This window comes from Mytilus galloprovincialis, chromosome 7, assembly GCF_965363235.1.
Source record: "Mytilus galloprovincialis chromosome 7, xbMytGall1.hap1.1, whole genome shotgun sequence".
NCBI classification, from domain to species: domain Eukaryota; kingdom Metazoa; phylum Mollusca; class Bivalvia; order Mytilida; family Mytilidae; genus Mytilus; species Mytilus galloprovincialis.
Window position 1 is genome coordinate 78,746,117 of NC_134844.1, and position 72,089 is coordinate 78,818,205.

General features: G+C 32.2%; 1 protein-coding gene and 1 long non-coding RNA gene across 2 annotated transcripts; one reads left to right on the forward strand and one right to left on the reverse strand.

The window, feature by feature from the left end:
- Positions 1 to 16,512: 16,512 nt before the first annotated feature.
- On the reverse strand, positions 16,513 to 18,264 carry LOC143083735 (uncharacterized). Its single transcript, XR_012980863.1, has 2 exons — positions 18,079 to 18,264; positions 16,513 to 17,629 (listed from the first exon to the last, which is right to left on the reverse strand). It is a non-coding gene; the product is annotated as an uncharacterized LOC143083735 (long non-coding RNA).
- Positions 18,265 to 36,550: 18,286 nt separating this feature from the next.
- LOC143084281 (uncharacterized) lies at positions 36,551 to 38,094 on the forward strand. Its single transcript, XM_076260690.1, has 3 exons — positions 36,551 to 36,559; positions 37,501 to 37,554; positions 37,996 to 38,094. The coding sequence occupies exons 1-3, from the start codon at positions 36,551 to 36,553 to the stop codon at positions 38,092 to 38,094; spliced, it is 162 nt and encodes a 53-aa protein (XP_076116805.1).
- Positions 38,095 to 72,089: the final 33,995 nt, after the last annotated feature.

The following is a 72,089-nucleotide window of genomic DNA, read 5'->3' on the forward strand; positions in this document are numbered from 1 at the left end:
AAAAAATTTTCAAGATTATCTGATGAAATGAAATTTGTTTGGATTCTTTCATCTGAAGATTTTTTTGTTACTTCAAACTTATCTAATTTATTGCACTCCCTTTTTGAAGAACGAAAGAAAATTATAGAAAATATTGTTGCTTGGAAAAAAAAATAGAAGAAAAATATATATAGGAAATAAAATTGATCAGGAGTTGTCTCCCATAAACCTAGAACTATCCTAAAGATTTATGTAATTTCTCCAGGTCACAGTGGCACCCATAACAACTATGTTTTGTCAATAACTTGGTTTATATCAGGTTAATTAGTGTAAATATGTATTCATGTGGTTTTGTGTTTAAATGTACTTTAATCATTCTAATCATTTTCTGTGCCTTATTTTGTAATTCATTTGATTGTATAGCTCAAATTTTGGGCACCATGATTGGTTAATAACATTATCTATCTATCTGTTCGCAGTATTCGCTTCTCCTTGCGGGATTAATCGGGATACTTCACTCGTACAGTACAACAGAGAGGTTGAGCAAAAGTGTGCATACGAAAACGCGTATGAGTGGAATAGAAGTACACGAACACGCAAATATTTGTTATAATGTAAATTGAAATGCGTTCAGGAACGTCATAATATATTTGGCCTTGTACGTGTAAAGGCCATATTTGCAACGCGTAAGGCAAAGTGGCAAAAAAAGTATTGGCAATAAATGTCGTTGTACGTTCTACTTTTGCCGATTATGTATTTTTTTTTATAAGATTAACTTTGTGATGTACCTCTTCTTATGTTTGACTGCATAATCGAATAAGTGGAATAGGTAAAAAAATATTGGGCCCTTCGTCAGTCATGTAGCTTAAACAAATTCGGTGACCTGTGTGAAAATGACAATTGTAGTAGCAATAACATATTTTCAAGGACGATTCTAGCGATTTTCAGAAACTTTAATTTAAAGTCATATCATTCAATATTTTGCTATATTTGCAAGCATTCTATACATGTATAGTCAGCTTATTAATTTGAAGAATATTCAGTTTTATTCTTAAAGAGGAAAAGGCTACCTTTTATACTTTTTCAATATTCGTATAAGATCAACATAGTACAGTAATGGTTTGCAAATTTTCACAAAAATCCGTGAGATGCTCAATTTACGTACTAGTATCTGCTTCTTTGGCATTCGGCAATCCTCGGTAGAATCCGCTACTCTCCTTACGGAATCGGCCGAGTTGAGACGAATGCTTCTTTGGATGTAAGGGAACGACCATTTAACTTTAAAAAGTGGGGTTAATTATTTTTTCAAATAACATATGAAAATATGAAATATTCTGATCCCCAATTTGATGAAAATAAATATTGCGAATAGTGTGGTCAAGCATATAGCAAAACATCCAGATTTTCCTCATACCTACTATTGTTAATACCCCTCTCCAACCCATCCCTTATAGTTGAATGAATGCTCCCTAAATGAACTGTCAACCGATTTTACTCGTTTTATTTGGAAAGAACCTAATTTCTTCGCAAAATCAACTTTCCAAACACTTTACATTCTGACTTTATCAAAATATTTCGGCGACAATAAAAGCAAGTGAAATACATCGAAGACACTTGAGAAGACTTCATAAGTTTGATAAACTTATATCTTATCCCTTTTACATAGTTAAGCAAATAAAATATGTTTAGATCACACTGAACCGACATGATGATGTTCCTACTTGTCCATCATATTACATGTTTATGAACCGTGAAATTTGGGTCAAAACGGTTGTATCAAAAAAAACCATCACAACATTGTAAACATGTAAACTAACCTTTGAAGTTAGAAAAATACCTGATCCAAACACTTTAACTTGATACGAGACAGATAACTTCAAATAATAATTACTTTGTTTCAGAATAGAAAAGAAAAAACTTTGTTTTGAATTTCATTGAACATTGCTTTCATACATATATACAACATTGAGTCAACGTTTTTCTTGTTAATTAGTTTTCTTGTTGCTGTACATATCATTGAAAAGGTAGTGTTTTTCTTTCTTTTATTAAAGTCGGGAGAGAAATAAAACTCCAACAATATGAATGGTCGGCGCCTTACATAAAGAGTTACGCATAGTTCAACTTGAATAGTCTTCGATTTATAATTTTTGGACGCCGAATGTTTGCTTTATCATATAAATCCTGAGAAAACATTAATTCAAATAATAGTTATAATAAATTTAACGACCAAAACGGTCCTGTACAATACCCCCTGGGTCCGTTACTAATGGACTATGCCACTCTGGGAATTTGTTATAGATGTATTCATATGTGTATCCATCGGAAGATTTAAGCCTTTATCAACTCAGTGATTTGTATAGCTCGTTCTTAAGTTGTACTGTTACAGCACTGTCCCAGGTTCGGTGATGGGATCCCGCTAACATGTTTAAACCGCTACATTATGTATGGATGTGCCTGTCCCAAGTAAGGAGCTTGTAATTAAGTGGAGTTGTCGTTTGTTTCTGTCATTATCTTTTTGTACATAAACTAGCCGTTAGTTTTCTAGTTTGAATTGTTTTAGTGATTTCGGGACCTTTTATAACTGACTATGGCTTCTGAGCTTTGTTCGTTGTTGAAGGCCGTTCTGTGACCTATAGTTGTTAATTTCTGTGTCGTCATTTTGGTCTCTTATGAAGAGTTGCATTGTCGCATTGACAATCACACCGCATCTTCTTTTTTATATATGGAAAGCTAATCTGAATTACTTTTTTAGGGATGAATTAGCCAAATGATTTTGAATAGAAAAAATATCACATCTTAGTGTCCGAAAGGAAAGAACCTGCGGGCTTGATTTGTCAATTTCACAAGGCTTCTCTGTAATTCGCTAGACTTACGCATGTGCATTATCATGTAAAGCAATCTATGAGCAGCGTTTTACATATTTTTTTTTTTCAAAAATTTATGAAAAAAAGGTACTAGATCAATTCTTAGTTTACAGATGATAAAAAAATATTCATATATACAAACTGAAAATAAGACATAAAAGATCATAAAACATAAAACTTATTCACTCAGACTTATAAATCGTAAGACAGTACTAGACTCAGTATAAATTAAAGGTTTTTATATATATCATAGAAAACGTGACGAGACGAAGGCTCCAATCAACTACCCCCCCCCCCCCCCCCCCTCTCTCCAAAAAAAAATAATAATCAAAATACACACCCTGTCCACCTCCATGAATACATTAAAAGCAAGTATTTATAAAGCAACAATCAACAGAATAATTTAATAAACTGTAGTCTGAGGTTTAATCAATTTCACAGTATTAAAATATAATTTTTTTTCCCGGGCGGGCAGATCTCGAATCTAAATATATATGAATTATTCTGAACCCAATGTGATAAAGTTTGTCAAGTACTCATGATACGTCTAAGAGGTTGATTGTGTATATTCTATTTTATTACTTATATGAACAATGTATTACATTTTCTTTATTGCTGATTTAGCACGAATCCGCTAATGGAATATATAATTATAAGTCAATTATCATTAATTGATTCGCTTGAGGTCATATTTTATTCAAAAGACTTCCTCCGCGAATGATTAATTACACAAATATGTCTTGCGCGGTGACAACTTGCATGTAACAGGTAACCGGATGCGTCTGATTTTCACCTGAACGCATGCGCTGTACTTCTCCACACCTGACAGGTGAAAGCGGAAGTAAGCTTTGAAATACAAACAAGAAATTTTTTGTTTAATGATATAGACGAATAGGTGAGTCATTTTTATTCCAAACAGTAAGTAAACAAAGGCAAATAAACAAATCATAACTGGTTCATAAAAAAAGGTGTCTTTAGATCATCTCGGCCAGTGTTTTTTTCTCAACGAATTGAGGTAGATTTCTTCATATTCGAATTGTACCTAGGTATAGCTACTCCAGGTAATCACTAAACAGCCAAAAAGATGTGTAATTATAACTTAAAAATTATTTTGCAATAGTTACGAAAACTATAGAATACTTTTTAAGATAATCCGTAATTGGACTCGTTAAAGTTTAGCAGTACACTACTGTAACATTTGAATCGTAAAAAAAGTGGGTTACATCAGGAACATACAATGTATATTAGTTAGATACAATGTATAATGTTCCCAGGTTACATGACCACAGAGACTGAATACCTTAATACCAATATAGGAAGGGGGAGGGGTTGCAGAAATCACATCTGAAGAAGAAATAGACAATACCAATGCTGATGATACAGAAGCTATAATAGCATTAATGTCAATATAAAATTCTCTAAAATATACTACATGAATCTTGGAAAGAGAGAGCTGAAAGAAAACATAGAAGAAAGTACAGAGTTTGTTAAAATGCTGAGACAGAATGGTTAAGAAAAAAAACATCAGAAGATTTAAAACTTTATTTGATGACAATTGTAACATAAAATATTGTCCTCCATGAAATATTGTCTGTCAGACAAATTTTCAAATAAAATATTGTCCACTGACAGTATTTCATTATGAAATAGTGTTCTTGTCCATGAGATTTTGTCACCTCCTTCTGGACAATATTTCACTATGAAATTCTGTTCATGATCGACTGGCTTTGAAAATATTTTTTAATCGAATTATTTCACAATTAGAAATAGTACACAAGTATGCAGCATGCACATTTTTAGATTTATAACTGAAATTGTTTTGTATAGTAGAGAATTTTCTATTATTACTAATAGTGAGTTTCAAATTTGCATAGAAATTGTTGATAATCTCCCCTTCATGAGACAAAATTCCATGACAATCTGTCTATGAAATATTGTCTCAATATTCACGAAATATAACCAAAATATAACCTCCCTTTAACAGGACACAATTTTGTAGTATTTATTTATGAAATATTGTCTTAATTCACACAAAATATAACCCCCTTTAACAAGACAAAATTCCATAGTATTAATTCATCTGTGAAATATTGTCTATATACAGACACAATTTCACTATGCAAATTTGTCCTCAGGACATTTTTCCATAGACGAGGACAATATTTCATGATACATGGTTATGAAATATTGTCTTGTGGTACAATATTTCATAGGACAATATTTTGCTTTACACAATCACAGTGTACCATCTGGCATCATCAGTTAAACGCAATCATTCCTAATAAAATTGTCATGTCATATGTTAATTTCATTATGCATATATGTGACACCTTTAATAAAAGATTAATTACTTATATTGTTTATTTAAAAAAAAAAGTACAATACTGGAATACAATACTGGTACAAAATTTTTATACCAGTATTGTGGACAATACCAGTATTGCGATCACCAACTACAGGAGATCCTACATGACATTATAGATTCTGTGTATCTTCACTACAGAGGGGCATTAAGGGGGAAGTAACCATGGTAACTGCACAGAAGAACGTAAAATAAAATTGCCATTTCACGATGAACGAACAATGATCAACAATAAAAAATTTCTTGCACATTGATCTTTTTACAGATTTCACAAAACACAGTAAATAACGAACCTTTTTCAAGGCTGCACATGAAATAAAAATGGCAAAACGTTGCACAAAAAAACCCTTTACCATGTTTAACAGTTTGAGCTTTACAAAATTATCTCCCTTTACCAATCTTAGAACTTTGGTTATACCTATTGTGTTTACTGCTTTGGCTCAAATCAGAATCCTTGTCTGTACACCCAAAAACAAGTTATTGTGTCCATTCTCTTTCGCCCCTTTCACTCACACCACACACGTTCACTCCGTTTTTATAAGTTTTGTCAAGATTTGCATAGTACAACATGATACATGTAGTTCAATATAAGAAGTTTTGTGTTCAATAATATTGTAATCAAGTTTTAAATAAATCTAAAATCATGTTTAAATTGTTTTTTTTTCATAATATTTCTAAATAACATACCAAGCTTAGTAATAGGAGTAATATTACATCAAATTAAGTTAAAACAACAATCATAATTTTTGAGCACAAAACAATAATACCAAATTTAGCTAGATACATACCAATTAGCAGTAATCATACATGTACATAATTAACATTAAATAATTAATCATATAATTAATTGATAAAAAAAAATATTGTATATAGTAATTCCTCAATCTTTATTCAGGAAAATATAATTTATTTGGTATACATTGCATTTTTTTGTATAATATATACATATAAAAAAAATATCTAAATGTTTAATAATTTAACTGGTTTTTGGATAAAAATTGGGTTTGAAGGTGTAGGGTGCGAACATGCAAGGTTCAAAAGTGTATTGAGCTTTTTTGCCAACCAAAGAAATCAGAAATACCAGCAAATTTCCTTGTACTAAAAAATGACATGATTGCCCTTTACAGTCATTTTGTCTATGGTTAGCGTCAAATTGATAAAACTTTATTGTGATCGATACTTATCATGATTTGTCAGAGGTCTCAAATAATTATGTGCTACTGTTAATTTTGGAGAGGTTAGAATTTAATATCATTCTTCAAAATCATTTTTTTTAATTGTTATAAAGAGACTCTCAAGTCAAATACCTACAAATGTAGTTATCAAATCCATACCTGCCACTTATTGGGGTTCTATATGAAAGAAGGCTCTGATACACCTTATCGCTAATCCTGGCTGACCTGGTCGCTGGAACTTTTGCCGCATACAACAATCACTTTTCCATTGTGTCGTCAGATATTTTGTTTTATGTCGTCAAAATTTTACAGGAACCTGTGTGATATCTAGTAATGGCGGACAAATAGCGATAAGGTGTATTATAAGTCCTACTAAACCTTCATGGGGGCCTAATAAAATGTCTTTTAATGTTGTTTTTCAACTTTTTTGTCTTCTTCAAACTTTTACAAGCCTACATGTATATATATATATTCATTGTAAATTTAAAAGACATAAATTTTACATTTTTATATATATATTCATTGTAAAATTAAAAGACATAAATTTTACATTTTTATATATATATTCATTGTAAAATTAAAAGACATAAATTTTACATTTTTCTTTTCAGAATAAAATGAATAGCGATAAACAGATACTTGTGACCCGAGATCCAGTCTTTGTCAATAAGAATATCATTGATGGCAGATACATTGGGAAAAGACCTCCAAACTATTTTGTCTTAGCCGTTGTCATTACTGTGTTAAATCCACTATTGGGACCAATAGCTATTTTGTTTTCCTGTAAGTATTTAATCACTTTTTGATACAGCCGCTTACCATACAGATAAAAACAGCTACTGTATATTTAGAAATTATTGCAAGGTTTTTATTATTGCGAAAAATGCGACAGGGTTATAATCGCAACAATTAAAACTGGCATTTTTGTTTTTTTTTATAAAAATTTAACAAGATTTTTCTCGATATCGCAAAGATTAAAATCGCATTTTAGTATAAAATGACAGAATCGCAATATTAAATACATGCAATAATTTCTGAATTTACAGTATATAAATTATCTCATTAAGGATACCAAAATTAAAAACGGTAAATTCCTCTACAATAGACTTGCTGTTACCCTCAATCTAAAAAGTAAAAAAGGTCAAAAAAAGAACTAATGATATAGTTGATCATGAAGAACAAAAAAACATGATTATAAGTACTGAAACATTAAATTTTTATTTATAAACTTGAGAAAGGCTTAAACATTATTTTAATGCTTAGATAAATGTATTGATGGTGTTCATTTATATTTAAGCACAGGTTTACAACTCCTTGTCCAATCAAATTGCTTGAATTTACCCTTAAAGTTTCGCTGATACATACTTTTTCTATGTACTACATGTAAGAACATGTAACTATTTGCATGAATAACCACAAGGAAAATATTTCATTGTAATTGATATTGAGATATTTAAAACAAAAAGTGCCACTGGCTATTTTAGATTAAAATATTGTGTCACAAATTTAAGAAATATTTTTGTTCATGAAATTATTTGTCACAAGTTGTTAACTATTTATATATCTTGCTTATAAAAACCTTGTTTTTTTTAAGTAAAATGTTTTTAGAGGACAAGTACATTTTGTAACTCACCACATCTGGATTAAAAACTGTGATCAAAGTAAATGCAATCTTATTTAACTGTGGTCATCCAACATTTATATTTTATACAGAAAAAAGTATATAATATAAAATCTTGTGTTGGGAATTTCAAGCAGTTTGTTTGTACAAGGACTTGATATATTTACTTGAGGGGGTGGGGGTAGAAAAGTCACACAAAATGAGGATGATGGTGTTTAATTTATAAACTATAAGCTTTATAGAGTTTGATTTTTTTGGCTAAATCAACATAGCTTTAGTTTTGATGTGAAACGGTAAAAAACCCACTTTCACTTAACTGCATATCAATTTATGGTCAATTTCTTTTCTAATCTTATGCAAAAAAGTGGACATCTTTTTATCTCAATATAGACATTATACATACTAACACCAGCAGCCACATTTCTATCGTCTTCTTTTAGGGTTAATGGCCTTTTAAAAATCGGGAAAGCTCCCAATTGTAGGGACACTGCCAAATGCCCCACCAATGTCCTGATTATGGGTGTGTGCTACATTTATAAACTCTTGTAAATCACAGTGTACATTCCAGTCAGCCTGTTTTTATATAACATTTGAGCTCAAGATTAAACAACACCTCAACATGTTTAATAAAACATAAAAATAATGAAATTGAGAATGATTGTACTGTAATGTTGAATGAGACAACTACAAAGTACATGTATGGTACAATGTAGTGTGAACAAAGTACCAGAATATTAGTACATGTGGGTCTCTAAGGCCTTCAACAGTGTTCATGTGTAATGTATATATGTCTGTATGACTTAAAAAACTCCTAAGAAAATCCTAAACGGATCAAAGTCCGTTCTAGATTAAATTTGAAGTATTGAATTTTAATTGAGATACACTGTAGTATTTACCATACATTTGTAATTACAAATGTAAATAATTGTTCTCTTAATGAAAAGAAATTGAAATATCATGTGTTATGTCGATCCATAAATTTGTATTGATGCACAAATAATAATTTTTTATCTTTCTTTTCAGTTATGTCAACAAGGTCGTACAACGATGGTGATTTGAAGTATTCTGAGAAGTGGGCCTCTTATGCCTTCATGTGGAGCATGTTGACTGTCGGTATAACAATAATATTGGGATGTGCTATAGGCTTCGCTCTAAGTGAGATGTCCATATCAGGAGGTCACCAACCTTGAGAGACTATTACCCACAATGCAATTTTATGGCAACACAGCTGAAGGACAACATATTTTAAATTTTATGTTAAATTTTAAAACTTATTATTTTGTTATAACTTTGAATGAAAGATGAATTGTAACTAGAAATTATTATTAATTAATCATTGGTTTTAACTTTTAATATTTTAAAGTATACTTAGTTCAAAAAATTGCAGTAATTATGGAATTTTTTTTAAATTGTTTTATTTGGAAGGGGAGATAATTATTGAAGAAATTTGAAAAATTATATTTTTTTGATTTTCATTTAAATTCCAAATGAAAATAAGGTCATATAATTTGTAGAAATTCCTTTGTAAAGGACATTTGTGTATTTTATTGTTGAAAATTATTTCCCAGAACGCATCAGCTTCTTAAATGGTGAGTTCTGATAAAACATATTCACCTTTTCTCTATAGACTTATACTTAAACATTCCATATAAATCATTACATTCCATAGTATTTTTTACCAAGTAGATTCAAGATCTTTTTAGAAGCTATGCATTTAATTTGATTTGAAATTATTTTACTTGATGTCTCAATTTACTCTTGTCTGAATTAATTAAACCACCGACATGTATTTCCGGTAAAACATATATAATTTACTTCTTTTTCTAATTTAAAAAAAAAATTACAAAACACATAAGGTGATTTTATTTTATTGAAAATCGCTGTAAAATAACAAAAATAGTGATTGTGGTTAAAAAAAAGCTGAAATTACTCTGATTTTCCAACCAGTCCCATATGCTTATATAGTAGGCATTTATTATAGTTTTAGCTTAATTCACCAATGAAATATACCACCAAAAAAGTCAGTGGTGTAAAAACAACACCCAGAGTTGTTTATAAATAAATCACCTTGTTTGTACGTAAATAAATGCATATAGCTGTTAACCTTTTCCCTGGTGTTAAATTATTGTAGACACAAAATGTGCATTCTGTTATGAACATTAATCATAGATTCATAATTGAACATGACAGATTGTTTTTATATTGTATATTTTGTCTTTTATGAAATCCAAATATTTCAATGAATTTTCACAGAACGTTTTTTATACTTGTGCATTTTATGAAAACAGTATTGTGTAAGTTATTGATGTTAATTAAGGTTATACATTTTGTATACTTATATAGGTTGTAAAATTGTCTGAGTTGTGGAAAATGTCAAATTTGATTTAAGACAGAATTTGAAAAAAACTATGAGATGAGTTTACATAGAAAATTTGGTAAAAATCCAAATAAATTTTTGAATGAATGTACCCTACATTGTCCTGTGTGGCAAATCCTTTTTTTCTTTATTTCTTGTGCAGCTTAAATTAGATATTTTCTAATTTAGCAATCAATTGAGAATTTGAAAAACAGGTAAAGTAATCAAAATCTCATAAATTCCTGTTGTATAATTTAATTTTTATAATATAGAGAATAACATCAACTACCTCATCTCAAATCTGACTGAAAACAGCTGTTATATATTCTTTTTTTTCATCTTTCTTCAACCTTTATTTTCTCGAAAATATATATATTAAAAAAAATATATGAAATGTTATTCTTATATTAACCTAAACTGATAAATTAATTACATATGAATTGTAGATACCTCATTTTCAGATAAATTTTTGATCATTTGATAGAAAAATATAAGTATGTTTTAAAATTTTGAAAATGTATACCGATATTTTTAAAGATTTAAGCTCATCATCTCAAAAAGAAAAAAAATCAGTGAAAAGAAATCAAAATAAGGGTTTCAGTTTTTAATTTGGTTTAAAATTCAAGATTGATTTATAATAAGATAATTATTCTTATGAATTATGAAAACGATGTATTTTGTGATTTTTTTTATATCTAATCATCCACATACTCTTTGTTATGACTGACAAATCATACTTATATAGTATGACAACCAGCACAAGATGGTACTAAAATTGTATATAGAACATTTTTTAACAAACTTTTAGAATATATATGATTTTAGCATAATTACTGTTAATACAATACAGGACTGGCACAAGTTCATCAAAAGCTGGCAACTTTGTCAATTTTATATTCTCTTTAGCAAAATAGGTTAATTCATGGTGCATCTGTTTTGTTTTAGCAGATAAAAGACTCATTTTTTTATCATGCAAACATCTCCTTTTAATATGTGCCCTTTCAATTTTAAAACATTTTTAAAATCATGGAAAATTAATGTAACCATACATTTGTATGTTAGTTAGGAATGACTGTAATATTTTTTCTGTCTATCCAAAATAACATAAAAAATGGGGTGCACACTGTTTAATAACCTGCTGCACCACATTTTTTATGTTATTTCGAATAGACAGAAAAAATATTACAGTAATTTGTTATAATTTAATTCTAAATTTCATTTAACTGGAGAAAACCATGAAAAACGTTGATGGTGTCACGGTCACATGACTAAATTTTGTCTATGGGCTAATAACTAAATAACGTCAGCCAATCAGAAGAAGCGTTACATCCAAAATCAAATTATTTTCAAATAGCTGTTTCTTGAGTGAATTCTATGTAAATCGGAAATTAATGTACATATTTTATAACCAAGTGCTTGTGACAGAATTTAAACATAAAACTTAAATTTGGCATCGCCCACAAAGAATTTTTTTTAAGCACCATGATATTTGGACAAACACTTTTTCACTTACAATAACTCTAACTAGAAGAACATCTTGCCAAGTTTGTAACTTTAGCCAGTCCTGTATTGTAGAAAAGATATTCTGAAGAAATGATTTTTAGTCTGGTACAGGTGCTTGAAATATTTGTATATGAATTATCTATGTATGTTTTAGACAATTGTTATAGAATTTTAGTCATTTTATCAAATCATTGTATTTACCATGTTAAATCATCAATTAAAATGTAAATTCACAATTTTGTTTGTCTGACATTTTTACTTGGCATGCTCAATATTTTACCAAATAATTAGTCCAGTTTCACAATAACAGATGTAACACTGATTGAAAGTTTAGTGATTTGTCTAATATGCCTCCATGCTGATCTTAGCAGTTAATTTAAATCATTCACAGCTTTAATTTTTCTGAAGTTCATGCAATTTTCAAAGCACATGAGATCACCCCCAGATTGTGTGGGGTTTTTGCTGTTCATGCAGTCTTTAGTTTTGTATGTTGTCTAATGTACTATTGTCTCTCTGGTTGTCTGTTCATATTTGTTTTTGCCATGGAATTGTCAGTTTATTTTTGACTTGGGTATCCTTTGCCTCTCTTTCACTTTACGTTAAACTCATCCCTTAAAGTCATAAAACTTTCGAGTCAGTTTTTTGTACTCATACTCCAAAATCAACCAATCAAAATGTAGGATTTCATGTTTCGAGCATAATTTTTGTGCTCCCAGCACTGAGCAAAGTTTTATGACCTTGAAGGTACAACAATCTTCTCTTAAACAATGGCCGATTAAGAATCAAATTTAAACACGGTCATCATTGGGATATAAAAGTTAAAAAAAACATGTGTCTGATCAAAAAGAAACCATAAAAAATGTAAAATGCACTTATTTTTCAGTATGTTTAGAAATTTTAGAATGGAAGAAGTTGGCTGAATATGCATGAAATATTTGTCGCTGGACATTTAGCAAACAACAATCATTTTCATTAATCAACAATAAAATTGTGCGATTAGGTCGATGTTTTTAGTACATGTACTGTATGAAATAATTCATCTTTCATTGAAAGTTGTAATACAGTTATGTCTGTCAGGGATCAACTGACCAGGCACTCATTGTTACATGGTTCTTTAATTAAACTTTGATGTTCAGTTTATGTACTACAAAATTGAATGCAATAGCCAAACCATACTAATCTGTTTATATTAAAATTGTATAAGTATTTGTAAAACGACATAAGGTGAAATACAAAATTACCCCTCAGTAAATTCAATTTCTTTATAAAGACTGATTTTGTGATATATTCTGTAATTTTACAATAACATTGACCCTACATGCACATGTCCGTCAGTCAGGATTTACCTGACGGACCTCAATCTCATTTAATAGATTAATGACTAATGTTAAGGTTTTTTTTGTCAAGTTAGTATCTCACATACTGTAAGCAGTTAGAGTTCAACTTTGTTTGGTCCGAATGTGAGGCTGTATCTGACCCTGACCTCATTTTCATAGTTCATTGATTAATTGTTTTGTATTCGGATCAATTTGTTAGATACTATAAGCAGAAGGGTAACTATACATGGTGTATAAAATGATTGCAATGTGTGCCTGTCGACTAGAGAAAGCAACTACCAGCTGTCTAAAGGGAGATCGAAATATGCTTGCTTTATTTATAAGGCCTCATATCTTGACTTTAAATTTAGTAAACAGTACGTCAGTACTTTGATTGTAAGCTAATATGTTCATTGATGGGGTTTTTTTTGTTGAGCCTTCGACTTTAGTCGAAAAAGCGAGACTAAGCGATCCTACATTCCGGCGGCGGCGGCGGCGGCGTCCACAAATATTCACTCTGTGGTTAAAGTTTTAGAAATTTTAATAACTTTCTTAAACTATACTGGATTTCCCAAACTTGGACAGAAGCTTGTTTATCATCATAAGATAGTATCCAGAAGTAAATGTTGTAAAAATAGAATTCCATTTTTTCCGTATTTTACTTATAAATGGACTTAGTTTTTTCTGCGGGGAACATTACATTCACTCTGTGGTTAAAGTTTTTAAAATTTTAATAACTTTCTTAAACAATCCTGGGTTTGTACCAAACTTGGACAGAAGCTTATTTATGATCATAAGATAGTATCCAGAAGTAAATTTTGTAAAAAGATAACTCCATTTTTTCTGTATTTTACTTTTAAATGGACTTAGATTTTCTTCCAGTTAACATTACATACAGTCTGCAGTTAAAGTTTTCAAAACATTTATTAGATTCATTAACTATCCTAAATTTTTACCAAACTTGGACAGAAGCTTCTTACAATCATAAGATAGTATCAAGAGGAATGTTTTTATTGAGTTTTTTCCTCATTTTTGTTGAGCCTGCGATTTACAGCAAAAGTAGGCGAGACACTGGGTTCCGTGGAACCCTTACATATTGTCTATTTTGGGTTGTATTTAGGTTTCAGGTATAGATGTAGATAATCATTATAATAACAAAACAAAATTTTAATAAAAAAATAAACAATTAAATAACTAAACAGAAGAAATGAATGTATCTATAAATCAAAGACAGCCTATTCACTATCTTCGGTATTCTGGCAGTACAGCAACAGCAAAGGTGTTTCAGCAATTTTCTAAAATGCTGAAATCTACCTGCTGATTTTAGAGTATATCTGAGGGTAGATTCACTTTGCTGGCTATTCAGTATTTCTATCTGAACTTATTCGGTTGGTTCATTTTCGTCAGTTGACAGTCTTTTGACGGATTCAAATGAATTTTTGCATGTTAAATCTATAGTGGAAGTGTATTGACTGATTCAGTGTATTTATGAGTGGACCAAAGAGAAATTATGAGAAGGAATGATTGCCTTCAATTTAGTTGTAATCAAATCAATACAAATTCATAGGGAAAATTGAGAAAGGAAATAGGGAATGTATCAAAGAGACAACAATCCGACCATAGAAAAAACAACAGCAGGTCTTCAATGTAACGAGAAATTCCCGCATCCGGAGGCGTCCTTCAGCTGGCCCCTAAACAAAAATATACTAGTTCAGTGATAATGAACGCCATACTAATTTCCAAATTGTACACAAGAAACTAAAATTAAATAAATACAAGACTAGCAAAGACCAGAGGCTCCTGACTTGGAACAGGCGTAAAAATGCGGCGGGGTTAAACATGTTTATGAGATCTCAACCCTCCCATTATATCTCCAGCCAATGTAGAAAAGTAAACACATAAAAATACGAACATCTAAAATTCAATTCAAGAGAGGTCCAAGTCTGAGGGGGGGGGGGGGGGGGGGTAGCACCCCCTTTATTTTGGCCAATCAATGCATTTGTATCGGGACATATGTTTTGCTCTCCCCTTTGTCCTGGGTAAGCACCCCCACCCCCTATTTTATGCACATTGATAATAAAAACAACAAAAAGTAAAAAAAATATAAAATACCAAAATAAGTAAAAAGAAATCATTAGAATAATAATGTAAATAGAAAATATCGCCTCCAGAGGTTATATATTAAAGGACTAGCACCCCCCCCCCCCCCCTTTTTGAAAATTGCTGGATCCGCCCTAGACCAAATAATTATGACGTCTTGCAAGGCTTTTTTATAACTTTTTTATGACATAAAAATATAAAAAAGCCTTGCAAGACGTCATAATTATTTGGACTAGATCCGCCCCTGCTGAGGATCACACATACATGTGCTGAGTTAAAGCATAAATTTGTGGACTTGCACCCACATACCTTTAATTGGGAAAGCATATACTGTAATTTAATTGCATGACATCTTGTTTTTGTACACAAATTATCACAAAGACTTTTCAATTTTCTTCTTCTTTTTACAGCCCCTTAGAACTGCAATTAAATTGTGGATCCGCCCTTCTCTAAACAATTTAAATTTTAAAAAGAACCTTTTCTTTGAATTCCAGAGTTCTTCCAAAGTTGCCGGCCAGGAGAGAAACTGCAATTTACACGACTGAAATAAGTACATTACCATATGATTGGAATCGATGTAATTTTGAAAATATATTTATAAAATCTATGATTATTTTATTCTTAATAGCTAAAGAAAAGAAGAAAAAGAAGACAACTGATCGTTTCGAGTTATTGGCTGAGGCATCAGAAAGGCGACACACGGAAAAAATGGAATGCTTCAAAAGTCTTATAGATGTCATGAAAGACATTGCAAAAAAGTAGATCCAGATGTAACTCTGTATCAGATCTCATTTCTTGTTGACACTTTTTTTATGTTTAATTGTTTCCACACAGATATGTGTTTTATTTGTTTTATTGTTACAGAGTATACCTGAAGAATATACTTATTATTAAATATACACAAACTGATGATTTTATTTGATTTTTATGAAATTCTTGAATCCAGCATTTCAGCATCAAGACAAACATATGTTGCATCTTTTTTTTTTGGTTTCCTATTTGAATTTTTGAACACTGGTAATTTTGGGCCTTTATAGCTTGCTGTTTAGTGTGAGCAAACTTGAAAGCTTTGTGCTTAAGACCCTACTGTAACCTAAATTTGCTTATTCATCCGAACTCATACCATATCTTCTTCAGTATTTTTATTGAATAAGAATGGAAACGGGGAATATGTCAAAGAGACAACATCCCGGCTAAAACATACAAAACAACTCAAGGCCACTAAAACCAATAAAATCTACATAATGTACTTTAATCATGGGTGTATTTGTTTGAATAACATTTCAAAGTTGAAATAATGTTTATTGTCATTTATTAGCTGTTGACTCTGTTTAATTCGATAGTTAGATTGTTTCTCTTCAAGATACCTTCTCCATTGTCTGCATTCACTGGAAAGTTCTCCCCTAAATTTGCGTCCAATTCATCAATTTCTGCATCAATAAATTCAGCAATGTCTTCATCACTTTGTAGGCAGATATTATGGAGAACACAGCAGGCTGAAATTATTTTACAAATACACTTGATATCTCTAATGCTAACGTATTTCAAACGACGAAAACGTCCTTTTAACAAAGCAAAGGCTCTTTCAATTACCTGTCTTTTGGATGACAGAAATTTGTTGAAATTATATTGCTCTCTTGTTAAATTTCCATTGTCGCGAAATGGTGTTATAAGCCACCTCATTAGTGCGTAAGCCGCATCGCCTAGAATGTGATATTGTCCTTGCCTGCAGAGTTCATCTCCAATTTCAGATAAATGAGAATGCTTAAACGCCTTAGCGTCATGGCATCTTCCTGGCATACCTACACAAATGTTAACGAAACTAAGATCGTCTTTGCATACGGCCTGTAAAATTACAGAGTGAAATTTTTTTCTATTATAGTATGAATTGGGACATTCCAATGGCTGCTCAATCGGAATGTGGCTTCCATCGATTGCCCCTATAATGTTTTGAAATTCGTATGTCCCCATTTCATTAAACTTTATTGCGACAGAATCCAATTCTTCAGGCCACTGAACAAATCTGGGGAGAAGATCATTTATTGCGTTAACAACCTTTTCTCTGTACTTGGTAAATGTTGAAACAGTTATATTAAACCGATCGCTTATTCCTAAAATAGTTTCTTGTGATGCTAAATATCGCAAAACGATCATTACTTTTTTCTCCAATGGTATTTCTTGTCGTCCCCCTCGATATGTTCTTTTTGCCAATTGTTCATTAGCTCCTAACAGTTGACATACAAGTTCAAAAGACTGAGGTGAAATCCTAAAAAATTTCTTGAACATATCTGGGAAATATCTTGGAACTGTCCACTCGAAAAAGTCCTGTGTTTTATGACGATCCTTTCGATCACTGAAATTAAGAAAATAAAGATGTATATTTTCTGATACATACAATTTAATATTCAAAATATCCAATAGGAAAACGATTAAGTTGAACAGTGAAGAATTGATATGCTTGATAAATGTATTTGATATTATTTTTAGTACAATTGTTTATTCTGAGAATGCTGGCTTTATAAACTGCCACACTTTTTTATGAAGGTAATCTGGTAAACTTGTCCAGGAGCGAATTCATAAAAAAATAAAAATGCCGAATCTCGAATTCACGAAAAAAGTAAGGAAAAGAAATCGGCCAAATCCCGAATTCCCGAATGATGTTATTTTTATAGCAATAAAAATGAAGGGGGATGGTATACATGCCGGTCACGCCCCTTTACACACATGCTTACACATACAAACAAATAGTAGGAAAAATCAACAAATTAGCTCAAGGTAGTATATTTCTTAAAAATAAAATACCTTTCCAAAAGGAAATTTGACTCATCATCTGAAGATTCCATCAATTCCATGGCAACACAAGTTGCCACACAAATAGCACTGCAATCGGCCATATTGTATATAGTCGGTTCGTTCGTTTCTACGGTTGGTCCGGTGTAGATCGACCACGTGGTCGGTGTATACCGAATTAGTCAGAAACGAATCGACCCACTGCTCAAGATGTCCAAGTTTCTTGACAAACTATGACCACGACGAAAGTACTCCTATTTCAGTTATTTGTTTTTCTTGTATTTTATTTCTCGCACCGATCTTTTGAGTTAGGCCAATTGCTACTGATTTTTATATGTTGTTCACATGTTGTGCAGTTACACCGCTGTACTGGGAAGTTTGCGAGCTTACAAACAGGTTCAACCTCGAAACTTTCTTAATGTGCTTGTCTCAAGTCATAGTCATGTTATTCGAAATATCATTTGAAAATATTAAAGATAATGCTGTCTTCATTCGATGTTTTGGTGTCGGTATCTGTGCAAAAAAAAAAGACACTTATTTAAATTCAATAATAGAAAAAACATCAGAAACAAGACCACCAACGAAAACAGCAACAAAAATAGAAACAACATCAAAAACAAAACCACCAACAGAAATAACGGAAACAGCAACCACAATGGAAACAATAACAACGAAAAGGGTGTTGTGGTGGAGTTGTAAATTGGAAAGTTTGTAATATTATTGAAGTTATAATTTTTTTTCTATAGAGTATTTGTTACCGCTCCACAATGCCAATAATAGCTCTAGTTCTTCAGTGTCTAGCTGCGTACTCCTATGATCAACTATATATATATATATATATTATTTTTCATTTGAAAAAATAAAGACATGTTCATTGTATGAACTTGGTTCATACTCCGTTGAAGAGTAAGACGACAACAAAATACCAACAGCTGGAGTGTGAAATTCATCAAACTGTTTCTTTATCTTTTCTTGTCTCCTTTTTATGCGTCTATGCTCTCTTTCTTTTTTCCAACTTTTATCTCTTTCAAAATCTTCAATATAAACTTTTTTTCTTTAAGAGTCTCTAACTGCCTGAAAGAAGGCAGAACGTTCTTCTTCGCTGGCGGTTTCTTCAGTTTCAAGAGTATCTGTTTCACCATGATACTGATCCCCCTTTTCACCGTGTTTTTTGTTGTGTGTAGCAGTGCCAGTTAGCTTGTTAAGCTATAGCTCTTTGCTTCTAAAATCTCCAAAAATAGCAGCTCTCTCCTCTTCTGCTGCATGTTTCTTCTCTATCCTTTGTTTAGCTCTATAGTTATATTATTTGTATCCCCCGCAGTGGCGGACCCAGAGGGGGGGGTTCCGGGGGTGCGCACCCCCCTTTATTTTTGCCGATCAATGCATTTGTATCGGGACATATGTTTTGCACCCCCCCCCCCTTTGCCCTGGGTTAGCACCCCCCTTTCGAAAATTCCTGCATCCGCCCCTGCCCCGTCACGGTTTGTTGATCAGAAACAGAATCGGATTCCATTTCGCTGCAAGCAGCGTACAATACGGATTGTATGAACCCGCCCAGGTTGCTATCAAAATTCGCTTCATCCATAACTGAAGGAAATCAGACAACATTATAAAGACCAAGTTGAAAATCACCATACAAATATACAATTTTAACTACGGGGTTGAAAACTCAAATCAAAGGCTTTCCATACCGACTACTAGTAATTTAATTAAAATTGTAATATCAATCAATATTCATTTTTTCAGTATTTCAAAATAGTATATCTGAAAATTGTCTGATTGATATTTTTTAATTACAGAAGTTTTCAAGTGGTAAAGTATGCATCGTGAAGTGCTGCCAAATGCGGCATCAGAAATTTGAATCTTCGTTTATTTCCGTGTTTTACGTTTAATATGTTTTCACTGCGAACCGTCAATGTATATAAGTTAAGCTTAACTTTTAGCCATTGCCAAGTAACCAAGAGCAATATCTGCGGGTTTATACATGAATTACAGAAATGAAAAAAATAGCAACAACATAGTCGATAATTGAAAGTCAAAATTATACTCGAAAATGGCGGAAACTAAAAAATACTGATTACAGAAATGGATGACGAACAGAATAAAAAAAACCTTCATAACTGCAGAACAGTAAGATCAATTTCAGGAATTTTTGTGGCTAAAAGTATTAGTTATGTTATTTATTTTATAGAGAACAGTATGATATAATTTTCATTATGCTTTAGATCATTAGGGCACTGTGGCACTATTTGTCAAATTGTATGAAGGGCAGTTCTGCCTATTCACGCAGCGACTATTTGCATGTGTCTTGTGACTTTATTTCATGTGTAAGCAATTCCAAATTAGTAAATTCTTGAGTATACGCCAAGACGAGCATCATCTTTTAAACGTTTGTTTCATTTTATAGACTGTGTACCTGAAATGATTTTACAGAAAAAAATGTCTTCACTGGGAACCTCATAGAACATTTCAGGTTAACGGGGACAATACTCTGTACCCCCGTTTTGTCATTTTTGCACGAGGTATTTTAACAAAGAGTATATTACCCCTTGAGCTCCTCCTATGAGCGTCTGAATGAGGTTGACGGAATAGAGTTATGGGCAAAATTCGTAGGACAAAGTGGGAAAATTTAAAAAATACCAAAAAATTGGCAAAAATAAGGAACTGAAAATAATGGGGTGCTAAAATATAAAGAAGGAAAATAAATAACGAAAAGAGAAAAAAAAATGTCTGCATAGCTACATGTACCGGTCACTCAAACAAATAATACATATGGAATTAATAGCTACACTGAAATAATCACAACTTTGGAAAAACTCGTAAGAACGAAAATATCCGCAATTATTTCAAGTTTCAGTCGAATATGTCGAAAAAGATTAATAGCAGATAACATACAATAAATAAACTTCTCAGATGAGAAAACCATACTATATAATTACTCTCAACTCTTGAAATTCCTGATTTATTTTCTGAATTATACTAAATTCTATATTTTTTCTCTGAGATTCTCTGTGGATAAATAAGTATAGACTGCTTCGCTCGACAACAACGTTGCTACTGAGGACACTACGACGTCCGACGTCAAAACCGCACTGAAGTACGTCCATTATTCATAGTTCATTATTCATTATTCAATTTATAAATCAATGGTCTATTAAAATTCTGTTATAAGAGAAATAATGTAAACTAAAGCAATAACAAATAAAAAAAATATAATTAAATGTCGAAATTTAACGAGACATTACAACCGGCTAGCCGGAATAATAGTACCTGGGCTATTTGTAAGGCCAATACAATGCGCACGTCACTATTTGTGTGTGCTTGTAATATTATCTTCAGCAGCACCAGGGGGTAGCAAATATATGTAATCTTTATTGTTAGGGCCTAATCTTGTTACTGGCAATTAAAATTGTTGTTTTCTTCATACTTGTATATAGTCCAATGTGGAGAACGAATAATTAGGAAAAAAAGCATATATATTCCATATTCTTTTATATAAGAAGAGAGAAGAAATAACTTATAAAACAAACTTGGGTAGTGTTTGACTCGTGCATTTTAAGTTAACGTAAAGGATTTTGTTTAGCTGAAAAAGGTACAAAATTATTATGTGTGTAGCTGTCAAAGAGAATTATAGACCCCTTGACATAAAGTTATTCATATTTTGAGTGAGAGGTGGTAGTTTTTTCTGTACCCCCCACCCAAAACCCAAAGTAAACAACACTGTTAAATCTTATTCAGAAATTCTAGGTGGCATTTTATTTTATTTACGTGATGGGGTCTGGGTGACACGGTGTGCTCCTTTTCCCAAATTCCTCTTTTCTTCTCCTGATCCCATCTTTGTTGTCCCGTGTATTTCATTTCCCCACTTTTTATAATCCTATATCCAACATCCCTACTTCAAGTATGTAACCCCCCCCCCCCCCTCTAACTTGATATACCACTTCGAGGGCTACTTGCAAGATTCATTTTCGCAATATAACTAAGCTAAATTTTATTCAGTTAAGACATGCAATTTCAAAGGCCTTTCTCAACTACCCATGCTATGAACATCTTTTCCACCATTTACACAGCTGTAGCGAGTCAAATAATTTTGTAAAATTATAGTTCTCTTATCAATCATCGCCGTTTTCAGCCATGATCTTAAAATTGGAAATCAGTGATCGGATTACACGCGCACCCTTGTTGCTACTGAAGATAATATTACACGCACTTCCGAACGCACATATATTATATGACATGCGCATTGCAATGGCCGGACAAATATCCCTAGCACTATTCCTCCGGCTAGCCGGACAATTAGCCACTCCGAATTATTAATGCTTTCGAGTCCCAACAAGTGGTAATCTGCCAAAATGATAATCAAATACAAACGCTGAAAACAAACTTAAGAAGTTCCTGCATGAAGTCAGCCTCATAATAATAAAGAAACAAGTCAGCAAGTAGGGGGGCACAGTTTGTTCCCATTGGGATTCCGACAGTCTGTTGAAAAACACGTCCTCCGAACGTAACAAATATGTTGTCAATCAAGAAATCAAGCATCTTGATAATATCGGTTTCAGAGAATTTTTTATTTGAATCAGAATGATTCTTTACAAAGTAGGATTTATCCCACCCTAATACAAGATACTTGTATCTACGTTGGCCATTCTTTTTTATGAAGCAAAATAATACCAACTCTTTTAATTTGTCTTTTAGTTTGGAATATGGAATACTTGTGTAAAGAGTAGAAAAGTCAAATGTTTTAATACTATTAAAATACTTTTGTGATATTCAGATGTAATATAAATGATTCTTTGTCATAATATTCTCACAAATACAAATTTTCTTCAAGATCTCGACGATTACTTATAAAAATAAAGACTGCAGTTATAGTCCGAATGATTATTTTAAACGTCTGGCAAGGCAATTTTTTTTTTGGGACCAGATATCAACAATTATATTGCGGTAACATTTAATGGTAGCTTTCTGAATGTTGATACTGCGTAAAAATTGCGATTGCAATGCGGAATAAATCCGTTAACTATCCGCTAATATCTTGCAACTGAAGATGTTATGGACCTCTTAAGGTCCTTCAAACTGCAATCCAATCTTAGTTGATAGTTACCCGGCTGTTATTTTGCCAATAAATACATATGCGACAAAACATACACAGAGATGCAAAAAAAAACAGAACTACATTATTACACGAAACCACAATTACGAATCTAACAGAGTGTAATTTTTCCTAAGTATTTCCGATACCTCCGCGAATTACGGATCGAGATACCAGGTGTGGTATATTGAAACGAAGCTAAAACACTTTGAATTCATTGCATCTCAATCATACATGATATATACATTGTATGTATACCGTTAGAATTCATTTACGCCCAAACAATTATACTAGATATAGGAAGATGTGGTGTGAGTGCCAATGAGACAACTCTCCATCCAAATAAAAATTCATAAAAGTAAACCATTATAGGTCAATGAATGGCCTTCAATACGGAACCTTGGCTCACACTGAACAATAAGCTATAAAGGGCCCCAAAATTACTAATGTAAAACCATTCAAACGGGAAAACCAACGGTCTTATGTATATAAAAAACGAGAAACGAGAAACACGTATTAATTACATAAACAAACGACAACTACTGTAATTAGATTCCTGACTAAGGACAGGTGCAAACATTTGCAGCGGGAGTAAACGTTTTAATGGTACCAAACCTTCTCTTTTTCTGTAACAATAGTATACTAGTAACATCACAACATAGAAAAACACACGATAAAATATCAATTGGAAGGCTTAACTCAATCAAAAAACGTACATTAACACACTATGAACGAATAAATTTGATCTGCGATGCCTGAATGTATATGTACTAGTAAATTGCTTTCAACAAAATTGATTGAAATAAAGACAGTGTTTAATGAAAGCTTAAGGTTTGCAATACAAATCAAACAAGGCGAAAATGTTTTGAAAGTTAGCGACAAGCAACTGCTTTGTTGGTCCATTATAATGAAGTGATGTGGGATCTTTAAGACCATCGCGTGCTGTTAATATTTCTCTATGTCGTTGTCCATCAGGGGAGATAAGAACAACATTGTGTGAGCTGTTCCCCACCACGTACACATTGCCATCACGATCTACATCAATACCACGAGGTGTCTTCAGGACGTTTTCATTTTGGAATGTCCATCGAGGTTTACCTTGTAGATTATAACATGTAACTGTGTTTTTTCCCCAATTTGAGTGATATATTTTGTCCTCAAATGTTGCGACATAACAGTCAGGGGTCGTATCCTTGTCCCAGACTATGCCGTCACTTCTAGACGGGTCAGACGGATTGATCATTCGTATTCCTTCGTAACAAGAATATATCAAATTATTTTCTCTAAGTGCTATCCCAGAAGTATGCGAATCCATTAAAATTGTCTCCTTAATTTGTCTCCTTTTTAGGTTCAAAATGGTAATAGTAGGCTGTCTTCCACAACCAGACGTAACGGCATAAGTATCATCCTCGTTGGTGTTCACTATGTCAAATGCGTTGTACCACATTTCCATCTCAAAGTCTTGAGTTTCGTCAATGTTAATTACTCTTACTTTATCTTTATCACAGGTAATAGCAATTTTACCATTCGGCATTATGCAACATCCGCAAATTGAGTTAAATGGCATGTTTATTCTCTTGTGTATTTTCAACTTTATATTTTCAAATGATCCTGATTGAAGTGGTACCGCAACTTGAGCTTGTATGGCCATCGTACTGTTCAGAATGAAATCTGCAAAAGCCTCAGTATGAACTTCTTCCAAAATATTGAGGTCGGGTCTAAACTTCTAAATAGAAGTGTTGATCTTGAATGCTATTTAAGCAATGACGGTCCTCATCGTTATCAAGCGACTGAAGGACATTATCTTTAGTAGAGACTTCTTCTGCTACAGATTTGTTTCGTTTAAAGAACTACCTGAATAATAAAAAAAAAACCTAAAAACAATGCTTGTGGTCATGTAAATTTTCAAATCAGTGCTAAATTAATTTAACAAATTAGAAAAAGCAGTAGCTGCCATGTTTGTTGGCGAATAGGTCACCACATGAGGTGGCACCTCTGTCGAGATTCGCTAATTTAATTCCATGGTTTTTAAAGATGAAGATGATATTTTGAAAATTAAAATGTCGGCTGATGGGCGACGGGCGCCAAGAGGTGACAAAATATCACTTGTTAGCTAAAAGTGACATGTAGTTTGGGGCCCGTTATAGCTTGTTGTTCGGTGTGAGTCAAGGCTCCGTGTTGAAGGCCGTACATTGACCTATAATGGTTTACTTTTTTGAATTGTCATTTAGACGGAGAGTTGTCTCATTGGCACTCACACCACATCTTCCTATATCTATATATCATCAATCCATAAACCACATGATCAAGCGTTAAACATGCTTTTCCATTTACACGACTGGATCATGATTTAAAACTGATTCAAATCATTTGAAAACAACAGTTTTTAATAAAAAGACAATCTTCTCGTCAGGGTCATACAGCTATCTTTTGAATGGCACCAAACGAGGAGAACGTTAAAAAAAATATACGACAAAAATAATCCACTGATGTAGGAAAAAAACAATAAGCAAACTCAAGTATGACAGGCAACTACTCAATTTCAGGCTCCTGACATGATTAGACTCAGAATGATATGGACGAGTTGATATTTTTGAAAACGTTAAGTCTCCCCTTACCGGAGTAAAGGCACAACCGAACAAACTACAAAACTCGCGTTGAAGAGGCTCGACTTAAAAGTGATTATCAGCGCATAACAATTAATGTTAAGAAAAAAATATATTAAGTACCAATCCAGAATAAATGTTTTTACTTTATTGACTACAGTGTCTGAAAAATAGACCAAACAGTAACAACTCAAATATTATTAAAAGAACCATGAATGAAATTTCAAGGTCAGATGAAACCTGTCAAATGAACACTTACACATTTTCACTCATGCAGAAAATGTTGCATATCTTTTGATTATAGTATCTGATAAATATACCAAACAACCAAAGCTTAGCATTGATAACTATACCATGGAATGAGGTTAAAGTCAGGCGCGACATGTCTGACAGACCAGTATATCATGCACAGATCCCATATTTCTTCTATATAGTTATCTTGTTACTCATAGTATTAGTATCATAGTGTGTTACATAAAAACAAACTTTTTTTTCAAGCTGTACCTCAATATGAAAATGAGTTCAAAAACAATGGTCATATCAGCAAACGGAAATTTCTATACAAGGTAATAAACATTCAGAGCTTTTTGTTATGTTTTGATTAATTGTTAATCAAGCTAAAACATTTATTTTCGCATTTTCTCCAACAAATATCTCAGTAATACGCATGTGGGTACAAGCTTTTCAAGATTGTAACGTCTATAAACTTTTTCGAGATATTTGGCTCTTCTGATTAAACATTTCTTTATATGCAATATCGAAACTGTATTTAGATTTTCAATTATTAACATCGCACGGGCAGTTTCCGATGCAATGTTAACATGTAATCAGATAAAATCTACCTACCTTATTTGTTCGTTAATCTTGAACTAATGTGAACTTTTTATCTAATTGAATAACTTTGCTTTCAAAAGTTACTCTGACAAGTATATTCTATATTTGCTATCAGTTGATACATACAATAACTAGACGGATTTCAAGCAAATTTTCACTTGCTTTATTTTCATGAAAATATTTAATATTTTATGATATCTTTTAGTTACACTTGAAGTGACGCATAGAGTGGTAAACGTATTTCATTACCCTTTAATTGACGTGGACATAATTAAACAATAGAATCACAACGCATACAAAACTGTTTAAGAGACACAATGACATAGTGAGTAATTGTTAGTCAATTGAAAAGTTAAAAGTACGAAATTCAATGTTATGGTTCCAGTTCCGAACACTTAATTTCATAGTGTATACCTTCCCATTGATTATTTTACAATCGATACATAATCTGATCATTGTAAAAAAAAAGTTAATGAAAGAAAAAAAGACCAGACTCTTCATTAATTTAACGAGCTATGTGTTATGTATAGTCTGTCCCATTGAATCAAAGCTTTCTCATTTGTATAACTTGTGAAAATGATTTACAAAATATTGTACCTATCAATATCATAATGTTCATTCAGACATCAAAAAATAAGCAAACAGTATAATTCCTATTTTGGAATTTTAAAATCTAACCTTAAGAATTTAAGTTATTTTTAGTTACTTATCAAAATGAGATCTTGTCTTTGCAGTTTTAAGGGCTTTAATAGCTTGCTACACATTACATATTTGTGTGTTGTCCAATGCCGAATAGTTGATCATTCACATATTCGTATTTGTATATGTCAGATCATTTTTGCATGACAGACATGAATATTTAGTGTTGATAACTGCATTATACTGAAAGTAATTGGAATTAAATGTATCTATATTTTGTTGCGGATTTCAACTTTTAATTTTTTTACAACATCACGTATTTTTTTATTAAATACAGTATCAAAATTGCCTTCAACAGAAGCTTTAATTTCACATGTTTGATATTCCTCAAATGACACAAGATAACCAATAATGAGCATACAATGTATGAATGCTTAAAAAATGACCACAGAACGGAAGTTGGGAGAAGAAAAAAGGGAAAAGACAATACGCTGTGTCAACCCATCATATCTAATGCATATGATAAATTTAAATATAATTTAAATCCATGACGCCATTTGTTTTTAAAATATTACATTTTATCTATCGTATTTTGAATTAAACACGAAATACAAATATAATCAGACAACCACTCATGTATAAGGTCCTGACTTCGAAGAGGACTTATTTTTAACTTTGGTGGACTAATTGCTTACAGTATTGGAGATATACAAAATTGACACAGCTAGTCGCTAGTCATGAAAGAAAGAAAGTCAAGGTCAGTTGAAAAGTGCCGGACGGACACCCAACAAACATTCCATACAGAAATAATGTTATTTAATTGAAGCAAACAGTATAATTCCTATTTGGAATTTTAAAATCTAACCTTAAGAATTTAAGTTATTTTTAGTTACTTATCAAAATGAGATCTTGTCTTTGCAGTTTTAAGGGCTTTAATAGCTTGCTACACATTACATATTTGTGTGTTGTCCAATGCCGAATAGTTGATCATTCACATATTCGTATTTGTATATGTCAGATCATTTTTGCATGACAGACATAAACATTTAGTGTTGATAACTGCATTATACTGAAAGTAATTGAAATTAAATGTATCTATATTTTGTTGCGGATTTCAACTTTTAATTTTTTTACAACATCACGTATTTTTTATTAAATACAGTATCAAAATTGCCTTCAACAGAAGCTTTAATTTCACATGTTTGATATTCCTCAAATGACACAAGATAACCAATAATGAGCATATAATGTATGAATGCTGAAAAAATGAATACAGAACGGAAGTCGGGGAGAAGAAAAAAGGGAAAAGACAATACACTGTGTCAACCCATCATATCTAATGCATATGATAAATTTAAATATAATATAAATCCATTACGCCATTTGTTTTGAAAATATTTCATTTTATCTACCGTATTTTGAATTAAACACGAAATACAAACAGTCGGAAACCAGGTTGAAATAGATCAAAAGAATCGAAGCTCTTTAGAGAAGGCGATAAATGTTTACTGCATTGTTCACTAGAGTGACAATTTTTTTTAAAGTTAATAGAAACAAACAAAATTGCAATTTTCTTCTCATCTACGAGGTGTTTTATTTCAAACAGTATTTGCATATTCATAGTATATACCTTTCAAATTAAAGTAAGAATATTTCATACATCGTCTCGCTTCAGATTCTATCATTATATATTAATGCTACAGGTTGACTTTATAACACACAAAAAATAACAGTACTAAAATATGAAATATATGGGTCAAGTGAAATACCTATCTAATGAGTCACAAAAACAAAGAAGGTGTGTTCGAATAGCTATTTTTTTTTACTCAAAGTACTTGACGACAGTCTTACAAGTTGGATGATGAAAATGCATATCTTCGAAAAATTCTATTTTTTGTGTGTGATAACTAGGGTTTATAGTCTTCATACACTCAAAAAATCTAGTTTGCCCTTCCACGAAATATTTAATTAGAACTTTTTTTAATGTTTATGAATTTTCGAAAATTCCACCTGACAACCGATCAGACAATAGTTTTAATTTGAATCAATGCAGACAAGATCATTAACTGATGCTCATAAGCTGGTTGATACATTCGTCTTTTAAAATATAATTGACATAAAAGGATCGTAATGGTGCAATGTGGATAAACATATCGGTTTCCTAAAGCAAAATTGGTAGCGCGTCATCCCTACAATGGCTTCCATTTCTACGACTGTGAAAATGAACTGGCGTAATGGAGAGATAGTTTTGACGAAGTAGAATCCTGACTGCAAATATAATCAGACAACCACTCATTTATAAGGTCCTGACTTCGAACACACAGAACATAATGTAGTTGTGGAACTTATATTTTTGAGAGCGCTAAAACCTCCCCTAACCGGGGACAGATGTTAACCAGCACAAAGTAAACTTGTTAAAATCGTATTGAAATAGCTTGACTTATTTTAGATGTAAATCATTAATAAGCAAATACCATATACATGCACATAACTTGAACATTAAAACTGGAAGGTTTTTAAATATAAACAGAAACGATAGAATATGTAATGTGTGCAAATGCGATCCTGTCGAAGATGAATATCATTTTATTTTGGAGTGTATTGTATACAAAGATATTCGTATGAAGTATATCAAACCGTATTATTGGAGAAATCCATCAGTATTTAAACTCAAACAATTGTTATCTGTTCGTAATGTAACAGAACTTAATAAGTTTGGGAAGTATTTATGTATTGCCGAAAAAAATCGTAACCGTTGAATGTATATATCATATTTTTATAGATTGTTAAATTATGCTTATTTATATCATACTCCTACATTTGTTTTTAATTGTATAAATTGCATTTTAATTAATTCCCTTATTGTATTATTGTTGCTTACTATAATTAATGTCATATTTATTGCACTTGATACCTATAAGCTGTATTGCTTTTGTAATAAAGAATATATATCATTGATCTTCAGATTGACAGGACGCACAAAAACAAGAAACAAGGCTTTAATATAAGAGGACTTATTTTTAACTTTGATGGCCTTATTGCTTACAGTATTGGAGATATACAAAATTGACACAGCTAGTCGCTAGTCATGAAAGAAAGAAATTCAAGGTCAGTTGAAAAGTGCCGGACGGACACCCAACAAACATTCCATACAGAAATAATGTTATTTAATTGTTCATTATCGTAGCTGAGAAATATACCAAACCACAAAAGCTTAACATTGATAACTAAGCAATGGAAAAAAGACAAGGTCGTGTGAATCCTGTATGACGGACATGTAGAACATGCAAGTATCGGATATTCCTAAAACAGTTATCTTACATGTATAACGGAAAAAAAACCTTTTTGTTTTTTTTCAAGCAGTCGCTGAACATAGAAATGAGGTCAAGGACACAGGACATATAACAGACGGACAATTCGTACAATAGTTAATTGCATACAAGGTAATAAGCATTCAACATGTCCAAGGGGTCTTTGTGTACAAGATAGACTAAGAGAGACGAAAAATACTAGAGGCTCATTAGAACTCATAAGTCGAAAATAAACTGACAACATCATGGTTTAATAAGAAAGAAAAAAAGACCAGAAAAACAATAGTACACAAAACACAACATAGAAACTAAAGACATCTGAAGACAGTCATGGCGTTCCATAGAGCAACATACAAGCACCATTTGTTCAAAGTAAGTTAAAATTATGATCTAAATTCTTCATTTAATAATTTGTGCTGTTGAGTTGCCGACTCATTGATGTCTACCCTGTCTCTTTTTTTTATTCATAATTGCGTTTGTTTTACGATATTTCAATTGAAAGATCATAAAATAGTATCAATTCAATCAGTAAAAAAGTTTGACTGGTGTTTAAATGATTTTTGTATTTGCTGTTTATGCTTTTAAAAATGTCCATAAAACATTTAAAAAAATTATCGTATTCTCCTTACCTTATTTGTCACTTGGTCGTGTTATTATGTGAGCTGAGTATTTAATCGAAAAATATTCTATTCATTAGTTCATTCTAAAAAGTCTCAAGTATATTCACTACAACTTAAACAAACACGACTACAAGACAAGTTTTAAGCTTATTTTAAGTATTGTTTTGATGAAAGTATTTTATGTTTAAATCTATAATATTTGTCTGTTAGTTATACTTTTGTATACACAATTGTTTCCTTTGACTTGAAACGTATTCAATGAATACCACTTGACCTAGCGTTAACAGAATTAGAACAATCGAATCACAACGCATTTTAAAAACAATTGTTCAGTGACACACAGTTAAAAATAGTAGGTCAATAGAAATGTATCTATTAATTTAGATTGTAAAACTAGTACAATGAAAATACGAAACACGGAAAATTACACAATGATTTATAATATAATATATAGTTTTAGTCACATCAATCCGCCTCAATGATTACAGTTCTTGTATGCTATTTAGTCTTGCTTGTACCAAGTTTTAAAAAAATTCACATTGACTCAATAATATGAAAACAAAATCAGGTTAAGTTGTTCAAATGGATTTCTAGCACCAACAGTTTTATTACGTATACAACGGATGAACTTGCGTTTAGGCGCAAATTTGTTTTATTTGTTTAATGCCCAGATTAGTCACTGCGTATTGCTTTACTTGAACAAAAGGATCAGATGTAATAATTATGTTCACAAAACAGTGATGGATCTTTCTTTGTTTTCAGTATTCTACTATATATTCATCACGGGCTTCACATTTCGGATATATATTATGCACATTAAATCACATGCCCCCTTGACAAAACTACACTTTAAATTAGTGTAAACTTATTAGTATTTAGAACCTGAGAACATCTGAATCAAGGATATTTAGAGTTTTACATGTTGTTGAATACATTATTTTGACCTTCCGATGTCATGGTTATTATTAATGTAGTTGACTCAATAACATCTCTTTTAATATATCAAGCTGCTTAAAATAATAACATCAGTGTCAAGATGAATTACCGAATTTCTCATCTGCACTCAATTATTTGGAAGATAATGCACTGAATACCAAAATAAATGTTCTATAGAATAAATACTGCTTTATAAATTTGTATAAGAAACCTTCAATTCGAAAAATGTGATGTTCCAAAAGTGAAGAAGAATATATCCTCATACACGACAAGAAAGCTGAGCCAAATTTGCAATGACATTGTCAATACCGATTATATGCACACTATCCTCATTTGGACGTATAACGTACCGGGTATCTTCAGTGATGTTCTAGAAAAATATAATAAAACCTGATGCAAAAGTTAAAGAGAGAAACATTAATAACAAGGACAGAAATTATTCAAACTTTGATGGTTTACAAAGAAACAGTCCGAAGGAGCCTATAATTTAGTGGTTGTTGTTTGTGACTGTATATCATGTTTGTGTTTGTTAAGCATGTTAATTGTTGTGTTAATATTGTTACGCTGTGTAAATGAAAGAGACGTTCTGTGTGCATTTTATACTATATAACATAAGCATTGATAATATTCTAAAGGTGTATTTTGATCTGTCATTTTTTTCTTATCAAGAGACATCTGAATGTTGTGTTTCTGCAAATCAGAGAATTTCAAAATACTAGAATTCCAAAGAAAATAAATGGTCAAATCCCGCAACTGCCTTAAAATTATTCTCATTTTGTCAACCTTACCAAATATTAGAGCTTTGAAATTCTGTAAATACATCTTAGAGACGATTCATTCACAAGGTGTCATCAGGGTTCACAAACTGTCAAAGTTCCATGACTCGTCAAAATCCGAATGACAGTGTCTGATATAGTCAACGATACAGGTTTGGCAACAATGCGTTTGAAGTGATAAACGTCTTCAAAACACTTTCAGAGGAGTCACATTCGCCCGGTGTCATTATGGTGTAATATTTCAAAATTGGTGACCTATGAGTTGACATATATATTCGTCATTTGGTCTCTGATGAAAAGTTCTATCATTGGCAATCGCTTCACTTTTTTTTATCTTTAAAAGTTTTACCATTTTATACTAGTTATATTCAGGACAAAAAATCTGGCCGTTAGTTTTCTCGTCTGAATTGTTTTACATTTGTCATTTCGGGGACAATTATAGCTGAATATGTGGTATGTGTTTTTGCTAATCGTTGAAGGGCGTACAGTGATCTATAGTTGTTAACGTCTATGTTATAAGGGGTCTCTGGTGGTTAGTTTTAATATACAATATAAGAAATTATCATTTCCTTCGAACGGTCTCTTTCGAACAGACTTTTGGAAGGACAAGCCTATTACTACACCCCCTTACCCAACAATCGAGGACGATGAGAGACAATAAATGAATCTGTTTAACAATGATAAAATCACATATATTTGACTGATATATAATTTATTAAAACTATTTTATACATTCTATGTACTTTTATGTACATTTTTTTCACTTAAATTTCAAATTACAAAATATATTTCATTACACCACATCGGAAACCATTTATCCAAATACTTGTAGATTAATTTTATGATAACTTTACAAGGAATCATAAACTATCATTATGCTTAGAGTGTGCGTTGGTTACATGTCACAGTTAACTAATCTATATATATTTTGTTCTTCACACAAGTTTCGTTTCAAATGATTAACTCTAGATTAGAAAATATCCTAAATGTAAAATTCAAAATGATAAATTCTTTGAAAAAAAAAAAAAAAAAAATGATTTTTTTCTAAAATAGTAGGATTGTTGGTTGACTGGCGAAATGTATACAGTAACGTTCTGAAAATTGAAAGCATAAAAAATGAACTCGCAGACGTAAAACGGTCATAACAAAAGTAATAAAAGTGTGATATGTAAAACTAACTTCCAACAAGGGACATCTTTAGAACAGTAAAAACTTATTACCGTAAAGAGGCATTACTCGATAATGTAACAGCTGATACTTAAAACATTAGTCTGACAGGGACATTGTCAAAAGTAGTTTACGCTGACATGTTGAAACTGTTGCTATGAATCTAATATATAAAATGGTTAAAGATGCAATTATGAAAATTCTTCTCCCTGTATGGTTTATGACTAAAAAAGAAATCAAATTATCTATGCTACTTATAAACAACTCTAAAATAACGTAACTCCAAACGTGTAATGCTGCATCTTTAAAACAAATGACATACAAGCCTTTCGAGTCTAGTAAGATACAATACTTATTTGTAGAATGATAATAATGTATCAAAACAAGTAAACTTTAGGGGTCTCTGTCATTTTGTTCCTGTATCTCAAGACATAAGAAATCAATTTTTATTTCATATCCATAAAATTAGTTCTTACAAATTTCATCTAACTCTGTAAAATCTTAACAACAAATGATACAAAAAAAATACATGATTTACAAAATGTGTAAACACCGATGAAATAAAATAAAAGTAGGTATACCAAATGAGAGTATTTAAGACAAAAATAGTAACTAGTAGTCTACAACATTTAAAAATATACAGTTTTTAATTCATATTTAAAAATCAACAATAAAGCATTACATATTAGATATTTACAAATATTTAAGAAAGACGAATATATAAAACCTGAATATACAGGTTTTCTTACTTATGAAGTAAACAGTTTGCAATGCACAGCCAGGCAGCGTCCCTTTTGCTTTCTTTATGCATCATTCGTAAGCAAACATTGAATCCCTGATACTAGTATGCCAAAGAAAGAAAATTATGTACAATTCTTTCTACCAGTGATTAAAACAATGCCCTTAAGGTTGAATACTGACATATTATTGTCTGAAAATTGCTTTGTGCTTGTTAGAGAATTTAGACAAGTTTTTTGTAATTTTGTTTAAAACTTTTTATATTTCTTATAACTCTGATGTTTTTTCAGGGTAATTGTATAACACTGTAAAGTTGCACCATAAGGAACATCTTAGAAGAAGAAACTAAACAACATGTTTTAGTTGCTGCTTAGAACTGAGCAATACTACATTTCTAATTGTAATAAAATTTAGTGTAAATAATGAATCAGTACTTTCTTAAAGACATCATATCTGCATTATAAAGTATAAATTTAATTTACAGGATTAATATGTAATACATATACGTAGAAGCACAATAATGATTAAAAAGCATAAACACCAATTAAAAAAAAAAGACATTATGGAACAAATGTTGTCATCTCTATTCAATTTCTTCATATCTATATGAAAAGTTGTTGTAAACTGTAGTGCCCAATTTCTTGTGACTTTATTATTTTTTAAGCATAGATGTCTTCGCTTTCTTTTTAAAGCTGAGCATACCATACTCAATAACTAATTTTAATTTGGTTCAGTTGTCTCAGTGAGATGGTAAACAGTAATTCAACAGCACAAAAAAACCAGAACCAGATATTTAGGGGTTATTATCACAAGCACTTGTTTCTATCCATAGGAAGGACGACTAACCATATATATAGAAGAAGGTGGCTAACGATATTTTTTAGGTCACGTCAGTCTCCACTTCAGACGCTTTTTGTACCCTTTAAATTAATGCAAAAAATCCCTACCTTAAAATATTCGTTTCAGTGAATATTTCTTTTAATATTAAACTGATTTTATATCCCCCAACATTGTTCCTGTTCACGGTAATTTCGTTAGCCACCTTCTTCTATTTATATGGATAGTCGACCTTACTATGAATAGAAACAAGTGCCTGTGGTTAGTATACAATTATGAATATATTTTAACATATGTTTTATAAAAAGAAAAATAAATTAAAAAAATATGAACCAACCGGCATAGTAATTATACGGTTATTCATACTTATATAATATACATCTCTATAACTACTGGTGTGTCATACAATCAATGCACTTAGACGAATGCTGTCTCTAATTTTCGAAAACAATGAAGTAGTTAAAAACTACTAGCTTATGATTTAAAAACAATTATTACTTAGTGTAGTACTGTTTTTGTTCAGTGGTATCCACATGTGATTCGAAAAGGTTGCTTCTATTCCGGGTCATAATCATGTGTAACCGGAGAGCATGCTCGTACATACAAAACTGTCTTTGTCTCCAGCGTGAATCGAACCCGGTACCTCTGTGTCAAAAGACAGTGCATGTACTATAAGGGAAATAATCCCGCCACACATGTAATGTGAAGCTATCATGTGTATTGTTAAATATTGGAGACAAAGTGACGGACGATATAAACAGAAGTAGATATCAAACTTTTAGAATAATACGGAAACAAAAGTTTGTCAACATCTGCTGAATGTTGTTTACATGTCAGAAAACAAATTAACGCTATATAGTAAAACCCGAATAGTTACTTAAACAACTTTATGTTGGGGTCAAGTTGAGCAAAATGACGGTTATCAGTAATGAGCTTAGTGAGTTTACTAAAATGTTTGGACGGTTGACATTTTAAAATTTTGATATTAGAGGTAGCAATCTTTAAAAGACAAATTAAAGTCATGAAAATACTATGTTTAATATGTTTACGATGGTTTAAACATGTCTCAATGATAAGTGTATGAACCACGGATCCAAGAACGATGTTAAGAAGAATGCGCATTCTCCTTCCTGGTGTGTTCTGTTAAAATCGTTACTATAGAATCATGTCCATTATCTGTTGCAATATCTAAAGGAGACTTCTCATCAAGTCTGCATAAATCTGTATCTGCTCCTTTATCTAACAATAACCGAACAAGATTCTCATGTCCTACTTCACATGCATAAAATAATGGTGTGATCCTATCTTTTTTTGTTATGTTAATGTTAGCATTGTGGTTCAGAAGACAACGGACTACATCTACTCTACCCATATAACAGGCAATGTGTAATGGGGAGGAACCTCCGATCACATCAAAGGCATCTATTGACTTCTTTCTGACATATTCTGATACTTTTGGTGATTTATTCTCAACAAGCCTTTTATAAATGTATAGTTTATATCTGTCTAATGTTTCAGTTAGATGGTTAGATATTGTATGTATCATAGATTGTTTACTATGACTACATATATTACAGTCAGCTTTTTTCTCTAACAATAACTTAACTATATCAGTATGTCCATTATGACTTGCCTCAAACAGAGCATTACAACCAATGAAATCACATAGATCAACATTATGATCCTTCTCTAACAATAATCTTACTGCATCAGTATGTCCATTCTGACTTGCCTGTATAAGAGGACTACCTCCATTATTTATACATAGATTAACACTAGCATTCTTCTCTAACAATAACTTAACAACATCAGTATGTCCATTCTGACTTGCCTGTATAAGAGGACTACATCCATCCGTATCACACAAATCAACACTAGCATTCTTCTCTATCAATAACTTTACTACATCAGTATGTCCATTCTGACTTGCCTGTTTCAGAGGACTACATCCATCCGTATCACACAAATCAACACTAGCATTCTTCTCTATCAATAATCTTACTACATCAGTATGTCCATTATGACTTGCCAGTAAAAGAGGACTATATCCATCCATACTACATAGATCAACACTAGCATTCTTCTCTAACAATAACTTAAATTCGTCAGTATGGCCATTCTCACTTGCCTTTATAAGAGGACTACCTCCATAAAGATCACAAAGATCAACATTAGCATTCTTCTCTAACAATAACTTTACTACACCAGATTGTCCATTCTGACTTGCCTGTATAAGAGGACTACAACCATCCTCGGCACACAGATCAACACTAGCATTCTTCTCTATCAATAATCTTACTGCATCAGTATGTCCATTATGAATTGCCAGTAAAAGAGGACTATATCCATCCATACTACATAGATCAACATTAGCATTCTTCTCTAACAATAACTTTACTACATCAGTATGTCCATTCTGACTTGCCTGTTTCAGAGGACTACATCCATCCTTATCACACAGATCAACACTAGCATTCTTCTCTATCAATAATCTTACTACATCAGTATGTCCATTATGACTTGCCAGTAAAAGAGGACTATATCCATCCATACTACATAGATCAACACTAGCATTCTTCTCTAACAATAACTTAACTACATCAGTATGACCATTCTCACTTGCCTTTATAAGAGGACTACCTCCATAACGATCACATAGATCAACATTAGCATTCTTCTCTAACAATAATTTTACTGCACTAGTATGACCAATCTGACTTGACTGTATAAGAGGACTACCTCCATTAAGATCACATAGATCAACATTAGCATTCTTCTCTAACAATAACTTTACTACTCCAGTATGACCACTCTGACTTGCCAGTAAAAGAGGACTATATCCTTCCATTCTACATAGATCAACATTAGGATCCTTCTTTAACAATAACTTTACTACATCAGTATGTCCATTCTGACTTGCCTGTATAAGAGGACTACATCCATCCTTGTCACACAGATCAACACTAGCATTCTTCTCTAACAATAACTTTACTACATTAGTATGTCCATTCTGACTTGCCTGTTTCAGAGGACTACATCCATCCTTGTCACACAGATCAACACTAGCATTCTTCTCTAACAATAACTTTACTACATTATTATAACCAATCTGACTTGCCATTAAAAGAGAACTATATCCTATCATTCTACAAAGATCAACATTAGCATTCTTCTCTAACAATAACTTTACTACATCAGTATGTCCATTCTGACTTGCCTGTATCAGAGGACTACATCCATCCTTGTCACAAAGATCAACACTAGCATTCTTCTCTAACAATAACTTTACTACTCCAGTATGACCACTCTGACTTGCCAGTAAAAGAGGACTATATCCTTCCATTCTACATAGATCAACATTAGGATCGTTCTTTAATAATAATTTTACTACATCAGTATGTCCATTCTGACTTGCCTGTATCAGAGGACTACATCCATCCTTGTCACAAAGATCAACATTAGCATTCTTCTCTAACAATAACTTTACTACATCAGTATGTCCATTCTGACTTGCCTGTATCAGAGGACTACATCCATCCTTGTCACAAAGATCAACACTAGCATTCTTCTCTAACAATAATTTTACTACTCCAGTATAACCATTCTGACTTGCCAGTAAAAGAGGACTATATCCACCCATTCTACATAGATTAACATTAGGATCCTTCTCTAACAATAACTTTACTACTCCAGTATGTCCATTGTGACTTGCCATTAAAAGAGAACTATATCCATCCATTCTACATAGATCAACATTAGCATTCTTCTCTAACAATAACTTTACTACTCCAGTATGACCATTCTGACTTGCCTGCATAAGAGAACTATATCCGTCCATTCTACAAAAATCAACATTAGCATTCTTTTCTAACAATAACTTTACTACATCAGTATGACCAATCTGACTTGCCATTAAAAGAGAACTATATCCATCCATTCTACATAGATCAACATTAGCATTCTTTTCTAACAATAACTTTACTACATCAGTATGTCCATTCTGACTTGCCTTTATAAGAGGACTACAACCATCCTTGTCAAAAAGATCAACACTCGCATTCTTCTCTAACAATAACTTTACTACTCCAGTATGACCATTCTGACTTGCCAGTAAAAGAGGACTATATCCATCCATTCTACATAGATTAACATTAGGATCCTTCTCTAACAATAACTTTACTACTCCAGTATGTCCATTCTGACTTGCCTGTATAAGAGGACTACCTCCATTTATTTTACATAGATAAACACTAGCATCCTTCTCTAACAATAACTTTACTACATCCGTATGACCTTTATCACTTGCCATCAATAGTCCAGTAACATTATCATCTCTACTCTGATCCACATCTACAACATTATATAATATCCAATGTACCATATCAATATAACCATAATAGCAAGCCAATACCAGTGGAGTATTACCTGATCCACAGTCCCCTTTTGGTAACACTGTATCCTTGGTATTGCATAATGTTTCTTGTGCGTTCATTTTGCTTACGTACTGTAATAACTGTAGTCGAATTATTGCATTTTTGATGATATTATTGTTGAATACCGCTGTCACTTTCCCAGTTGACCAATCAATTATCAACCTTTTTAAATATGATTCTAAATAACCTTGTGGTATTTCAATAATAAAGTCTATATCACTGTTCTTCTCATCGGATGATTTCTTCCAGATAAAACGTTCATGTATTAAATCACTATCTCCAAAGTCTGTCAAACAGTGAAACATTTTTTGAGCAAAGTAATGCACAAGAAAGTCGAACAATTTATCATGTACTGTTCTATAAATACCATTCTGTTTGCGTATAAATGTACCATTTAGAGTGTCAAGTGCATTCTTAAGTTTTGATTTTGATGTACTTCTGCTGATTTCACAAGCATCACATACGTTTTCTATAATATGCTGTTGTTCATCTGTACGTTTGTCCTGGAACCATTTCTCTGTCAGATGATTATTAAAGATAACACATAAAGCAAGACCACATATTTTATAGTTCCCTTCATCCCCATACTCACTCAACTGGTCTAGCTCTTTTTTATAGACAACGAATGGATTTCTAAAAAAATCTTTGATATCGGATTGTTCTTTTTCACGATATAAAGAGCATAAAAGAGGAAAGTAATCAATATTTATAGATATACCATTAATATCTTTTGCACTTGTACCAATATAGGTTTTTGCTATATTTGTTTTCTCTTCAGATGATAGACATAATTTATCTGATATCAAGTTACACTCACAAGATTTAAAAGGGGATAATATTTTAAACTTATCATCCTGATAAACTTGTAATCTACAAGATACAATGACTTTACAACAACTGTCTCCAATGATTGTGTTTATCACAGGTATCATTTGTTTCCAACTCTCAACTTGTTGTTGGCTGGCAACGAAATTTCCACAGATATCATCTACAACAAAGACTGTCGGTTTACCAGGCTGGTAATAATCTCTTATGTCTGTTGGTACATATATTGGTATTATGTTGTAATCACTCCTATGAAGAACAAGTGCGGTATGTCTGCTGATAAAAGATTTCCCAACTCCTGGTGGACCAGTTAGAGTCACACAACTTTCTTTCTGTAAACATTGGATGACGTAATTACTTGCTTTAGTATACACAAACATCTCATCTTTCTTTTTCCAGTCTTCTATTTGTTTTTGTATGATATCTATAACATATATTTAATAAATGACTAATAAAAAATATCATCATCATCATCATCATCATCATCATCATCATCATCATCATCATCATCATCATCATCATCATCATCATCATCATCATCATCATCATCATCATCATCATCATCATCATCATCATCATCATCATCATCATCATCATCATCATCATCATCATCATCATCATCATCATCATCATCATCATCATCATCATCATCATCATCATCATCATCCTCCTCATCATCATCATCATCATCATCTAAAAAATGACCAGACGGTACTGGCATAATACAAATTGTCGTCGCGTTGTTGAAACGGTTTGAGAACGAGTATATCTCTGGGTCAAAAACTTGGTTCTAAGCATCGGTTGCGGATGATATTTATCTGAATAATTTACAAGGAGCACTTGAAAAGTTCAGGTCACCAGGAGCTGTTATTTTTTCTCAGTGAAATTATTACAACTGTTATAAATAAGATTATTTTAATTACAAGTGAAACTCGGAACCAATCAGTTAAATTTGGGTTCAAGGGTCCTTTCTTCGGCAGTGAGTGGGTATGAAATCCTGGTACCTTTGATAACTATTTACACCACTGGGCCGATGCCACTGCTGGTGGACGTTTCTTTCCCGAGAGTATCACCAGCCCAGAAGTCAGCATTGCGGTGTTGACATGAAGATCAATTATATTGTATTTGAATGTACCAAAGAGACCGATTCCTGAATCGGTTTTCGATTTTGGAACTAGGGTGGTCTGTTTGAAATTTATAATAAATAAGCTGCAAAGGAAACCAAAGAGTTCATGAGGGAAATATTTCGAGGCCCATTTTCCATACGATCTATATATTTAGAATATGATGTAGAGGATTGTAGTTTTCATTGCCAACCAGTGAAGCACATCCTTGCCAAAAATAATGGTTAGGCGGTTTGTACGTTCATCTTGCTTTATCTTTTCTCAGTTGTCTGCGTAAAAGAAAATTACTGTGGCCATATCAATCCAAATTCTTTGCTGATTATATTTATCTTTAAACAACGAAAGGAGAAGAATTTATTCATTTTACACATACTTTTATGGTCCATGATAAGGGTTGATCACACATGAGACATGTATGTAAAATGAAAGCAGTTTTGATCTTCGATTAATCCGACATTTATTAAAAAAGGAATCAAGTACCTATTTGTCAGATTTTCCCCGTTTACACCAGTTTTTTTAAAAATTATGAACGATGGAGCAACTTTAATGGCATGAAGACACACTATCATGTTCATTTTCGACGGTAATCCTTTTTCAGAAAGATTTAAACCTATCGGTCTTTATGGATGTTGAGGTGCCCTGTAAAACATTGCCATAGGGATCAATGTTTCAGAGTTTCGTTTTGAGGGAGCATAATATTCTGTACTGACGTCGGATTTAACTGATCTTCATCAAATGCTGAATCTTAAAACAATGAGGTCAGACATAATTTTTAAGTATGGTACATAACACAAATCATCGTATAAAAATACACCTAAATGTCAAATAAGTTTATATCAAATGACATTCATCACATAGGTACAAACAATGATTATATTTCTAAGATTTTCGTGAGATATAATAATGCATTGACCATCAATTCTAATCTAATAACAGCTCTTTAAAGTACACCCTTGAATAAAAAATGTTACAATCCAGGTAATACCTTACTGCGCATGCCCATAGGTAACATCGTATACCTCGGGCTACAATAGATTGACTTTCAATTTAGCTGTCTTTGAGTAAAGACGTTTTTTTCCAAATTATTTAAAGGTTAGTGGGTTTATTATTTTAGTTAGCATGGCTAACGCCCAACTCAATGACATTCCGTTAGGGATGGCTACACCGTCTCGAGAGAGCAGTACACTTGATTCGGAAGACCATAGGGTCATTGACGAAAATGTAAGTTTAACCTTAGTGGCGGTAGAAATTGATAAGGTAGTCGAGTTTTTTGGGCTCTTCTCAGAAGATGAGGAGAAATATCTCTTCTCGTCAAGATGATGCAATGTCGTTTGTCGACAGTAGAAGATGTCAGACAGGGCTGGTCAGACCTAGATACCAAAAACCCTAAGCGGAAACGGGACGACTCCGTACCTAGCAGAAAAGGTAAGATTAAACACAGGAAAGTTGCTAATCATTCTAGCAGTTCCTCTGAAAATACTAGTAGCAGTGAATCCTCTTCTAGTAACTCTGAATCAGAGAGTTCAGAAGACAATGAAGCGTTTGACCCAGAACCTTCTTTGTCTAAAGATAAAAAAGAAAAAGTACCATCTCATGTTACCAAATATATAGAGAAGTATGCTCTAAAGGGTATAAGTAAAAAGACGAGACAATATATGTCTTTGATTGACATATTCCTTCGTCTAAAAAATTAAAGGCTTTTGAAACAGATAGATTTTTTAAGAAAAATTATGTTCAAGGTAGAAAGTGGAATTCTAGACTAGAGAGAAGTAAAAGTAACACACAGCTACGCATTCTAGATGTTATGGGTCCTCTGTCCCGTTTATGGTCTGAAGCACATAGGATTAAGAAAGATAATCAAGGTATGGGCCCTGCTGATGTAATTCAGTTAACACAGAGGGCTGTTGTGCTAGCAGATAATGCTCACTATGTTTATAACACTGACAGGAGAAAAGCAATGTTAGTTAAAACAATGCCAGATAAAAAATGAGAAGAAAGGCCATAATACAGTCTTTCCTGACAATGGATTCGTTCATAAGCAACATTTTTCTGGTACCAAAGAAGGGAGAGGGTCAAAGACCTGTTATAAATCTAAAAGGCCTAAATGTTTTTTTACGTTACGAACATTTACGAACAAAATGGAGGGAATTCATTTGTTGAAAGATCTTCTTTTGAAGAACGATTGAATGGTAAAAATAGATCTAACCGATGTATATTTGACATTGCAAATAGCAAAAGAACACAGAAAATACCTCAGATTTTTTTGGCAGGGAAAATAATGGAATTCAGGTCCCTCCCGTTTGGGATTGCGGTAGCCCCAAGAATATTCACAAAACTGGTGAAGGTTCCCATGACTTTATTGAGAGTTTAGGGGTACGTATGGTAGTTTACATAGACGATATTCTAATAATGAATCAGTCAAATCAGATAAAAATTGTCAGATCTCTCAACAGTTTTGTCAATATTACGGGGCTTAGGTTCTCTGATCAAAACAAACACAGTCCATAATGGAATCTTTACAAACAATGGAGTTTCTGGGTTATACAGTAAACTCAAAGTTGTTAAATTTGTCTCTCCCGAAGGAGAAGGTAGAGAAAATAAAGAACAGTTCAAAATTAATACTAGAACACAAGAAAGTGTCAGCAAGAGATTTAGCTCAGTTGATAGGTCAGTTAACAGCAACCAACCAAGCTGTCCTTCTAGGTCCTCTGGATTATCGCAGTTTACAAATATTGAAAACAAAAGCTTTGCATTTGTGGGGCCATTACGATCACCAAATCCAGCTGTTAAACGAGGAAGTTCAGAACGAGTTGCACTGGTGGGTAACCAAGCTTGGGTCTTGGAACGGAAAACCGTTACTTAGACCATAACCCCATTTAACCATTCAATCGGATGCAAGTCTGTCGGGATGGGGAGCAACATGTCAACAGATAAGTTTAGGTGGGCTTTGGATAGATGAGGAAAAACCCGGTCAGACAATACTCGGAATTCACCTTGACCTCATAAAGATTTGGACAGAAAATTAATAATCAACTGATTGCATTTTATAGCTATCGACAACAAAGGACTAATAAATAAAGATGTTGATTGAATTGTTTGACTAAATGATATTTAATAGTTATCCCACAAGGACGCGGTGTGTCAGTGTAAGATCACCCCGAGGGTGCCACACAACCATTACAATATACTTTATTTATTACTATATGACGTATACCCTTTATGACCCCCAAACATGATGAGTAGATGTCAAACAATGTCAGCTCGCCCCACTTGCCAATCGGCCCACAATATATCGCCACTTTATAAAAAAAATCGCCCCAGTCTTGGTTACCGACTCGCCCCACTTTTGAAAAAGTGTAAAATCAAATTGAACAATCAGTCTGAAAACTCACGTATTAACGAAAAAGGTTTAAACCCCACTGAATAAAGGTCTGACAACTCGACCCACTTATAAAAAGACCTTGTCTCCTTTAAATATGTCAAAATATTATTAGTTCGTATCCAGTCGTCCTGGTGTAGTGGTATGTGTCGTGCGTTGATATGCTAAAGGTCTTGAATTCGAATCCCAGTATATACACTGGATTTTTTCTATTGAATTTTGATAGATAGTCTTTACCGTATATTTAATTATAAGTTTTATAGTGGATTTGACCTTCCCGCCAAAATTTTACAGAACAAAGGAAAGCATGCATAACAAAGAATCTCAAACTGGGGTGATCTGGTAGGGATAATCCGGCTCAGATCACCCCTGTTAGAACAAAGGAACTGTGATGTAAGGTTAGATGGCTTCAGGTAAATGTCACATACAGACTTTATTTACCACTTTGCGACGCACGTGTTTGAAGAAAACTTTGGACGTCTTCTCTCCTTTTAAATATAGTTTAGAAACGAAAGCTGTTGTTGTTACGGAAAATGTTCAAAAGCAAGAAAAATCTCCTTTTTAAAACTTTAATTATCCTTTGACTTTAGTAAAGGTAATTGATTAAGGAGACTACTTTAAAGTCGTTTTAGTGACACACGTGTTTCAAGCATAGTTTTACATCTGAACATTTTTATTTACGATTGTCAAGAAAAGAAAACTGTCGTTATGACGAAATCTATCCAAAAGGTTGGGAACAACCCATCGAATTAGAGTAACCCTTCAATTTAATGACTACACATGAAATGAGGGATCAATTTCATGTGATAAAAGCTTTTGTTTTGTTGTAAAAAACATTTTTTAGTACAAAAGGGCACATCAGTATTTTTCTTTTAAAGAAACTTTCCCTCCGAACTATACTGGTATTATATGATCAAAATATGTCCATTAATTTTGTTATATTCCAAGACTTATATCTTCTTTATTATAAAAAGTATAGTGGCCCCTCATTTAGAAAAGTTGTTTAAATACAATGAATATTTTTCCATTTAAAGTTTTAAAAAATTCTGTTGTTTTAAAGTAAATGTTAAGTGTTTAATATAAGTTTGAGAGAATAATCATAGCCACAATGGGGCCAAATCATCTTATTAAAGAGAAGGGGGAGAGAGGAAAAGGTAAATTTAAAACAAAAAATATATTTATGTTACTTGGCGAAAAAAATAATAAAGTGGCGAACAATATATTGTATTGGCGAAAGAGGTTGCGAAAAAAATAATGGACCCAAGGGAAACCCTGGGTATATGTTAAGAAATGTTTAGAATTGTTGGAATATTAGAAAAACTTGATTACCAAAATAATTGTACTATCTGTTGAGAATTATAACGAAAAAGTTTCATTATATAAGATGCACAACTACAACAAATGTACTATTATTCTGTGAAGTTTCCATAGTCGATTTTTATAAAGCTGGTGCGAAATTTTAAATTGTGTGCAATCTTTACGTGAAGGTTGAGGGCTCTATATGCAAGCTTTAAGATAGGTCCATTACATCATGGAATAAATCAATCAAGTTGCAAATCATTTCAAACATTTCAAAGGCCTTCTATTTATATTGTCATATAAGAAAATGTAAACAATACATGAAATAATATACCTCTGATATTCCTTGGGATAACTTCTTGTTCAGTTTTTGTCTCTTCCATTTCTGGGTTAACAATAGAATGTTCAAATGATCCATTACTATATTTAAGTTATCATAAGAAAATATAATGCAGTAGTATTAAACCTTATAGACATATAAATTGCATGTATACGTCAGACATCTATTACTGGTTGCATGTTTTAATCTGACACCCAAACATATTAAAGACTTATCAGTCATCTAATTCTACTAACATTTTTCACCAGGCATTCGGCACTGATTACATTATACACCAGGCACATGATGATAATTGCATTTACACAGGCATATGATACTGATACAATTGATGAATCAAAATATGCTAACAGGTGGTAATGAAATTGACAACTTTATGGAATAAATTTATTTAAAAAAATCACTAATTAAAGCAATATAGATTTTGATAATATGTCTGTTTATAAGTTGCAACTGCTAGCATAACGAAGCAAAGACTCAAATGATCGATTGGTACACAATACTTCTCTCAGTGATTAAATCATGGATGCATAAATACCATTTAATGTACAAATATCTGTTTAAACTAAAAAAAAAATGAAATATTAGTATCTGTTGGTGAGGTCTTTTCGGCGGAGGAGAGGAGACCCTGTGTTTAAAACTATAGGAGGAGTTGGTAACAAAATCCTTAATCAATTCAAGAACAGCAGAGGTGCAACTTCAGTTTTATCTTAATTGTTTAAATAAACATTAAAAGATGTCACAAATGTAAAATAATTCAGACAGGAACTCTAATGGCCTAATTTATGTACAAAAAAAAATTAACGAAAATAAAACTCAGTCGATAAAGGTTAAACTCATCAGAAGGATACAAATAGAAAAACATTTAACAAAAGCAAGCAGTTTGATAAATCTGCATTTAATCCAGTAGGATGTGTTATTTGCACAAGTATGCATTATTACTAAGAAACATTTCTAGATTTGTAAAATTGGTGGAAAACTTGGGTTGAAAACTGGTATGAGGAATTATATAGACAAACCTGCATTCATCTGTTATAAATTGAAATAACAGATGACCAAGTTCCAAATTAATTGTGGTAAATGAAAAAGGAATGCCTCAAACAATTCAATAATAATCCGCACACAAATCTACGAGATATGCAATTATTTTGTGGAGTTTTAAGGGTATACGTTCAGAAATGTTTAGAATTGTTGGAATATAAGAAAAACTAGATAACCAAACAATTGTACTATCTGTTGAGAATTTTAACGAAAAAGGTTCATTATATAAGATGCACAGCTACAACAAATGTACAATTATTCTCTGAAGTTTCCATAAAGGATTTTTATAAAGCTGGTGCGAAATTTTAAATTGTGTGCAATCTTTACGTGAAGGTTGAGGGCTCTATATGCAAGCTTTAAGATAGGTCGATTACTCATACCTTGTACGTTATTTTTTCACTCACCATGGAATAAATCGATCAAGTTGCAAATTATTTAAAAACCTTCAAAGGTCTTCTATTTTTTATTGTCAAATAAGAAAATGTAAACAATAAATGAAATAATATACCTCTGATATTCCTTGGGATAACTTCTTCTTGGTCAGTTTTTGTCTCTTCCATTTCTGGGTTTACAATAGAATGTTCAAATAATCTATTACTATATTTAAGTTATCATAAGAAAATATAATGCAGTAGTATAAAACCTTATAGACATATAAATTGCATGTATACGTCAGACATCTATTACTGGTTGCATGTTTTAATCTGACACCCAAACATATTAAAGACTTATCAGTTATCTCATACTGCTACATTTTCACCAGGCATTCGGCACTGATTACATTATTCACCAGGCACATGATACTAATTTTATATACACATGCATATGATACTGATACAATGGATGAATCAAAATATGTTAGCAGGTGTTCATAAATAAAGGCAACAGTAGTATACCGCTGTTCAAAACTCATAAAATTGACAACTTTATGGAATAAATTTATAAAAAAAAATCACTAAGTATAACAATATAGATTTTGATAACATGGCTGTTTATAAGTTGCAACTGCTAGCATGTTTTTCACTTCTAAAACGAAGCAAAGACTAAAATTACCGATTGGTACACAATACTTCTCTCAGTGATTAAATCATGGATGCATAAATACCATTTAATGAACAAATATCTGTTTGAATTAAAAAAAAATATATATAATAGTATCTGTTGGTGAGGTTTTTTCGGCAGAGAAGATGGGACCCTGTGTTAAAAACTATAGGATGAGTTGGTAACACAATCCTTAATCAATTCAAGAACCACAGAGGTGCAATTTCAGTTTTATCTTATATGTTGATATAACATTAAAAGATGTCACAAATATAGAATGATTCAGACAGGAACTATAATGGCCTAATTTATGTACCAAAAAAATGAACGAAAATAAAACTCAGTCGATAAAGGTTTAACTCATCAGAAGGATACAAATAGAAATACATTTAACAAAAGCAAAGAGTTTGGCCTACCCTTCAACTGACCTAAACCCAAACTTTTAAATGATAACTTAGAAAATTTTAGAAAAGTCAATAGACAATGACTAAGGGGGCGGAGCCAAATGATCTCCTTGGAAATGAGATATGCCAAAACTTATACACCTGCATATCAAATATCATTGACCTACCACTTGTGGTTCCCCATAAACTAGACGACCTTATCAGAAACTAATACATTGTTGACATCATCGCCGACGCCGATGCCGACCCCGGAAACAGCATACCTATGTCTCGCTTTTTAAATGTATTTGGCACAACTTTTTGGCATTTTGGATCCTCAATGCTCTTCAACTATGTACTTGTTTGGCTTTATAAATATTTTGAAAGGAGCGTCACTGATGAGTCTTATGTAGTCGAAACGTGATTCTGGCGTACTAAATTATAATCCTGGTAGTTTTGATAACTATTTGACTCCGTTAAGGCAAAACAAAAATGGGGAAAAATTTGGATTGAAAACTGGTATCAATGTAAGAATCTATACACATCAAATATCTGGTACCGATTACATTTTCATTATTCATCGAATAAAATTTATACAGGAAAATGAAAGTGATTTTTAAAGTTTCATGAGACATCTGATACCAGTTACTTATTTAAATATGGAACCCAGTGCTTAGTACGTTCACCATAAGGCAGCTAAACTGATAATATTTATCACCAGACAACATAATTGTTTTAAGATACTGTACATTGCTGTATGCTGTTCAAACATACATTTCCGTTTCAATAACATAAAATAATTATATGGTCACCGACCGTCAAAAATCGACGTTTTAAGGCATACAATCTGATTATGTTTCGTTTATATCGATGTTTTTGGGGCACTTTGCACCTAGATCATTTATGTATACCGTTAAACCGAAGTCAGTGACCCTATTGGTTTTTTTTTTATCATTATGATAGAATTGTTTGTACAAACAGCATAAAGTCATATATTTTTTTCAAACCCCCTATTGTTTCCAGATGTGAACAGCACAACAAAGCTTACTCCATTGATCAGTAAAATGCAGATAAATGAAAAGAAATCTAAATTTTGTATAAATATTTTCTCTTTTAGATGTTTCAATCTATGTTTTGTAAAATTCCAAGAAGGGTGACTGGAAAAAGGTATTGAAGTCTAAAAATCTTAAATCTGTATTAAAATAGCATGTTTTCATAGAATTGTGCAGTATTTATGTTTGTTTTAAATCAAAAATATATACTTGACATGAGTATAGCTGACTATGCGGTATGGGTTTTGCTCATTGATGTTCCTGTTTATCGCTATAGACACAATTTTGATATAATAAAACACCCATGCAACCACGCATCCCATAATGTATGATAGGACCCGACACTATTTAAGTGTTTGGGCAGTTAAAGCTTGGGATGGTAATTTTAAGATGCATGTTTTTGATATAATCAAACATGAAAAATATTCTTGTATATATTGATATATTTATATTAAATTCTTCATTAATAGATGTAGTTATAATGACAGATCTGCCATCATCAAGGGTCCAATTGACATTTTATGTTGAAGTCTTTAACTTTGATCTTCAAAGCATATCTCCAACAATTTTATGTTTGCTATATAAACTCATCACAGATACCAGGACTAAATTTCGTATATACGCCAGACGTGCGTTTCGTTCGTCTACAAAAGACTCCTCAGTGACGCTCGAATCCAAAAAAGTGTTTTAAAAAACAACCAAATAAAGTACGAATTTAAAGAGCATTGAGGACCAAATTTCCTCAAAGTTTTGCCAAATACAGCTAAGGTAATCTATTCCTGAGGTAGAACAAAAAAATATGGAAATAATTAGATAATAGTGTTAAGGAAATGAATATTCAAACATAAATTAGTATGTCATATCCTAGAAAAATATCTGACGAAACGAACTATATATATTTACAAGCTTCGCATTGGTTTTAAACAATATTTAAATCAAAATTTTGTGAACAGTCAATTTATTAATATAACCATATCAATGATATTTCATTTCAGCACAAGTGCTGACTACTGGGCTGGTGAATCCCTCGGGGAAATAAATCTCCACCAGCAGTGGCATCGACCCAGTGGTAGTAAATAAACTTATCTGGACTAAATTTTGTATAAACGCCAGACGCGCGTTTCGTCTACAAAAAACTCATCAGTGACGCTCGAATCCAAAAAAGTTAAAAAGGCCAAATAAAGTACTAAGTTGAAGAGAATTAAGGACCAAAATTCCTAAAAGTTTTGCCAAATACAGCTACACTTTGTATATGCAACTATATATATTGGTGCATCATTGAATATTTGTATACCATATTCGTCAAACTGCAATAAATGCCATATAATATATCAATATATACAAGAATATTTTTCAAGTTTGATTATAAAAAAATAATGCAGGGGGGAATTTTTTGTCGACCCTTTTTCGTATGCAACAGGATGTAACGTACGTATTTGGTGTTATAACATCTTCACATTCGTTAAGAGGCCTTTTATATGCTGTATGGGTTTTTTACATTGTTGCATGGTGACAAATAGTTGTTAATTACAATGTCATTTATTCTCTTGTTGAGAGTTGTTTCCTTGGCAATCATACCATGTCCTCTTATTTTTATATTAACATTTCCCTTTTGGTCCTTTGGATGAGTCATGCATGTACTAACTGCGAGTACTCTCAAATCGTATTTTCTTGTTAATTCGACCTGTTGATACTGTTTATAATGCTTTTTTGTCATTTTTTATTTATATGGATCTTTGCTGTATACCAGCTTTGATTATTTGTAATATCTTCAATTTTTCACTTATTCTTACAACATTTGTATAAACTTCAAGATTATAAAAAAACGGTTTTTTTCTAAAGTGAACATTGATTGGTCAAATATTTCTCAGTGTGTTTGAATTTGTTCGTTAGCCTTTTGGTCATGAATGTTTGTCTCTAATATTAAATTAACTGTGCATTTGTATTCAGATATCGCAGATCAAATTTATTCGTTCATTGTGTAATCATACGTTTTTTGATTGAGTTAAGTCTGCCAATTGATATTTTATCGTATGTTTTTATATGTTGTGATGTTATGCTATTGTTTCAGAAAAAGGGAGAAGGTTTGGGCCCATTAAAACGTTTAATCCCGCTGCAAATGTTTGCACCTGTCCTAAGTCAGGAATCTGATGTACAGTAGTTGTCGTTTGTTTATGTTATATATACGTGTTTCTCGTTTCTCGTTTTGTTTATATAGATTAGACCGTTGGTTTTCCCGTTTGAATGGTTTTACACTAGTTATTTTGGGGCCCTTTATAGCTTGTTGTTCGGTGTGAGCCAAGGCTCCGTGTTGAAGGCCGTACTTTAACCTATAATGGTTTAATTTTTGAATTGTTGTTTGGATGGAGAGTTGTCTCATTGGCACTCACACCACATCTTCCTATATCTATGGTCTTCGCAATTCAACAAACCTAACACTGCTACATTAGAAAAATGTTGAGACCTTATTCAGGATTTTGTATTTAACGCCTCATAATATGTCTTTTTTGCAAATTTCGTAGAAAATAATGCTTTAGGGTATCCTGTTACTGCGACTTGATTTAAAAAAGCAAACACCATGACCATACTTGAAACACAATGATCGAAAAATCTCCTACAGTTTCCGCCTTTTGTGAGGGATGGAAGGCAATCAAATGAATAGATTAAGGATTGTTTTCTCTTCCTTAAAATCATATACTATGAGTCAGAAAATTTTCTCTACGCGGTTCCCTTTTGACACTAGGGTAAGACAAGTATCATAAAAAGTGGTAATATGAAGGAAATAAATATGTTAAAATTAGAAAATTTATTGACACGGCTTTACAGCGGATTCAAATTTTTTTAGCCTGAAAATGAAAATTCCGTTAAAGACAAAAAAAATCTTTCGGTACATCCTACCTATCACATAATGGTCCCCGTACACAATATTTATAGAACTAGTCCCGCATACATATGGTCCGAGTACACAGTTATCGTCCTTTGATTTTCGTTGTTCACGAATATAGTTCTTAATGTGGACAGTGTGTTACTTGACAATTTTTGTTATACCCCTTCCAAATTTAATTCTCCATGTTTTATGCCTCATATAGCAAGTTGGGGGGTGAAATGACACTGTAAAAAAATTTGGGTCATAAATATTTAGGTAAAGTAGTGATTAGGTCCAGCTGAAAAAGGTCAAAAATTAGCACTTCGGAAGCTGTCAAAAGATTTCAAGACCCCCTTAACACAAAATCGTCCATATTTTGAGTTAGAGCTGATGAAGTTTTCTATAATTTTGATATAATTTGTCCCAAAAGTAGTACAACACACTGTAAAAATGTTATTGAGAAAGCGCAGGTGGGATTTTTTTTATTTACATTTATTGTCTAAAAGAAATGCACTACGAAATAACTGTGTACTCGGACCTAAGAGGTGAAATCAGGAAATATAGAATCTGTACTTTGGCAACTTCCTTGAATGATTTGATGGTGTCAATTTGTCAAATAGCATAAAACTAAAGGATTTAAACTTTTATTTGATAGAATTTCTGCAAAAATGACCAATTTTGGCATTATATGGTCAAAATAAGCATTTCATAGATTTTTCAATTTTGATGCATAAGTGGCATTTTGACTTTCTATCTGACATGTTTTCATGTGTCAATTTTGGTGTTTCTATGATTTTATCCAGTTGTATTACTCATTTGTGAACTCTGAATTTACAGAAAAGAAGATTATCTCAGACAATATGAGCAAAGTGTGTTGTATAAATGACCCTCATCTAACGCCCTGTTTGGATCAAGTTAAATGTGAGGAGCATGGTACATAAAAGTTGAAGTCCATAATAAAGACCTCACTAAATTTGTATAAAAAGCACTTAACAATGTCTTTTGTACCTGTTTCATTTCACATAATATCTTTCTTTACCTCTGTAGGATACCATGTGGTTCAAATATAAGCCTGTTGAGACTAAAATTGCATGCAAGTATTTCACTAAAAAGTGAAAAATCTTTGCATCAGACCATACTGTCTGCTCAAAAAGTTGAATGCAAGAGGCTTTTTGTGCTCAGATTCATTGTATCATGTCACTTGAGTATAGAAATGATAGAAAAGACACATTTTTTTATTTCCTATAGCTTCAATATGCATTTTTAAATGTAAATATGTGCTACGGCCTAAATTGACCCAAATTATTTTTAGTCATACTTGGCCTAAGACCCTTTTAAACTAATATGATATGTTATTTGTAAGTTTTCTTTCCATTTAAAGTACATTTAGTACATATGTAAGGATCATTTATAATCAAAAAGCTTCACAAATTTAAAATTGCTGGAAAATATTACATCTTCATGTAAGGCTCCCCTTCATTGGAAAACCTCCATTTTTAGGCACAGGCTCATATAAATTTGACTTTTGAAAAATTATGCTAAGTCTGATATATAAAATGAGTACTCTATTGCTTTAAATACATGATGTATTATATATTAAGGCATTGTAAAAGTATTTTTTTGCAACATTTTAATTTTAAAAGCCCCAAATGTTGATAGTTGAAATTTCTCAATTTTAACGTCCAAATTTAACACGTAAAGTTGAATATAGAATTAATCATAGTGTATATAATATATATCCTATTGCTATGAAACTTTGTAAGCAGTCTAATCATATATTAGGCTTGTGTCATACCAAGTTTTATAAAGATTGGTCAATTTTTTCTATCCTATTAGGTCCGAGTACACAGTTATCGTCCTTTGATTTTCGTTGTTCACGAATATAGTCCTTAATGTGGACAGTGTGTTACTTGACAATTTTTGTTATACCCCTTCCAAATTTAATTCTCCATGTTTTATGCCTCATATAGCAAGTTGGGGGGGGGGGGGTGAAATGACACTGCAAAAAAATTTGGGTCATAAATATTTAGGTAAAGTAGTGATTAGGTCCAGCTGAAAAAGGTCAAAAATTAGCACTTCGGAAGCTGTCAAAAGATTTCAAGACCCCTTTAACACAAACTTGTCCATATTTTGAGTTAGAGCTGATGAAGTTTTCTATAATTTTGATATAATTTGTCCCAAAAGTAGTACAACACACTGTAAAAATGTTATTGAGAAAGCGCAGGTGGGATTTTTTTTATTTACATTTATTGTCTAAAAGAAATGCACTACGAAATAACTGTGTACTCGGACCATATTATCCCCCAAAAAGTGTTTCATGTGTTGAATACTAATCTGGTTCATGTGCTTCATGTGTACCTTACACACTTAAGAAAACAAAAGGAAAGAGGTTGACTCAGGAAAATGGTTAAATAGGTATGTTCATCAATTCTTCAGAACAATTGAACTATTTCTGCATGCACAATTTACGACTGTAATACTTGAGATAGAAATCACTTACCTTTTAATGACACATGTTCTTCGGCTGTACCTGAAATTTAATTTTGATTAAGTTAAGGGTTTTATGCAAACGCACCGAACAATTGTGGTAAAGCATGCGGAATATCTCAATGAACGTTTAGCGATATTCTCGGATAGGATCGGTAACTCAGCATGGAAGATTGTTTTTGTGTGAAAAGATGAATACCTACTCAAATCCAATCTTTGAGAAAATTCGACTTTTTACAGAAGAGCGTCCACCATGCAAGAACTATTATTACAAAAGTAGAATAGAGTGATATACAAATGGATGAAAAAGCCTCTCAATTTTCAGTTATCACAATATATTTAACACAACTTAAATTGTCTCTTTAAATTTGTTTATCTGTAATATCGCTCGAAAAGAATATCAATATTCCAAGAAAATAATTACTCCAATAGGTTTTTCAAAGATAGCAGTCGCATGGTCTAAAGATTATATAAGATTATTTGTAGATCTAGTGTTAACATCTTAAGAAAGCATATAGGCTCTTCATAAACAATTGTTTAGTTAAACGAGCGAACATAGCTAAAATATCATTCATATCTAAAATATCCTTTTTATAAAACGAATAATCTTGATTAAAAAAGAATTAAGCACTTGACATAAAAGAATCAACTATATTTAATTAATGATTATCTATATTCAAGAAATATTGTAGACTCTATTATCAAAATGCATTGCATAATATATTCAGAAAGCGTTAACAATCCATCTATGGCTGCATGTGCTATTATTCCAGATTGTTGTTTCCCCGTATTAATATATCTAAAAACACATGACGCATTGATTGACTGTTAATGCCCTGTTGTTGAATGATTCAATTATCAAAACTTTTTTTACTATTTGCAGTGTGACGATATCACAGAGGTAACAAACCATACGAAAAAGTACCCTTACTGCATTGAATTTTGACTAGAATATGAACGATGCCTTTGCGTCCACTTTTAAGAATTGTAAACTGCACAAATATAAGTCTAAAATTTCAATGATAACTTTAAACTGAAATATAAACATGATAAAAAAAGTCATGTTTCTACACCATTTAATCTTGACATCATTATGTGAGTAAACAAAAAGCTCCGTCGTTAGGTTTCACGTAAAATTTATCTTATAAATGATTTATACATAGTGTTATGCATCTGCATTCATAAGAAGAAGCTTAAACAGAGAGCACCTCGCATTTTTCCTTAAAAATAAAAACACAAGTTTATCAATGTTAAATACAAATTGTGTAATACAAAATCTTTTCTAACTGATAATTTTGTTTGACACAGTTTCCACCTATCCATTATAGTTTCTATTTATGTAATAGCAAAAGCGGGTTGAAATTGTACTAATGGGCGTAAATTCATGTGAGGAGTCAATTGACGTTATATATTGCATAATTTGTGTATCCGGTGTTGCTGATGACTAATTTTACAGCTTAAACGTACAGTAAATAATTTATAGTTTTCAAAATCTTAGGTTAAAAATGAAAACAACACCTTATTAATTTCATGCGTCCAAAGCGCTTTTCTGGATTAACCTGCATCAAAAACGCTAACAGTCGAATATTTAACAGCCAGGAATCAATAAGAACTAAAACAGTTGAAGAGATGCATAAACAAAATGGACATAACAAAATTGACAAATCCATTTTGATACACTAAAAATGTATTTCAAAATCACCTCACATGTGTTATCAGGCGATTTCAATCATGAGACCTATTTGAAGACGTTGCCTAGTTAATTGTGTTTGCTGTCTATATATTCGCTCTTATTCACAATAGTTTTTGCTAAAATAACAGTGATTAGCTAAACATTTGCATTGAACGGCAATATTTTGTATAAGAAATACGATCGACGATCTCGGTCATTTTATAGATAACAATAAAATTTCAGCAATTAAATGATAATCATTACAATATTTTCCATAAGCAATTTGACCGATTTTTTTATAGTCAACTCCTTATTAAATAGAGTTATTGTACTTTAATGTCGATTTTTCCTTCTTGTTTGGCGCAAAACCTTCTTGAAAAAATCTTAACCTTGATATATTAATGTTTAAAAACTTTGCCTTTGATAAAAGAGGGACGAAAGATACAAGGGGAACAGTCAAGCTCATAAAACGAAAATAAACTGACAGAGGTAATTATATATAACAAATGGTGATAAAATCCACAATGAAACATGTATTCAATTCATAGATTTCACGAAAACGAATATTGTATCATATGTACACAATTTCGTAAATATTAAAGAATGCAACACTGTTTTTTGAATATGGTTTGGTGAATTATTTCGGACGACCATTTCTATATGTTTCATAGTTAATAAAGTTGTCTAAAATTTTATTCTATTCTGTTTGAATAGGCGATAAAGCGGTTTAAACAAATATCAATAAAGGTTGATACAATCTCATTAAAAAATAAAATTCCTACTTCTGCATACGAAGTACATAACTCTCAGTTGATGCGATACTCCATGACTTGTATTTCCTATCATGATATCCTTTAAAGAGGTGGAAATCACCCCTTTGTTATTTGCACGGACGCCATAACGAGTCTATTGTCCGTTATGGAATATTCGTTCACAGATGATAATTTATATATGTGTATGTTTCGAATGTCGTAACTAAAATCCCGAACCCCTTTTTTCAGATAGTGACCTACCTGGTTATATAAATTACCGGTTTTTTTTATTACCACTACAACGGTGCCACATGTGGGTCAGGATCTGCTCACCATTCAGAGGGACATGAAATCATCCCAGTTTATAGTTAGGCTCGTGTTCCTCAGTCTTTAGTTTTGTATGTTGTATTTTGTGTACTATTATTTGTATGTTGGTCTTTTCTGTTTAAGCAATGACGTTGCCTCTCTTTTTCAAGAAATTTAAACTGTCAAGTATACATTCTATGTTGGACCTAGTTAATTACAATATTTAACATATAATGGCTATCTTGGTTGCTTGACATACACATACTGCTACCTTTATTTCTATTACTGTTTATATATTTTTTTCGTCTCCAAATGTATATTGAAATTGTCAACAACAGCAACAATAACCCAATACTTCCTGTTATTATAGCAGCTCTAGAACAAACAAAAAGAGATCATGTACACATGATAAACATTTAGATTTTAAAAAAATAAGCTGCTTGTATTGATTAACAAATTCTCCGAAACCCTTTCTTATTCAATGTTCTCAATGGTTAAAAGATCATCAAACATTCAGAATTCACAGAACCTGGTGTCTTTGGTATACTTTAGAATTAATAACTTGCAGAATGAGATATCGTATTAAACTTAGTATCTCTTTTTATTTGGTAGTAATTAAACCTTTTGTAATAATTTTACAGGTGTCTTAATTTGTGGAATTTTGAAAATTAAATTAACGTCTGCATCTGGAGCGCATGATACGCCCATCTAATGCTTTTTCATATACTTGTCCGAATGTAACGAAATATTAAGAAGGCTTCTCGGTAGAAGCTAGTAAAACCAATCTGAAAAATACTTGCATGCACTTATACTTTTGTAGAATAAAACTTTATGACAAAATAGATGATTTTAGGTTTCCTAATGTGAACTTTCCATTTTTATGTAGCAACAGCCAGTAGCACCTCCATTTGATTCGATATTATATTAACCGTTATGGAATATCTATTTCATAGACGACAACGGATATGTTCTTATTGTCTTATCCCGCAACTTTTCCCGATGTCACCTACCAAATCAAACGTATCAACGTGTTTGTATATGAGCAATGTTTTAACGCTATGGGCGACACATGTGAAGCAGGATCTGCTCAACCTTTCGGAGAACCTTAAATCACCCATTTTTTTCGGTGGGGTTTGCGTTCTCTGTTTTTTGTTTCTTTTTTGTGTTCTGTATACTGTTGGTTGTCTTTTTGTCTTTTTGTTACTTTTTTATTTTATTTACTTTATTCCTTTTGGAATATTTCGCCTCTCGTTTAATTATTTGGCAATCGTAAATCATCACTTTATCAAATTTAATAAATTTAAGTTAGACTTACAATACACCTGATGATAACCTTCTGTTACCAAATGGCTGTGTCGGACTTATGTCTAAAAATAAAAGACAATTAGTAAGAGAATTACATGTATCCCCCTATTTATAACAGTGTTTCATTGGAGTGTTTTGAAAATATTACGACAATGTTTTTCACATGAATGAATCATTGTAAACTTGCATTCTGAAACCCAAATACATCCGTGTTCAAATATTGAACACTAATCAGTTTAGTTTAATGTAAATCTAACTTTTCAATAAAACATTATACCAAATATCAAATCAATATCTTTAAGCATGTCGGTTAAATTGTCGACAAATTGCGTGTATTTTCTTAATACAGGAAAATAACTCTGCACAACAAATCGTCTGAAGGGAACAAAGTCCTAACTTGATCTGTTTCATGTAACAAATATCAAAACATAAATAACAATAAAAAAACTCCATGCAAAATTCAAATAAAAAACTCCCTTATCAAATGGCAAAACCGAATAGCTCTGTCATATTCCTAACTTGGTACAGGCATTTCTTTATGTAAAAAAATTTGGATAAAACCTGTTTTTATTTGAAGTTGATTTGTAACCGGTCCTGATAAAACTATACACCAAATATCAAATCAATGTCTTCAAGTACAGAGAAAGAAAGATGGAACCTGATTTGCCTGACTCATTCGATCTAGTTAGACGCTCTCAGGTGACACAAAAATTAATCATTCATGCAAATGAGGTTCAGGCCAGACTAACCTTGGCGTACAAACATGCACACACTCAACATGTAAAAATCTTAACTTAGGTGAACTAATTCCTTTAAACCAGTAATAACCATTTAGAACATTGGCGTATATAGATATCAGGATTATAATTTAGTACGCCAGATTCCGCGTTTCGTCTACATAAGACTTATCAGTGACGCTCAGATCAAAATAGTTGTAAAGCCAAACAAGTACGAAGTTGAAGAGCATTGAGGACCCAAAATTTCAAAACGTTGTGCCAAATACAGCTAAGGTAATATCTTCTTGAGATAAGAAAAAACTTAGTTTTATATCTTGCAGTGCTTATCATTTTTGGTATTTCATATTTCATTTAACATATTACAGTTTTCAAGATGGTAGGCACAGGTGAAGAAAAGTTGATAGAAATAATTATTTATGGACCATAATTCATAGTACTTATTTTTTTTAAGAGTAGATGTTGTCTCTCTGCTTTTTTCTATTTCTATCTATTTACTATAGGTTTCATAATAGACAACATCACAATAAAAATGGCATAAATACGGTTTTTGTTCATTGTCGATGTGTGCAGTGATCTATAATTTATTAAAACCCGCTACATTTGGTCTGTGCCGGTGAGATGTGTTCATTGTAAAATATACTACATCAATAATTTATTTGTAAGGGCACAACTAGATAGGGACCGTATTATTACGGTCGCTACTCGAATTTTTGCTCCAATGGCGCTAATTAGTTTAAGACGTTACAGGTTTCACAATGATTGCAATATTGATGTTGGTCCCTTCGATCTGTGGCTAGTTGTTGGTCATGGTCTACCTGTCTGAGCTTTAGTTGGAGTCCAAGTTTGGAATTTGATAATAAGACGCAGAGAAAAATGCTATTCCGGAAAAGTAGTCATCTATTCTCCACTGCACATCGCAGTACAAATGTCATGAACTTTAAATTTCAATTAAAAAAATCCCAACGTTGACTTTTGAGAATAATGTTAATGACTGGGTTTTTATCAATTCAAATGATATATGTTAAAAGGTATCCCGAACATGTAATGTCGGTTCCAGGTCCAGGTTAAGCCCCTAACTATAACACTTTTTAAATACGAATTTGTGGTTAGAATTCCCTTCTTCAAACTGCCATACTGTGAACACTTCTTCAAGACTTAAGCACTTTATGGTACAGGTATTCATTTTGATAACCTCTGTATGCAATCTACAATAAGATGCACCTATACTTATTGTTTTTGAAGGTTAAAATATAACCCTTTTTACACTAGATGGCAAGCTTGTGATAGCATCCCTAAAACAACCCTAAACACCTTATTCAACCATAGACGCCTTATGATCACCAATCTTGGATTTATTGTCTTCAATAAGCATCAGTAGCAAAGTATTGCTCGTGCTTCTAAAAAGGGACAATCTTACATTAAAAAAAGCATATACACTTCAAGGAGGCTGGTTCGAAAAACGAATTTTAGTTTTGCTTCAATTTAAATGATGCAATAGTTTACAAGAAGTCACTTTCATATTTCAAGTGATATTTTCTGTCCCATTGAAATAAACCCACACCATGTTAACTTTCAGATGAATAGAATTTATTGTTTTAAAATTCGTTAGTAACTGTCGAATTGTCACTTTTCTATACATATCTTTAATAAGTTGTTATATTGGCAACAGTTAATTACTTGAATACTATCACTTTTTTTTACTTTTTTTTTTGGAGGGGGCAATATGATGTTTTCTCATTTAACCAGCTTCAAGTTGTAAGCTAAGAAAAATGTTCTCCTTGACCCTGCATTAATATGTCATTGATGTAGCATCACCTTTTTATCAAAGCAATAAGTGAAGTAAGAGGAAAATTAAGTTGTTTTCCAAATGATCATGAATTATCTCATGCCATGGAGGATTGATAGGTCGTTGTATTGATGAAACAGTATCAGACATTAGATCACGTGGCCACGGTTGGCTGGTTAAATGGGATATTGTCTTATTGACCAAGCATAATCTTTTAAGGATTCATGACTTGGTGAGTAATTGAGACTTTTCACTTTATCCCATCAATACTAAAAGTTACAAAAGTAAATGCAAACACAGAGATATAAATCTATAATCTAATTACAAACTTCAAGAATTCAACATTTGTTGATGTCTGAAACGTTTTCATGACACTAAAAACAGTGCATTTCCGAGGTGTAGACAAAAAAGAAAGAAAATATAACATATCATGTTATAAAAGGGCATGATTAGAGAACTGTATAGGTGAATCCACCCAAATTATTAAAAAATCTTTACGGCATAACCATTGTGTACAGGTTTCAGAAGATTTGATTGTGATTTGAAGTGAGAGAATGGAAACGATAATATCATTAATATTTCAATTTGTTTGAAGGGGCTCAACTAAAGATCGATAAAGTTTCAGCTATCAATTTAAGAATTGATCTGCGTGTTGTGGTTGTAAGCTTTTGTGTTTAAGTTTCAGGTCATTTGGTCATTTGAACTTAAAGATAGAAAATTGAACCAATCACGCGACGTACGGATTTACGGACAGACATACGAGACGGACAAGGCTAAACCTAAATGACATTTCGACTACGGTGTGTGCATACCGACATGTTTTCCTGTATAGTAGCTTGCTGTTTCAATTCTCGTTTCATCGTCATCTTTTTTTTTACTGTCCCTTTGATATCTTTCGTCCCTCTTTTATTTATAATACAACATATCTATTGATTACCTCTACTTACAGATGAAAACGTCCTCTTCTAGAAGAACTTTTCTTTCACCTAGTGTTGCGCCATACACACATGAATATGAAACATTCAGATCCTGCTTATTCAGTTTTTGAATAATTAAGGTGTATCCATCATTTGAAATCTTTCCATCATACTTTTTATTTGCTCGTGCTGTTTTAATATCTATAAACAATGTGCGTTGTTTTGGAGTCCACATATCCCATCCTGCATATTTTGGACAGCAGTTAGAAACATTACAAAATAATGTTACATTTTGTCCGTAATCTGTTACCTTTTCGATTACCCTCCATTCCAACACACCTAAAACATTGTAAGTAGATATCCTCTTGAAAGATAAAACTAAAGGATACATTTATATTAGCACATTTATATATATATGTAACATTGACAAACTTTAAAATACTTGTTACTAATAAACTCCGATGATGCCTTTACTATTAATCCGACGGTAGACTTTCAGAAGAATTTACTTCTTTTTTGTCAACTGCTTGATATTTTAAAGGCTCTTCAAATCATAAATTAGTTTTCAAGTTTTTTTTATACATTCTAGGTTTTCAGCATCATTAAAAGACACACGAACAAGAGAAATAACGACCAGTGCCAAATATTTAATGGTTTATTGAAACGATATTATGTCAATAATAAATACTTTTCTATAATCATACCGGACATATAGGACTGAGTCTAAATTTAACGGTTGTTCGAAATTGACACTAAAGTTGGGATTTAAATCTAAAATAAATTAAAGCGAGTAAAGAACGATTTCTTTAGTTTTTTAGTAAGGAACTACTTTGTTATGTGATAGAGGCCGTTTTAAAGGGGCACTAGCTACGAGATATATGAAAAATTTAAAGTTTGATTTTTTTCTGTTCAATCAATAATGAAAGCGAATAGTGCGGTGACAGAAGTGTAAAAAGTCGTCTAGATCGCGAGTTTAATCTCCCAAATAACACACGGCTAAAATGGTCTTAACTTAAAGACAAATATGTCTTCTTTAGTTTTTGCCCTGTCGTCAGAATTTTGTACGGTCACATTTTTCTAAAAAGTCGTTTTAATGACTAGTAGTATATTGGAGAGTTTCAACCCACCTTTTTCAAAATGAAAAATTGTGTATGTTTGCTTTCATTTGATTGAAATAGCTTTTCCTGAAGCTATTTGTATATGTCAAAATATTCTTTTCATTATTTTTTTTTCTTCTTCGAATCTATCAAATTTGCAAAGTTTTGACTGTTTAAAATTGAGGTAATTTTAATTGCAAATTCAGACACAAACTTTAGTTTCTTCTTCATAGTAGTAATACAAATTATCCCATAATATTTTAAACATATAGATTTTCATAAAACTAATAAATGATTAAAATTTCGGAACCAACATATTAAAACAAACTGTAGAAATCAATGGAAAAAGAATGGAGTAAAAAACTTCAATTTCAACACGGAACCTAATCACTTGCCTTCCGTCACATTTTGTGTTTTAGTCAATAATTTGCTCTCAACTGATATATGAAATTACTATTTTTTTCGCTATTATATACACATATTTTCAATTAAAGTGCACTGATATATGCCACATACTTTGCATATGTTTTTTTGTTAAACAACATCAAATATACTTTGTCAGAAAAGTCTTATTGTAAAACGGATAGTTTCAGTAAATATTCCGTGATATGTCAAGTCCGTTGCAACTTGCTCCATTAAGTCCAAAGAAATGACAAAAGTCGTTAAATTTTATGCCGTGCTTAATATCCCAATAAAAACTCGACTGAAATTTGAGTCAATTTACAAGTATAGGGAAATCGATTTTTGTATCTGCATTGAATAAATAAAGGCAACAGTAGTATACCGCTGTTCAAAACTCATAAATCCATGGACAGAAAACAAAATCGGGATAACAAACTAAAACCGAGGGAAACGCATCAAATATAATAAAAGATTGGATGAGGTCAACATCAAGTTGTTTCATGAGATAGCTGTTAATTTGAAGAACTCCGTGCAGGCAGTTTATCATCGTTCATGCTAAAAAAAGTTACACAAGTAAACATATCTGTTCCCCCTTTTAGAGCGAGGAAGCTTCTAATCTGATATTTAATGACGACATACAACTATCGGACTGTTGTCCCTCAGTTTTGGGTATTTGTACGCGTTCTATAATGCAGTCGTTTAACTGGAGCGCTTAATAAAAGAAAATAGAATAGAAAAACTACTCAAGTTTGAATCAGATGAGCGTATGAAGAATGTTTTATCCGTGTCAGATAAAGTTAAAGTTGAAATAGTTTCCCGTCCATCTTTTAAACTTCAAGCCCTCTGTCATTTTGGTTGCAATACAAATTATTTGCTAAAAACGAAAGAAAAAAATCCAAACCCGGGGAAGCAGATATCTCAGATCACGATACGATACTGCTTTTTACTAATTTTATATTGACTATTGACAACGATTTAATGGTCATTCCTCATGACACCGTTACTAGATAAATATAGATCTTTGCTTCCGGTTGATTCTCATTCGAAATATTCTAACTGTAAAATACGGCTAAACTCATTGATTTCTTCAGAAATTCAGTTGTCAAACAACTTCAACAAGTTCAAAGCAAATATAACATAAAATTTAGTAGCAAAAAAACTATTTTAGATACCATATCTGCTGCTAGTCAATTGAAAACTGACCTCAAAATCTCAATGTCAACTGTTATAGACACAAATAACGGACAGATATTTCATTCCGCTGCAATTATACTTAGAAAAGACATCAAAACTCTACAGAAGAATACCCAACTTCGGATGAATTGTCTCTTCCTTCTTCAAATCAGTCAATGCCTTCGTATCTATTGCAATTCATTTTATGGTTACTCGATGAAACTTCATACAGCCAAGACTATTCTCAGGACATAGCACCAGATAAATTGCGTAAATGCTAAGCAATTGTTGAGTCAATCGTTTGTGTGGCCAATTTTTTTTCAATAATTTTCATTTAGAATTGGCTTTAAAAATGTACCATGAGTTTGGTTCAAAACACCTTGTTGAAATATTGAATGCCAATAGATTTCTGCTTCTTAAAGTAAAGTGTGACGCTATCTAATGTGTTGCCAACCATGAAATTGAACGAATTCAAGATATTGTATACGTCTCGTATAATGTTTCCCCAGCATCTTTGCAGACAAGCATATGGATGTCATCACACCTTCCTAAAACGCCTTTTAAATCTATGTTAGATGAATTGATAGGGATGGTTTGAAGCTGGTATTTTTTTTAGGAATAAATTGTTCGAACTTCCTAAAACACCTTGTCTGTACTTGTAAAGAAAACTCAAAAAACGTGTTTGCTTTAAGCAAAACCTTTTATGTGCAGAGCTGTGGCCATGAGTGAAATGTGTAGAAATATTAAAACATGTCTTGTGACGGTTAATGAAAATGAAGATGATGGAGATAACGGTTGATTTGGTATAAAGTTTGTTGCACTGGTACACACGGTCCCAGCCCCTATGTTAGGCGAGTGTTAAAGTTAAACCCCGCCAAATCCTGTATGTGTCTGTTTCAAGTCATGGGACGGTAATGCAGTGTTTGTCGTTTATTTCTATATAATATATTTGTTTCTTTCTTATTTATTTTAATACATTAATCAGGCCGTTAGATTTTTCGTTTTTGTGTTACATTATTCATTTCGGGAATTGAAGACCACGCATTTTACTCATTGTTGAAGCCCGTACGGGACCTTGATTGTTAATTTATGTCTCATTTGGTCTCATATGGAGAGTTTGCATTTGCAATCATATCACATCTTCTTTTTTATATATGGAATACTTTTTAAATTCTCCCTCGCCCTGCTCGTCCGAATTTAAAGTATTTAATCTCTAATTCAATAGGCTATAAACAAGACAAACACAGATATAGGATTAGTTGCTCGCAGTAACATCTTATTTTCTCTTGCGATACAATATTTTATTTTACTGAATTGTACATATTTCTTCAATCGAAACATTATATAAAAACATGACATATAACATTGTTCCTCTTTCGCATCGTTTCTTTTCCCCCGGTTAATGCCTCCAACGCCTGTACGTACAATAAACATAGCAGCAAATGCACATATACCTATGTGACCAACTTCAATCCGACTTAACTGCGAGCACCTTCGATACTAATACATTTAAATCCCAAACTTTATATAGTACCTTTAAACACCACCCATAAAAACCACCAAAACTTTCCTCGTGCCTCCTGCACCTAACATCAAACTTATAAATAGTACATACTGTTACAAAACCAGTATCCGAACTAGTTAAACTAGTTCCCATCTGTAAATATTAACTACAAATAGCAAACGAAAAAAACCTATTTCAAACGAAATAAAATACATTGAAGTTTGTGGTTTGAAAGGGAAAAAAGGGAGATATAAGTACAAAATCTATAATGTAATAGAAATTAACCAGAGTAAAATAGACAACAACAGATAATACTATGGAAGCAGTAATAATTGTAATAAAAAACAAAAAAAGCAACGAGTAGTCTATAAAAAAAACTAAAGTATCCGCAAATTCAATGTGAGGGTAATTTGACTGTAGTGTTCTATTGCTTTGGTTTGATACCTCACCCAATATGATAGTTTAAAAAAAAATAATTTTAAAATATTGTACTGCATGACACTTTATTTTACCTGAAATTGAAAGTTTTCATAAGGTTAAGGTGCTCTAAACATTTTATAGGTTGAAAACTTGATTTTTGAAGTTTTGTTTATAAAACGTCGTTTTGGTATTTTTTTGATAAAACAATCTCAATGACGAAGGTTTATGTATAATATCAAACATTACTAAAGCCAAAACAGTATCTTTTGTATTCAGGTAGAGTTAAGAAATAGATAAAAACGTCAAAATTGAAACCCTCTCACATTTTCACAGATTTTTACATATGACCTTTGACCTCGATTTAAAAAAAATGTGACTCTATCAAGTCCTGACGACAGGCATATGATTTTAGTACACAGTTTCCTTTTTGCAATGATATCTTATATAGGTGTGTGTTCGGTGGGGAGATTAAATTCCAAAACATATGCCTTCAGTCACCGCACTAGAAATAGTGAAATTCGGTTTTTGCAGCCAAAAAGGTTCAATTTTGTCAAATTACGATAACAATTATTGATAATTAGTAATTCACTTGCAAGTGAATGAGTCGACCTCTTTAAATCCGTATTCATGTGAACTTCAATTAAACCCCTAGCTAGAGATGGAAAACGCATGCATTATACGTGTACTGGTTAGTTAAAAAAAAAGAATGTCAACAATGAAAGTGAAACTACGGTAAATCATTTGATTACTAATTCGATGCACATAAAATAATTCCTATACGGTTAAAAACAATGAGAAACATCTATTTTTAATCTATAAAATAAAATCAAACAGACCTATAAAAATCCAATTGCACGTGTTGGTTTAATCTATTCATATTTCTATTTATGTTTACATCGCTTATATGGTCATCTGAGGTCACATCGATAGTTAATAAGAAGGCGTCTGGACTAAAATACACACGAAACGAACCTATATATTATATACCCCATGCTCTGTAAACTGTTTATTTAAGACTTTTGATAGTTTGGATAAATGTTTTACATTGTTATAAATCAAATATGAGAATTTGAGTCAAATCGGTGACCATGAACTTGACTGCTAGTGCCCCTTGAAATAAAAGTTGCGTTTCAGAATACAACTGATTGCACTCTGAAAGAGTGAGATACTACAAAGGTAATAATGCTAGAGAATGGAACATTCTCCCTACACGAGGTATCCAATTTAATATCTATAATTATATGAGCAAAGCTGCTAACATCCAACATAGCTGAACGGACGCCCCAACTTTTAACCATGTTATATTGCCGGTTTTTAAAAGACCTAAAGTAATTTACTTCTATGTGTTAATGGAGAAGTAAAATGGGTATACGTTAAGGACAAAACCATAACCAAATAACCTACTTATTTATAATATTGACACGAATTATAGTTCCAGTAAAACACATTAAACTTGATATGGACACGTTTTGTGCATTGTCACTTTTGTGTGTTCATCAAAAAATTGACAAGTTTGACCATGATGACAAATGAACGCTCTGGCGCCCTTACACATTTTTTTTTTGGGGGGGGCAGGACACGTTTTTAAATGTTACATATATTACTTAACAATTATAAATTCAGGATAAAAATAAGTGAATACAATCAACATCGTTATATAAAAAGTAGCATCACAAAAATACTGAACTCCGAGTAAAATTCAGAACGGAAAGTCCCTAATCAAATGGCAAAATCTAAAGCACAAACACATCAAACAATGGAAAACAACTCTCCTATTCCTGACTTGATACAAACATTGTCTTATGTAGAAAATTGTGGATTGAACCTACATTCCATTGTGACTGCCAATACTGTCTAATGCTACAAAGATATCTACCTTATTCAAAGCAAATCGGCGTCAGCATATAAATATACTTTAAGACAATGGTTTGTCTTTGAAATTACCTCAGGGATATTAACGATGTCTTTAAGTGAGTCAAAAGACGCTATCTAACTTGTAAAACAAATCCAAATCAATTCATGACAAATATATCTTTAGAGCAGAAACTCAAAATTTCCAGCTGCGGGAATTGTTTCAACGAAGAATGTGTCTTTAAGCTGATTTCAACTCACTGCATGATTTCAAATTGTAAATTTTATTGATAGATTAATTTCAACCGATCATTTATAATAATTGATCTAAACATCTTTTAAACAAAATGGGAACTAATCAACATATATATATATATATGGTTGACCTATTATATGAACTTACCAAGGAACAAACTTCACTCTGAGGACATACCTGATCACGAGTTACTGGGCTTGAAATTGAGTTTCAATGTGTATGACATATGCAAGAAGAAGATATGGTCCTCCAAAACACATATTGTTAAAATGTATCCATTTGAAGACCTCATTGTGGCTGTGCCAGAGATGTACTACGCTTTCTGTATTGTCGTTTGTGTGAAGAAAATTTATGTTATCAATTACATTGACATCTATAATACTATAATAACGAGGTCCAATTTATCAGCCGGCATCGGTTAAAAAACGACAAATCAAAGAATTCGACTTTATATTTAGCTAATATAGGAGAATTACACCACTCCAGACCCTTTTGCGTTCCACATAATTAATATTGCCAATAATTAACAAGTTTCAGGTCGAAACCGATACCGATACCGATAGTATATTCACCTGTTACCTATTACCTTATCTGTACGTTCAGCATCTGACAGGCGCACCACCAAACGGTGTATTTGATTTTACTATATACACGGGTCATAATCACAGTGTCTACACAACTAAATTTAATCATTGTCAAATTCTTCCCCATTGCAGTTTTTAATTAGTAAGACTTTCTAAGATAACAATACAAATACTAAACATTTGGACTTAAAATAAGGCGTATATGTACAGTTTTCAATTTGTTAGCGGTCATGACGTAAAACACCGAATCAAAGTATTGAACTTTATTGGACAATGCTGTTGATTTAAAAATACTCAATTCCAGGACCTGAATATTACCAATAATTGAAAAGTTCCAGGTCGACGGGTTCAAACAGAAAGATTTGAAAGCAGAGAAAACTGTGTATCTTATAATCGGCACGATGTATCAAATGACAATACCAATACTAAAATAAGGCTTACGCATAGTTATATACTTTAATTCAGTCAAGGACCCGCGATATCACGGGTGTGTTCTTGTAATATATATTTTCGCTCCATGTAGGCCGTAAACATAATTATTTTCTTTAATTAATTAATTCTCTCTTAATTTCTTTTTTTTAGTTCTGCTGTGTCTTTTCCTTGTGAATACTACACAGACATTATTTTCTGTCGAGATAAAGATATGTTCAGTGATTCACTGAATACTACATAAAAAAGATTCATTTAACTATTTGACAGTACATCAAACAAAACCTAAATCATCTCAGCAAAATACACATAAATACGAAACTTACACCACATATAGTCTGACTTGGTTTATGCACAATCTAGATGTACCTCCACTCACAACTCTGCTTTGTCTACTTACTTGAGCACGGAGATAGAAACGGCACATAATTTCGAAAATAGGGTCAAAATATATTCCCTGCTAAAGAGCCGGCTTAACACTTATTTATTGGACAATGTCGTTCAAGAGGTGTCGAAGAGGGAGGAAAAAAAACAGAAAGAACAATTTAATATTTGTACTGATTTCATATTTCATCCAAGGCCTTACTACTTTTAGAGGTTTAGCGCTATACAACCAAGTTCAGTCCAACGTTTTCTACATCAGAAAATGCCTGTTCAAAGTCAGGAATATGAAAGTTGTTGTCTATTCGTTTGACGTGTTTGTAATTTTGCCATTTGATTAGGGTCTTTCCGTTTTGAATTTTCCTTGGAGTTGAGAATTTTTGTGATTTTAATTTTTACTAGCAAATGTTTTTTTTCAAAACTTGCCTTTCTTGATTGTTGACCTTATTTTTAGAAACATTAATTATTCAAATTACCTTGTATTGTATGCAAAATAATTAAAATTAGCAATGGTAGCAAACACTTCATATTTCATAGTGGTCTGAAAAACATAAAAACATGACAATTTTATTCTTTTCAAAAGATTTGTGTTTATATGTACACCTGTGACATCTAAAACAATTGTTGA

Bases quoted from the DNA above. Each gene is read 5' to 3' on its own strand.
- LOC143084281 (XM_076260690.1), top strand. The intron at 37,555-37,995 runs GTTTCAGAGGAC...GATCAACATTAG, and splicing joins ATGTCCATTCTGACTTGCCT to CATTCTTCTCTAACAATAAC.